General features: G+C 39.5%; 2 protein-coding genes across 3 annotated transcripts in view; both read right to left on the bottom strand.

The window, feature by feature from the left end:
• The window catches only part of misp3 (MISP family member 3), a 4,828-nt gene extending 4,660 nt beyond the window's left edge, over positions 1–168 (bottom strand). Inside the window, exon 1 of the mRNA XM_080520891.1 lies at positions 1–168. This exon is cut by the window's left edge and continues 1,060 nt beyond it. Within this exon, the coding sequence (XP_080377017.1) occupies positions 1–39 (39 nt within the window). The 5' untranslated portion in view covers positions 40–168.
• A 29,265-nt stretch (positions 169–29,433) lies between these two features.
• palm3 (paralemmin 3) lies at positions 29,434–65,385 on the bottom strand. 2 transcript variants are annotated; one of them, XM_080520894.1, is made up of 8 exons: positions 65,245–65,385; positions 42,213–42,265; positions 41,689–41,769; positions 35,270–35,397; positions 34,391–34,427; positions 32,601–32,631; positions 32,223–32,282; positions 29,434–31,284 (listed from the first exon to the last, which is right to left on the bottom strand). In XM_080520894.1, exons 2-8 carry the CDS (start codon positions 42,255–42,257, stop codon positions 30,302–30,304), a joined length of 1,365 nt encoding a protein of 454 aa, XP_080377020.1. In that variant the 5' UTR covers positions 42,258–42,265; positions 65,245–65,385; the 3' UTR covers positions 29,434–30,301. The 2 variants fall into 2 exon arrangements, with proteins under 2 accessions (XP_080377020.1, XP_080377021.1); XM_080520895.1 differs by lacking the exon at positions 65,245–65,385 and having other exon boundaries at positions 42,213–42,293.
• Between the last annotated feature and the right edge of the window lie 6,704 nt (positions 65,386–72,089).

The following is a 72,089-nucleotide window of genomic DNA, read 5'->3' as shown; positions in this document are numbered from 1 at the left end:
ACTGTCACTCTGGCTTTCATCCCACGAGTCATTCTCCATCCTGGTGTGTCTGCTGTGTTTAAGACCCTCACCATATATAAATTTCTTTTGGTGAAGCTCTTGTATTTGGACTGTTTGAGAATCTCTCAAAAGTCCTTTGCTGTGTTGCTGCCCAGCTGGTTCCGTCACTCCAAGTTCACTGTGTTTCTGCACTTCCTCTCCACCTGTTTGCTCATTTTCTCCTTCAGTCCTTTTGCCCGCCCCGCTTTGCTTTTCTTTCACAGCTACAGCACAGCGAGAGTTGTGAGAAGCTGCCCCACCCTGACTGGACGGCTCCATGGCAACAGCCGACAAAGGTGGAGATCCCTGGCCAAGCACCTGTTGTGCAGTTTCCTGGTTTTCTCCCCTGGGGACAAGTTCACGGTGGCTTTGTAGCAACAGCTCCTCCTGCTGTTCAACTGGGGAACTTGTTTGCTGGGCTGAGTCTGGTGCCTGCTTGCCAGAATATGCATGTTGGAAATCTTCTCTGCTGATGTCTATTGTATTCAATTGGTTCTGACAAGGCATAATATCAATCACCTCCTCTTCTTCGCTTTCATCAGCAAAAGGAGGAGAGCTCATAGTATTTATATCATCCGACTTGTTACTGTCTGGGGGAGAATGATGAGCTGGTCGAAACATATTATTCTCAGTCTGACTTATACTGGTGCCATCTGGTGGGAAGTTCAGCTGTGTAACGTTTTCTTCTGCTGTCATATCATCTGCCATCATTTCTGCTGACATTGTATTTGCCCCCTGAATAACTGGCTCAGTGAGCCAAGGCGTCTTTGTCCACTCCTGACTGCTCTGGCTATCAAGAGAGTTAATGTCCTTGGCAGGGTCAGAAATGGCCTCAACTTCACAGGCACTGAGGGAAGGCGGAGGAGGGAAAGCATCCTCACACTGATCCACAAGCTCCTCAGGTTCCTCTTGAGCCTGTAATTGACTAGATAGCTTTTGGGAAGCTTGGTCTGATTCTGTCACCTCTTCTTGTGACTCCCCCAGGGTGCACTGAGTTATTACTGTGGAGTCCTGAGAGTCCCTTTTTGTTACTTGACTAATGTTGGTTGTTGAGAGCTGCTGGCTCCCCTGCGGTGTTGTGACTTGAACTTCAGGCTCCAGAATGTCGATGTCCTCCTCTGGTTCCGCTTTAGGTGCTGCCCTATTTTGCCAAGATGAGCTATGGCTTCTTATAGCCTCCTTCTCACTGTGCAAACAGGACTCACTGACCCAATTGTCCATGGACTCGACGGGACCTTCTCCCTGCGAGGCCGGGGGCTTTGTTGTCATGGTGACAAGTCTTATGATGTGAAAGCGTTAAGAGCAGTCAGGTTGTTTGGCCTCCAGCCAGTGAATCTGAGTGAAAGTAAAAACAGCAGAGCAAAAAGTAATTGAAGTACAGACATTGTCACTCTCTTATATATACACGGTTATTTCAGGGCATGCAAAATGAGTTGCTCATTTCACTAAACGAGTGACTCATCATCATCGGAATTCACTGTGACATTTAATGAGGAATAGTTTTTAAATGCTGTGTCAACGGGCTAGTTTGAACTAGATTAAAAAAAAAAAAAAACACCTATATTTTTTATTAGGGAGTTGCATTAACCATTCCTCCTATTTGATGACCAGAGAAAGGATTTTTGATGATTTGGAGTGAATGACTAATGCAATATAAAGCGCTATATAAAACCTATGCATTCTTCTTCTTCTTCTTCTTATTATTATTATTATTATTACTACGAGTAATAATAATAATAATAATAATACCATCATACTAGAAACATGTTCATTGGCAAACTTCAAGGGGACTTTACAGTAAGCATTGGTTATGTTGATGATGTTCATTGGTTGGGCACAATCTCTAGCAGAATGTGAGATGGCACGTATCTCAGGGTTTATATATATATATATATATACACACACACACACACACACACACACACACACACACACACACACACACACACACACACACACACACACACACACACACACACACACACACACACACACACACACACACACACACACACACACATCCTAGTAGAGCAGCAAATATCGATTTATTATCGGTAATGGGTTGATCGTTTGCTACATACAGAGTTCTTTTGTGAATATATGACAGGCAACTTGTTCCAAACACTATGGTTGGTCTTGGCTGTGAAGTACCAGCTATTGTACTCCACCACGTGCAGTGTATAAAGTTTTCTGCTGAGCACACCTTTGTTTAATCAGCTTACAGGATGGGGAAAGGCTCAGTAACACGTACACACATTGGCACGCACAAACACACAATACAGATAATAGGATCTTTGTTGGAGAATCCAACCCATACATTTTCCCAACACATTTTTTTGAAAGATTCTATTTCCAACTTTACTCTGTCCATATTGTTGACCTTCCACCATCTCTCTTCTGCTTCCCTCGCTACTCAGCACGCACACAAATGCACACACACTCTCACAAAGCTCTGTCATCTTCCATTCTGCTGATCATGACAAACTTGTATTCTCATCCCTGGTGGTCCCTGCCAAGTCACTTTGACTGGGCCCTCCTCTAACACTGTGACTGATCATTAAGGGGATGGTGGACCACAGCGTTGTAGATGATTTGTCTTTGACAAGCTCGGCTGGATGGCCCAAAAAATATCAGCCCCTCCATGTAGATATCACGGGGAGTGACAGCATGGCATGACAAGGACAATAGAGGATCACTGTGGCAATTATGATGACAGAACATGTAGATCTCACAGCGATACAACGCTTCCAAATGTGGTCGAATATGGCAGAGAATATCAGTGAGTTGTAAGCTTTACCAAAGGCATTTTTTGGAACAGCAGGTCAACTGAACACTGTATTTGAGATGGGTATAATTGTGAAAATTGTCAGCCACTCTTGCCAGCACGAGAAACATATAACAGTGTCACCTTTTCAGGATTGCATTCAATTCTTGAAATTTAAATATATCAATTTTCAGAGTGGGCACATTGTTTCCTGTCCTATGCTGAACATATTGTGGTGTGTTATTACAAGCACCACAAGCAGCTTGTTTGGACACACAGAGCACTCTATTCAGTGCCCATTGTGAAATGTATCCTGGCTGATGTCAGAACAGTCATTAAGCATGAACTGGAGAGAGAAAGTGGGGTTTGGCATTTCCACAGTTATTTCTGTGAAAAACAATCTGAATTTATTTCGTGAATGTATGAATGCTGAACCTTTAAGGATGGCAGAAAAAGAAAACAGCAGGAGAGTATGTGCATATATGTGCCGGTAATACCTGTAACATCCATTCACTGCATGATTGTACAAAAGCTAAGAGTTTGATGCAGTTGGTAAAAGTAGAATAATTGACTTTTATGTGCTGAGAGCTCCCAAAATGGACATTTCATTGTGAAATTGAGCATGGAAACAGCCACCAATAGTTTGAACCTTCCTGCAAATATGTGCTTAGCCAGTTTTATTCACCTCAATCTGTTGATCCTGGTAAAAAAAAAAAAAAAAACCTGCTGAAAACAAACAAGCTCAAGCTATTAATACCATAATCCTGATGATCTACAACATTGAAACAAACCTCTCAATTATATTATGGCATATTATTAATTGGTCTACCCAGTGTGTAACAACAAGCTAATTACATCATATGGTAATGGGGTATGCCGCTTTATTTTATTTTTCTGAAAAGCAATGAGAAATCGAGTAATCTGGTTGAATTTAAACACAGGTTTCCTCCGCTCACTCATTTGCTCAAGTAAGGTTTCAGGAGATTGCAGATTAAAACTTTGTTACATAACAGGCTTATGTTTTGCTTATTATCTACAAAGCTCCTCACTTTATCAAAAGAACAGCAAACTCATGATCATCATTAAAAATACATCTGCGACAGGCCTTACAAATAAATTTGCCCTCGTTTTTCGGGTCAGCAGTCTCCTGGGGTAGTTGAAGTCCTAAAGGCATGTGACAAAAATGCTAATGAATTTAAATAAATGCAGCACACTGATTCTCATTAGAAATGTTTTGTTGCAATCTATTGGATGCTGACACAGTTGCACATATGCAGTCACATACTCTGATATACTTTAATCACTCTGGCAAAAGGTCATATTGGGAAAGGTTGATCGCTCCGAGCTCAGCTGTTCAATAATTTTCTCTGATAGTTATTATAATTTTGAATATATAATATAGTCAATGTATCTGTGCAGGAATTTCAACAAATGAATGTGATAGCACCAGAATATACAGCTGCACGTACCTGTAAAGACAAAACGTGAACGCTGTTCGCCAAAAGATGGATACGAATCTCTGAGAACCCACACTTTTCTGGTATCAGGTCACTGATGTGTAATGAGCACAAAAACAAATGTGTTTGGTCACAGCCCCTGTGCCTCCTCCCCTCTGCATGCTCACACCCTAGCTGTACCAATTGTGTGTTCCCTCATTTGCATAGTGTTCACCCACATTCACTCATACATGGACAGGGAATGAGCATGTGTGCATGCACACACGTGGGCCTCAGGCTTACCCTACTGTTGTGGATTTATAAACGTAACCTACTAATCCAATTAGTGAGTAACACTAATATTATTATCACACAGCAAGTGAATGATATAATGGCAAAGAGAGAAGGGGCTGGTGTGAATAAATCACTTCAAACTAGAAAGATGGAAGTGGATTGCTTCATATCAACATGCATAATTTCCGATTATGCATGTTGTCCCCCCTACAGCAGCCCCACCACACACACACACACACACACACACACACACACACACACACACACACACACACACACACACACACACACACACACACACACACACACACACACACACACACACACACACACACACACACACACACACACACACACACACACACAATGAGCTATTACAAATAAATATTTAAATAAACTAATAAAACAACCAATGAAGGACTTAAATGATTAAAGCATGTAACATTGACACAAACTAAATCAATTTAGACTGTTTCCATGTACTCAACTTCCTTTTTCAAATCAATATTTTCTTTTTTCCTTTTGTTTCTGTTCTGCAAGGAAGCACAGGTTAAAATAACTTACACTTGGTCAATATGTCAAAAATGGTGCAGCACGGACTGCTGCCGATCACTTTTAAAAATGATCACAAATCCATTTTCAAGTCATTTCAGACCGGTGAAATTATAAACATAATGCAAGTCTGCAGCAAGAAAATGTCCCACAGACAAGCGTGAGAGTCTGAGAGTCCTAAATAAACTAAAATGGTGTGAAAAGCTGTCTAATTGAATATGAGTTAGATTCAAAATATATATATTTTTAGACTTATAACAGAAGCGCAGTTATTTAGCCTACATATAAAAAGGGTCTGCCAAACTGACTGAAATAAATACACTGACTTGCTCAGGCATCAATTTGGTGGTTTTTGTTTTCATCATAATCAGAGCCTGTCAGAAGGAGGTTGCAGGTTCAGGAAGAAAGATAGAAGAAGAAACAGGCCAGAATTCATCAGTGTTATGGAGCTGAAAGCAAGTCCAAATATGAACTCACCAGAAAACAACTTCAAAACGGCCTCACAAATAATGCCCACTGATCTACTGCTGGTGTAGCAAATCTCAAAGCTCCCGATACTATAAATCTGCATTTGTTAAAGAAAGTGTTACATTCCAACCAACAGTTTATAGGCAATAAATACCAACAGAAGCTTTTCCAAAACAGGCAAGTAAGTCAGAATGTTCAGAGTATAATAAAAAAATCAAGTTACCAATCAAATGCTAATTCTTAATGCGGAATTAATTTAATTGGAAAATAATTTATGTGGCTTTACAGCAACACTCAGGACAGACAACAAACGGAAGGAGTGTCATATTGTGTGATTAAAAATCACGTGTCAGTGTTAGATTTTGATTTACAAAGCTGCTGCTGTCAGTTTGCTGTTCATTTAGCTGCCGTCTTTGCTTTTTTCCTTCTCTTGTCTTGTCTGGTTAATGCTCCAGAGTAGACCTCGGGCAGATGGATTGTCTGTTTTTACATCCCATACAAAGAAAAAAAAGTCCTATTCTGCAACACAGTGTGTTATGGATAGGAGGTGGTGTGTGGATGGACCCAAGCTCAGACTCACGGAGTTCCATTAAAACCAGGTTTACTGAAGTCCAGGGAACACGAGGAAAGGCAGGCAACAAGAAGAGTGACGAGATGACAATACAAACCAACAAAGACAACTGAGGGAGAGGGGTTTAAATACACAGGTAAGGGAAGCACACAGGTGGAACTCAACCGGAGAAGGCCATTGGTTAATAGGAAACATGAGGTGAGACACACAGGGGCAGACACAGAAACCTGACAGGGTGTAAGTTTAATTAATCTCATATCAAAAAAGTTACATTCTGAGACAGTTTTGTGATTATCATGCCTGAAATAAATGCATTTTCTATGAACAAACTCAAATATAATGGAAAAAATTGAAAATCTAAAAATATGAACACAGATAGCAACACTGACAAAGGCACACTCAATATAATGATGAAGGGGGAAATAAACTAATTGGTGAAGACTGAGAAAACACACAAAGCACAAACTGAGTGATTTTAACTGACTGAGAATAAGTGATCATTTTAAAGTTTTCACTGATTAGAAGTCAATATACCTATTACTATATCTACTACTACTATTATTACTACCACTACTGCTACTACTACTACTACTACTACAGGCAGATAACAGATCGCATTCCCATGGGAGCTCCCACCATGTTAAGAGCTGAGGTATTGAAGAAGATTGGTTTGACTGACAAGGATTCCACAATGGTCTGAAAATATCTAATTTATAATGAACCAAATGTATATAGAATTCTATCTTGTAGGAGAAGAACTTACGTCACACATTTGGTGAACAGAATAAATCAAAAGTCAATTTGCCTGAGTGTATTAAACATGCACATGGTGGATATGGTGGTACTGATCTATCTTTAGATCCATCATTAGTTATTTGTTATATGAGCAACTGGTTCAGAAAAGGTTTCTGGCACCAGGGTATTTTTGTTTCATGAAACTGAATCCATGTTTGAGATGTGCAGAAACAGTTTCTCTGTAATGCTTTAGATCCTTATGAAGCATTGTGTGTAATTACTGCACCATGCCAACATATAAATGAATGTACCAGAAGGAAAAAAGACTGATTGTTTCCCAGCAGGTTTGAGTCAGGTTTTCTCACTCTGCATGGATAATAACAAAGTTGGATATTCTTCACTGCATGCATCTGGCAGAAATAGAAGTCCTCTTATACTCAAGCTCAACAACAACAAAGTGAAATATTTTTATTATGTCAGTATTCCATCAGCAGCAATGTATTGTTGCAGCTGCAGATGGAGCTAATTTGAACAAGCTACAATTAAGTTGCAATGTTCTGGTCCCTGATCGTAACTCATCATCATCACTGCTCATATACATTACTTTATCTCAATAGTCATTATCAATATGAACTAAAAAAAAAAAAAAAAAAGTAAATTTCATTCACAAGTTACTATGTGGCATGACAACAACATGCGTGATAAAGTAGAGGTAGACAATGTGCTTCTTGCCCTATGAAGTTGACTCATTCTCCCACATGCTTTTGACCCACTACCCTCATGAGAAATGGACACCACAGTCACTTGAAGTCACTTCACCGTTTGTCGTCTTGTTCGAGTCATGAACTCCTGCATCTCCGTCCACTCCAACTCCGTCGTCTTGCTTCACAGAAAAATGTCCACTGATTCCCTATTGTCCGTCTCAAAAACCATGGGGACCATAAAATAGTCTCGACAAGGATGTATGAAGAATCAAAATCGCAGATGAAAAGTAAATGTGTGCTTTTCTAAGTTGTATGACAGATGGTGGCAGTAGTTATCTTAACCTTGACCTAGGTGTAGGAGTCGATGGAAGTTTTTGAGAAGAAGACAGCCATGCTATCGGTGTCTTTCAGGTCCTGCAGTGTCCATCTGCCCGCCACTCGCCTCTGAAATTGCCTCATTCTGAACTCTTCATAGGGGATTAAAGCAAATGCTCAGCCCAAATAATGTACCTATTTAAATAAATTAAATAATTAAATAATAATTAAAAGAGATTTTTAAATCAGTGTCAGAGTATATTCATATAAAATTGGCTTTTCCAAATCTTTTTGGAATTGTGGTCGTAAATGCTCGAGACATCTCTAATAGTCTTTACAGATCAGAAGAGATGACCAGCTTGTCGCCACGGAAACTTAAAAAAAGTGCTTGACCAAATAATATATTCTCCATTATTGTTTCTATTCATCATTGAGCTTCAATTTTAACAGCTCACATGTCTTTCACTGGCTACAACTTGCTTTGCAAAACAAGCTCATTGCAACACTATTAGTGTTAGACACTATCCTCTTTCCACCCATTGACCCCGTTACTGCGCAATCAGAGAGCGAGTTCATCTCGTATTTACTGTGGGAGAACAAAAATATCACTGCTCCCAAAATAAATAAACAAACAAAGAAACAAACAAAAAGAAAATCAATGTTAAATGACTAACAAGTAAAAAAGGATATAATTAAATGTACAAAAACAGAAGAGAGTGTTGCATTTATGAATTTAGTAGGAAATGCCTTCATCAGTATTTCACTTAAAAAGTTGTAAAATGTTCATAATCAAACAGTAACACACAAGAGTACGTTGGTATTAAGATACAAATATGAATACATTTTCCAGTTAAATTCTAATGTAAATACAAATCACAGAATGCTTGAATTGTAAATACTTTATTATTTATGTATTATTTATCAACGGTGAATTGATAGCAAAGGCAAAATAAAATGCTCCCAGTTAACAATGATTACGAACAACATTTGGAAGGAATTTGCAGATAAAAACCAAAAAAAATCTGTCAACCTCCCATCATTAAGTTCTGCTCCATTTTGAATCAATGTGAAAGCTTTAATGCATAAAATGCATACGTAGGCATAAGACAAGTAGAGTAATAATCCTGGCTGGCACCTGATATGATATATTTGCTATAGTAACTATCATTTTAACTCAGGTCCTGGTTTCTGTTGAATTTCTGTGACCCAAATAGCCTGAGTAATTTTTATGACCCTCTAATAACAGAGCAGGGGTTTGGCTGGAGCCATTTTTAGCCTAAACAACAATACAGTGCTGTTTTTGTCAAAGTCATTATTGTAACATTTTTCACCAGCCTTTTTAAAAAACTTAAAAAATTATTTATGCCAGTAGTTTAAGGAGGATTACAATTTGAAATGATGATGTTTAAAATATCCATCCATGGATTTATGTGCCTGGCAATTCAACATTGCACAAAAAGCAGAAGTCCCTCAGGCCTTTCATTCGTCTGTCTTCTCCTCAGCTTTAGGTGTGGGTTCAATGGGCATTTGTTCTGGACACAGCATCTTGGTAGGATCCTTCCAAACAGGTAAAGTCATATTCAGGCATGCAGCCTGAGCCGTGAACTTCTCCATCTCCTTCGGGTCCACCTCTCTTTTCCTGCTGAACAGGAACAAACGTCGGTGTTCCTTTGTCGTGTCGTCAAAGTCTATCAAAATGCAGTCATCGCAGGATGTTTTCAGAAGGGCCCCAGCTATGCCATGACTTTTAATGAAGAATTGGCTGCCTTCCAGCTTGATGATGGTGTGCTGATAGTAACAGGTGCTGTTTCTATTGAAGGCAATATTTAAAGGAATTGCAGAGGAGTTGCTGGTGTCGACAAAGAACAGGGAAACGCTATCTCTGTTATTGAGGATGTCCATATATGTTGCATTACCAAGACTGCCTGCAACCAAAGGCCACATCCCTTCCAAGTGTTCAAAATCCGGATGACCCAAAGGCTGCAGCAGGTTTTCACAGGACAGAGGAGCTGAATGGCCCACAGCCAGCCAACCGAGCAGGGCAGTGACATACACAGCAAACATGTCTCCGAGTTGAGAAACAGGCTCTTGATGGTGCCGTATCACTTCAGTCTCTGTGTGTCAGCTGGACAATTGTGGTCTTCTGAAGCGAAGGGCTGGTTTTATACTCCTTTTAGGAAGCTACAGTTACGCAACACTGCCAGTTATGAGGTGCAGAGTCCTATTCTGTTTATTTTTTCTTTAACTCTACATTTCTAGTAGCTGCCCGTTTCTCATTCTGCATGCAGTGTTTAGCACATTCGATGGTAAACTCCAAGATACTTTGATGACCATGTGGTGTATTCATACAGTGATCCATTCAGTGTGACACCCTCATTAACTAAGCATCTTAAAGTTACTGTTCCAGAAAAAATCTTTAAAATATAATGTATCACTTCTGCACATAGACTAAACCAATACATGAAAACAAGACCATTAGCACTCATTTCCACTTATTTCTAACCTGTAGTTGCCTAAATCAATCATACCAATGTTGATATGTTTATAAACAAACTGGAATTTGTAGCTATCAAACGGTGTTTAAGTTCCGCTAAGTGATGACGTAATCTTCGGAAACATGCCGCAAGGGTTTCTGGGATATCAAAGACGGCGTTGCGGCAGTGACGTTTGGCCAATATAGCCGGAAAACAAGCTTGACTTTATCAAACAAAGAGTCTTCAAGCCTGGAGGATAGTCCTACATGATGTGAAACTGATCATTTTTCCAGTGCAAATCAAAATCTCGCAATATCAAATGTACAAATGAGATCTTGGTTCAGGAATCTTCGGGCGTTTCCGTAGCGCTAAGATATCAACCAACCCGGGTATCTTTTGCGAAATATAAATGCTGGAAATATGTGTTTGTCTGAGTGTAATGACCAATTCCCTTTAGAAAGGTATTGACAACGTATTTGAGATGTACATCAACAAACTATCAGTGGTCCCTATATTTTAAAACGTTTCTGTATGGATTCTGGTAGAGTGACTTAAATACCACTTCTATAACAGCAAAGCTGTCATATTGCCTCTGGATGCTCACAAAGCATTTCACATGACAGACTAGCCCTATTTGTTCACAATCCCTAAAACGTCTGGGTTCGGTGACATCTTTGTGCAATAAGTTCAAAGCCTAGATCCTAATACATGGAGACATGTCCAGCTAGTTTATCTTGGGTGTAGAGTTCGACAATGGGGTCCGCTATACAAATGTAGCATGAGAGCCCCGAGCAATACAGATGAAAGCGAATATGGACGTTGAAGGAACTAAGTTAGGTAATACTGACCCATGTGACCATGTGCGCAGATGACCTGTTCATCTGTTTTGCCAACCCAAACATTTTCAGATCTATTTTATCTCATTATGTAAACACGTTTGCATGTATTTCAGTTACAAAATGTACTAGGTAAAAAGTCGCTTCATGCGTTTGACAGATAGGTTATCGAAAGACTTTGTGAAACAATTGCCTTTTAAAATTGTTTACTTCTATTTGACTAAATTGGGCCTTAAATTGCTGAAAAACCTAAAGCAGCTATTCATTTCATTTCATTTCATTTTATTTATTCTTTTTTCAAGGTAATGCAACCTAAAATAAAGCAACAATCCAACAAAAAACAAACAAACAATACATTCCATGAAAAGAAGAACAGGAGTTGGATGAAGAAAAAAATCTTATAAACTCCAACCCCATTCTTGAAGAAAAACGTACAAACTAGATGGCCTAACCGATGTAAAAAACAGCAACAACAAAAAAACAACAATTACATATACACATACATACACATACACATATACACACATATACATACATTCACCACCGTCATCATCATCATTATTGTTGTAAATTTTAACGTTTTTCACATTCGTCTCTGTACAAGTTAAGTGTCCTCTGTTTATACTTATATTTAAATTGAAGAATATTTGAACAACATTTTAGATCATTTTCTAGAGAGTTCCACTGTATCACACCAGATACTGAAACACACATTTGTTTAAGGGTTTTTCCTGCGAAAGGTTGTTTAAAGTCATTATTTCTTCTGCTTGTCTCACTGTTTACTGTAAAAAGCGCTTGCAGTCCATGCGGTAACAGGCAGTGTTTTGCCTTGTGAACAACCAATAAAGTTTGTAAAGAAACCAAGTCCTTCAATTTGAGTAGTCCTGACCTCAGAAACAGTTCTGTAGTATGTTCCCTTGGAGCAACTCCATTAATTATTCTTATAGCCCTTTTTTGTAAAATAAATAAGGGCATTAAATTTGTAACATAACAATTTCCCCATACCTCCAAACCATACATTAAGTATGGCAAAATAAAGGAGCAATATAGGATTCTCATTGCCTTATAATTCAACATAAACTTTACTTTACTCAAAACTGCAATGTTTTTACAAATTTTATTTCTTACGTAAGCTATGTGTGACTTCCACTTAAATTTATCATCAATGAGGACTCCTAAAAACCTAAATTCTGACACTCTCTCAATACTTATTCCATTTAAAGTCAAAGTAACACTTTCAGGGCATTGTTGATTTGTGAACAACATAAATTTAGTTTTGCTTAAGTTTAAGGACAATTTGTTTTTATTAAACCATTTCTGAAGTTGAACCATTTCTTGTTCAATAGTTTTCATTAATGTTCTTAAGTTCTTCCCTGATACAAAAAAATTTGTATCATCCGCAAAAAGAACAAAACGTAAAATCTTTGATTCCTCACAGAGGTCATTAATATATAAAGTAAAGAGTTTAGGCCCCAGCACAGAGCCTTGAGGGACTCCACACTTTACTGTTTCTAACTTGGATTCATGGCCTATATGCTCTACATATTGTTGTCTATTTTCTAGGTAACTACTAATCCAGTTTAACACCACACCTCTAATACCATACGTCTGTAATTTAGATATCAATATACCGTGATCGATCGTGTCAAAGGCCTTTTTAAGGTCAATAAAAACTCCAACTGTGTGATTTTTATACCCCAATTCTGTTGTAATGTCCTCCGTGATTTTCATCAAAGCCATAGCTGTTGAGCGGGTGCTTCGAAACCCAAACTGATTGTCATGTATCAAGGAATGTTTCTCAAGGAAATTGTCAAATTTATTAACAAAAAGCTTCTCCAGAATTTTGGAAAATTGAGAAAGCAAAGATATAGGCCTGTAATTTGTAAGACTATGCCTATCACCAGATTTAAAAAGGGGGACAACCTTAGCCACCTTCATTTTATCTGGAAAGAAACCTGTATTAAAAGACAAATTGATAACATATTTTAATGGTCCTACAATGCAATGTATAGTTTCTTTGACAATGTACATATCTAAGCCATCACTATCACATGAATGTTTACTTTTTAATCTGGAGACAGTAGAAATAATTTCACTCTCACTGACTTCGCCAAGAAATAGAGATTGCATGACTCTGCTTTCACCTGTACAGCTTTTATTTTCGTTATGTAGTGGTATAGATTTGGCCAGGTTTGGGCCAACACTGACGAAAAATGAATTAAATTCCTCAGCCATTTTTTCACCACTTACCTCAGTATTCTGTTGATTCATTAAGTATAGTGGCTGACTATAATTTATTTTACCGCCCATAACCTCCCTTAAGACTTTCCACATTCCTTTGATATTACTTTTGTTTTCCATTAACAAGTTTGTATAATAATCTTTCTTTGCACGTCTCATTACAGCAGTCAACTTATTTTTATAGGCTTTATATTTTTTTTCTGCATTTATTGTCTGATATTTTACAAAGTCGCGATAAAGCTTGTTCTTCATTTTGCAAGACTTCAATATACCCTTTGTTATCCAAGGTTTATTTATTTTTTTTCCTGCTATATCATACCGTATTTTTGTTGGGCAATTTTTATTATATAACCATAGATACTTTTTTAGGAATGACTCATAAGCTTTGTTTACATTATTTGTACTATAAACGTTTTCCCAGTGTTCTTTCATAAGATCATCCCTAAATTTATTTAGTCTTTCCTCAGTTCTGGACCGAATGACTTTGGGGCACTTTTCTTTGTTTGTTTTCACTTTACAAAAGTCAGTTACAAATATGGGTAAATGATCAGTTGTATCATTTATCAAAAGACCACTTTTGACAGTTTTATCAAGTATATTAACAAAAATGTTATCAATTAATGTGGCACAGTTGGAGGTTATTCGGCTAGGCCTGGTAATAGTTGGATAAAGGCCTCTGCTATATATTAAATCTAGGAAATCTGAACTACTGGAATGATTAGACACATTCAAGAGATTTATGTTGAAGTCTCCACAAATTATAGATTGTTTGTTTTCATTCATCCCAACTAATAATTGCTCCAACTTGTTATTAAATGCTGTAATGCTAGACCCTGGAGTTCTATATATGCATGTGACAACAATATTCCTCTGTTTGTTCATTTCGATCTCAACGGTTAAACATTCCATTAAATCTTCTATTGCAGTAGTCATACACTCAATTGTTTTGCATTTCAACTCACTATTGACATAAAGAGCAACCCCCCCTCCTCTCTTCTTGATCCGATTAACATAAAACAATTCATAGCCCTCAAAATTAAATTCTGCACCTTTCGCATCCGTTAACCAAGTCTCAGACAGAGCTATAACTGTAAATTTATTTTTTAATGTGTTCAAATAATCATGTATTTTACTAAAATTTGAATACAGGCTTCTACAATTCAGATGAATAAGAGAAAATGACCCAGCCGTTTCTATGTTACTATTAAATTCTGCGTCTGTATAATATTTACATGTATCATTTGTGTTTGGAAATAAATTTGACTCGGAGTCCAGTTCATCCTGGTCATAGACACGACCTTCTGTGTATTCAGCTTGTGTAAGGATATGTTCACACACTGCGGACATCGCACTTAATTTATACAAATAAGCACTAGCCACAATGTTATATCCATACCTTACTCGTCGTCAGTCTTTTCATTTTCATAGCCATCCAAGGAAACTCGAAGAGATTCAACACTGGCTGTTATTTCCCCAGCGGGAGCGTGTTTGCTCCTACCGCGGGGGGACTGCCATCCCGCAGCCCGCAGCGCTGAGTCCCAATCCGGTTCTTTTCTTGGGACTTCCATCGTTACACCAAAGTCCTTTAGGCCCTCTGCTGCTTCTCGTGGGTTTCCAAAAATCTTAGTCTTTCCATCCTGCAGAAACAGCATGAGTTTTGCGGGATAGAGAATGCGAGACTTGATTTTTCGCTCCTGGAGTTGTTTCCTTGCGCTCCTGTATTTTGCGCGCTCCTTAAACACTTCGGTGGTGTAATCCTCGTCAAAATATATCCGTTGATCCTTGATACGAATGTCCTTTAGAGACCATGCAGCATGTAGCACTCGTTGTTTCTCCTTAAAACTTCGAAAACAAACGATAATAGATCTGGTGAAGTCCGCAGCAGCGCGTCCCGCGGAGACACCTGTTGCTGCGACGCGATGCGCCCTTTCAATGTAAATCTCCTCCCGGATATTAAGGTGCTCACGAATTAGCTTTTCTAAGAACACAATCATATTGCTACCTTCTGTTTTCTCCGGTACTGCGTAAATTCTTAAATTATTTCTCCGTGAACGGCCTTCAAGATCCTCGCACTTCTCCTCAAGGTACTTTTGTTTACGCATCAGCTGAAACAGCACTTTAGTCAGATCCATGCTACGGTCCTCGTTATCTCCAATCCTCTGTTCGGCGTCATTCACCCTTTTTTTTAATTCTTCGAAGTTCAGTTTTATGTCGCTCACCTCCTTCCGAAGCACACCAAAGTTCCCTGCCGTTTCAGTTCGAAATAGTTTGAGTTCCTTCAGTATTTCAGACGTACCATCGACGCTGCCAGCGCCCTTTTCCTCCTGGCAGGTTTGGCTTGCTGGCGTGGCATCCAACTCGACTCGTTTTGGATTTGTTTTTGGCATTATTTGTAGTTCCTTTTTTCATTGAATGATAACTTGATGTTTCAAATTGACATACAGTTTATCTGAGTCCACAAACAGTAGTCAGTGTTTCAAGTTTTAGCTTTTGTTTGTCAAGCGTTTCACCCTGGCACCGGCTGTTCGGCCATCTTTTGCCTATTTAATTCAAACACCCACAAGATCTGTCCAAAAACTCAAAGATAATATTGAGAAATACCTGACAAACAAGGTCGCTGCCTCCCAAAACTAAAGCATTGTTATTGGGCAGCAAACTCAAGAGCTCTCACTTACTGGAGACACGATATTGTCAGGATTGGCAACAGCAAAAGATGATTTCAGCTGAAAGTTCTGGAGGTCCTGGGGTCTGGTTTATAAGCAATTTCTCATTGGACAAAATCATTCATTCTCAGCCAATCACTGATCAATTCACTAAGACTTTATATAAGACACAATTGATTTCCTCATGTTAGCGAGACAGTAGCGGAATACTTGGTTCCAATACGAACTAATGCTAATCTAGCCATGATAGCAATAGGTAGCTCACCCCCCCCTAAAATTAAATGGACTTATAATATCATTGCTCTCCTCTCCCCTCCATTGCAGTTCACAGTGTCACTTAATAACCACCACAATAACGGACTATGTGCCCCAAAGTCGAGCTGCAGAAGCTACTGATACTAACAGGGTTAATACGGTGATGTGTTGAATTTCTTTAGTGCCTGGAGGAGCAGGAGCATAGATCATTATAACTGAGACTTATGTAGAAGACTATGAGCAGGAGCCAACTTCTATATTTCAATGTTCTCTGTGTTGTCTTTTGCATTTTTGGTATATTTGGTAAGCCACAGTGCCTCTAATGGCCTGGAATATGTACTACATGCCCTTAGGCATTGCTTTTAGACAAAAATCTTACTGAAGTAACATTAAGCCGAACCACACCCTGGCGCTTTGTGGTTGTTCCCCCAACACTTCTACACTTTCATGACATGTGTAAATAGCACTGCATCTTAGGGGCCCTCCACACCAGGAAACCGGTTAACCTCAACGTGCTGTTTTTAGCCTATCATCCACATGAGGCGGTGTTTTAGGATCACGAAGATGGATTTGTTTGAACACGGGTCCCAGAGTGTGGAAATTTGAAAACCCCGGCTCGTGCTGTCCAACCCCCCCAGGGTGTGGACGGCAAAGTTGGCAAAAATGATCATCTGTGGAGAAAAGATGACATAATCGCCCCCCTCACCTTTAGAGAAGGCTGGGTAGAAAAAAGATCGTTTTTTTCGTGGTGTGGATGTACCCTTAGAATGATGGTCACAGAGAAAGTCCTTCTTCTGATATAGAAATTCACCAATTCAACTCAATTTGCTTCAAGAACAACAGCAAAAACAACTCACATTGCTGAATTTTGTTTTACTTATTTATTTTTGGAATAAAACCCCAGTTCATTCATGTTATGTAGTTATGGAGCAATCATACAGTGATCGTTCACTGTGACACAACCATTGACTGAGTACTTTTTCAAAAGCACCAACAAAAACATCAACAGTAAAATATGTGTACAAAACACGAATGGATTCATGCACACAGAAATGCAACATTAGACAATAAGCAGAAGTCTCTCAGGCTTTTCATTCGTCTGTCTTCCCCTCAGCTTCAGGTGTGGGTTCGATGGGCATTTGTTCTGGACACAGCATCTTGGTGGGATCCGTCCAAACAGGTAAAGTCATATTCAGACATGCAGCCTGGGTCGTGAACTCCTCCATCTCCTTCGGATCCACCTCTCTTTTCCTGCTGAACAGGTAAAAACGTCGGTGGTTCTTTGTTGCGTTGTCGAAGTCCATCAAAATGCAGTCATCGCAGGATGTTTTGAGAAAAGTCCCAGTTAGACCCTGACTTTCAACGCTGAAGCTGCTGCCTTCTACTGTGAAGTCAATCTGCATGTATTGACATGAGCCATTCACATTGAATATGCGAGTCAAGGGAATTTCAGAGGAGTTGCTGGAATCGGCAAAGACGATGGCAGTGCTGTCTCTGCTGTTGAACTTTTCTTGGTATGTTGCGTTACCCAGACTGCCTGCAACCAGAGCCCACCTTCCTCTCAAGTGTTGAAAATCCAGACGGTCCAAAGGCTGCAGCAGGTTTTCACAGGACAGAGGAGCTGAATGGCCGACAGCCAGCCAGCAGAGCAGGGAGGTGACATACACAGCAAACATGTCTCAGAGTAAAGAAACAGGCTCTTTATGGTGCCGTATCACTTCAGTCTCTGTGTTCCAGGTGGAAAAGGGTGGTCTCCTGATGCTGGTGTCTCAGTTTATAGTAAATTCAGAAAGCTGCAGTGTCACAATACTCATCATTTGTAAGGGGCAGAGTCCTCTTCTCTGTTTATTTTGTGATTGTGAGATAAAGCATTTCTTCCACTATGCATTTCTACTAGCTGCCTGTTTTTCAATTTACATGCAGTGTTCAGCACATTTAATAGGAAACTTCCACATTTCAAGTTGAAAATATGAGTTACTACAAAGCAAAATATATATCTCAATAAAGTAAAACGATATCAGAAAATTATCTAGTAATTCATCTTATTTGAAATAATACTTAAAACAAAATGTCACACATCACAATGCACCAATGTGAAAATTATGGGTACCAATACAAATGTAAAAAATAATAATAAATAAAGCAATTACAGTAACTGGTGATAAAATGTTATCCTATAAACAGTACAGATCCAATCTTAATGGTAAGCTTTTCACTATAAATCATTGCTAGTGAGCAGCATACAGATTTGATCAAAATTACTACATGATTTATTTATATATGAATGGCTGTTTCAAAACAAACACTTATACGAAGCCAATATTTATCTTGGTAACAATATTTCCTCCCAAACAACTAAAGACCAGATTTATCAGGGAAGATACAGTAGCAAAAAATAAGCTTGAATTGCATCAATGTACTTAGTTTTAGTGCAGCATTTCATGACTCATCCCAAACTATTAATTCATTTGATTGTACAAAATCCAACACGGAGAAAACCCATGCATGCATGCTTGTCACTTCAGTCACATACATTATACTGTAAATGGGCTAGTTTTTCCAAATGTTTTCATTTAATGTTCTATTGTCAAAAATAAGTCATACAGTAAGTTTGCTTTCTCATTTGAACATAAATCACATCACCCAGTCTACATAGTAAACCTTCTTGTGAATAATGAAGTGATTGTTTGCTTCAACACTTAACATAGAAATGTTACATTGTTAGAGTCTGGAAACTAATTCAAAGATACTTTGCTGATCATGTGGTACAATCATAGAGTGATCCTTCACGGTGACACCATCACTCACTGAGCATTTTTACACCAAGAACAAAATACGTGTACAAAGCATCGTAAGCAGAAGTTCCTCAGGCTTTTCATTCCTCTGTCTTCACTTCAGCTTTCGGTGTGGATTTGATGGACATCTGTTCTGGACACAGCATCTTGGTGGGATCCTTCAATACAGGTAAAGTCATATTCAGACATGCAGCCTGGGCTGTGAACTCCTCCATCTGCTCCACCTCCCTTTTCCTGCTGAACAGGTACAAACGCTGGCGTTTTTTTGCCGTGTTGTCAAACTTCATCACTATGCAGTCATCACAGGATGCTTTGAGAAAGGTGACAGTGACATTAAACTGATTGAAGGCAAAGCCGCTACCTTCTAGTGCAAAGTTGGTATGCGTGTATTGACACGACTCGTTCACATTGAATATGCGAGTGAAGGAGATTTCAGAGGAGTCGCTGGAATTGGCGAAGACGACGGTCACGCTGTCTCTGCTCTTGAAGCTGTCCACGTCTGCTGCATCACTCAGGCTGCCAGCCACCAGAATCCAACTGCCTTCCAAGTGTTGAAAATTGAGATGGTCCAAAGGCTGCAGCAGGTTTTCACAGGACAGAGGAGCTGAATGGCTGACAGCCAGCCAGCAGAGCAGGGCGGTGACATACACAGCAAACATGTCTCCGAGTTAATATATGTGATCTCTATGGTGCCGTGTGCAGACTGTGTTCAATCCGTAGGTGATCAGACTGAGAAATGGTGGAGTTGAGAAGCAGGGTGACTGGTTTTATATTCAATTTAGGACACTACTGTTTCACAATACTGTCAGTTCTGAGGTGCAGAGTCCTAGTCAAGTTTATTTTGGGAGGTGAAATAAGGATTTGAGTTATATAACTACTTAACCTTTTAACAATCTATCAAATTAAAAAAGGAACCAAGAATATATATATAGTAAGTTATATAGTAAGTTGTTTGACTAAAGGTCGTGGTTCTCTGGTTGTGTCACTGTTTTCAAATCATTTCGTTACACAATATTTTAAATAACAGAGGGCTGATTCCCTTTCTTTTCATGTGGTTTCTCTGATGATGAAAGAAATGTTTTTTTGGACTGTGACTTTTGATTATTTACTTTGAACACGTATCAGCTGCTTCTCCCACAGCCGTTGTTTACAGTGTGGGTGCAATGTGTGGCCATGCAATCAATGGGATTTATCCATTAACCAATTTTGTAAATAGAAAAAGAAAAAGTGCAATGTTTCAATAATCAATTTGTTCTTATTCATTTGAAGCTAAATAAACACCAAAATAAAAGACTTTGAGAGTCCTCGCACCAAACTGGTGCTATAATCATGGACACCTCTTATTTTGTGTCAACACAGGAAGAATGCAACGTCCCACAGCCAACTGAGAAGATATAAGCTTACTTGTTTGTTATTTTTGAGGAGTCACATCTGACTGATATTCTATTTTCAATGTTTGTTTTTTTTAAAATGTATTTGTGGATGCCTGTAAATGGCAACAAGCTTGTGTGGTGGCGAGTACTCTCACCTGATACCAAGCTTTTTGGCTTTTCAATGTGGAGTTTGCATGTTCTCCCCATGTACCGTGGGTTTCCTCCCACAGTCCCAAAACATCATGCGAGGTTAACTGATGCCCCTAAATTGTCCCCAGGTGTGAATATGACTGTGTGTGCATGTCTGTCTCTGTGTTTTTGCCCTGTGATGGATTGTTGACCTGTCCAGGTGTATCCTCCCCTTGCTTATTGCGAGCTGGAATTGGCTTTAGTTCATTCAACTTTTGAAAATGTGTCAAATTTTGACACACAACAGTTTAGCTGGTTAAACCTGTGAACGATTGTTTATAGTTTTCCAAATAGTATTTTGTGTCCTCTCACAGTCCAAAAAGTGCCCACCTGAGTTCCAGTTGACAGCCTCTAACTCGTCGTTAAAGCTTTTCATTGCTTATGGAACAGCTGCTGAAAACAAAAACACTTAATTGGAAAATGTCTCATAAAGTCATCAAGCGAACACGAGAGTAAGCACTGCTGTAAGCAATTATTATTGATGATAGTTCGAGGGCTGAATGAAAAACAAGCAGTGCAGCTGGTAGTTAGTGTTGCAAGAGAAGGATGGGAGGACGACAAGAGCAAGCAGGATATGATGAATTTCTTAAGAGAGAACAAGATATTAGTAGCTCTGAGCGCAACAGACTAGTTTAACCTTTCCATATGCTGCGCAACAATTTGGTTTAGTAGATTTAATTTTCACAAGATTGCTTCTCTCCTCGAGGTCACCACCACTCCCAGTAGTATAAAGGGCATGAGCCGGTTTAAGGTGCAGTTTGGTGCACCCACGTCCAGTTTTACGCTTTTGGGTTGTGTTCAGGACTCCACAACTTTTCCTATCCATTTCTGTCACTTTCCACCAAATAAAATTCTTCTGGAGCTGGAGAAAATACATTTAAGCAATAAAGATCACACAGCTTATAAAATGATTTGTGTAGTTTTGTTTATAAACTTTTTTTTTATTATTATTGTTATTAGTCTATTTATGAAAACCACTTTGGCTTCAGCAGCAGTTGATTTAATGTGCTCTATAAACAAAGGTGAGTTGGGTTTTGCGAAATGTACATTCATGATGTTTCATTACTACGATTTAGAATAATTTAGCAATTTCAGCCTTTTTTAGGGGTCTTTTGCATATGACCTGGAGTCTGTGGTTCATTTAAGTTGAGACAAAACATGCTGAGGTCATGGGGCTGGAAGTACAGTATGATTAACAGTATGATAAAATAAGAGACACTTGCCAGAAATAGTAATAAAAGCCAACTTTAAAGAAAACAATTTATTACAAATAACATCTGAAACTTCAGAATGACAACTGTGGTGTTTTCAAAGTACAACATGCTCCCCATCCATTTATCTTGAGACGCATGTTTCCTCAGTGATCCTCATATGGAATATGTTTGTTTTTTGTGTGTGTGTGTGTTTTTGATACCTAGATGTTTGCACTCTGTCAGTAATCAAAGAGGGTTCTGGTTGTCAGTCTCTCCTGCTCTCTGTTTTGTCCTCGCTGTGAGCTGCGGGATCCTCGGCTCTCTTGTCTGGACACAGCTCCTTGGTAGGATCCATCACGGCAGGTGGAGGCAGATCCAGACACTCCACCTGAGCTCTGAACTCATCTATCTCACTCTGCTCCAGGTGTCTCCTCCTGCTGAACAGGTAAAAGTGCTGCCTTTCCCCCGACTCCATTCTCATATACATCAGCAAGCAGTCGGTGCAAGAAGACCTGATGAAATTTGCTGTGAAGTTGCTTTTTTCTTTCCCGACGTAGAAGAAGCTGCTTCCTTCCCGGATGATGTTGTAGGACTTGTAAAGGCACTGCTCGTCTAAACGGATGCTGCGGGTGTAAGAGATGTTGGTGTCACTGGTATTGCTGGAGAAGTTAACAGCAGCGCTGTCTCGTTGTTTAAATCTCTCCAGGAATGGGAGGTGGCTCAGACTTCCTGCAACTAAAGCCCATTTTCCGTCCAGACGCTGAGAATCTGAAGGTTGGACCAACTCCTCACAGGCCAGAGGGGCTGAAAGGCCCAACGACAGCAAATGAAGAACGATGGCTCCTGCAGCAACAATCATGTTCATGGTTTGAGGCGCAGTTTGTGTCATTCACAAGTTTTAAACAGATTGTGTTTGACTGAGTTGGTTTTTTTTTTTATACCTGTTCCAGAAATCTGTTGTTTCACAATTCAGGAAAAAACTGAGTTGAGTAACATTTCAGATGGGGATTCTGTGATTGTGAAAATAGAAAATACACACTGTTTACTTTCTTTTTCTAGGCCTATTGATCAATTGCACAATACCTTTACTTGTTGGGTACCACTTGAGAAAATTTTATGAGCATACAAATGATACCAAGCATGAGATAAAATGCACTGTTTTTATTACTGCACCCTGAGTTGAAGCAAATTACTGTATTTTTTATAGATTGACAAGAGCTGTATAAACTGAACTTATTAACAACGGGTGGTGTGCGAATGAAAGTCACAAGCGCTCAGTCTCTTATAATATTTCATGTTAACTTACAAAGTTAAAAAAGCAGTAATTGGTTTGGCATAATTTTGCCATTATTTGTTTGAGAAAATATGGAGTGCAGTTCAGAACAGCTTCAAGGTGATTTGCAGTAAGAACTGATTCCCGCTTTTAGCCTGTCAGGTGTAATTTGTGTCTCTGGATTTACAATGATTGTTCTTCCTTTACAGAACTAAAACCTTAGCAATAAAGTGCTGCGTGTATCCTTTAAATTCAAACTTTAACATATTTGTGGGTGAAGGTGGAAATAAATGATATTCAGCCTCTGTCAAAGAACTCTGTGGACAAGCTGGGTCGAAAATGTTCTGCAGTGCAAACAGCTCCACGAGGGCAGAGGCCTTAATTTTAAACACGTCATCATAGTTTAATTGATCAAGTCTAAAGCCATGGACATCAACTAGCTTCTATATTTGCACGATGAACATATGAAATTCATTAGTGAGGAAATTCCCTTATTGTTATGAAATTATAAATTTGTTAATAATGAGTTCACTTTTAAACATGTATGTAAACAAGCAAATAACAATAGGATACACAATGTTTAAAAAATAATCAGAAGTACTTTCCTATTGGAATCCAGCTGCACATTGGTGTCCGCAGTATATGCTCATACACATATTCACTGTTAACAATACTTCAATCTCAGCTTTGATAAACGGAATACTTTTAGATCCCCCAAAAAACTCACTTCTCTGCTTTGAAACGTTGATCTAGTGTGTATCAGCGTGTTCAGTTTTTTTTCATTCTTGTGCTCTTACGTTTCTGAAGTGTAAAGCATCTTTGAAATGTATTACTAGAATTGTGTCTACTTCAGAAATAAAATCTAAAGTTATATCACCAATTATTTGCAAACATTGCAAAAGTTTTACTGGGGTTTTTTTTTTTCAAATGAAGTGTTTCACAAAGGGGTTTTACTATGAGCAAGTGAGTCTCTGATGTTATATATATAGCAGAGTGTGGTGGTTTGATGATGATTGAAACAGAAATTTAATTTAAAAAAAAGCAATATCACCAAATTATAGAAATTGTCCCCTGAAATTTTAACTAGTTTTATTTTGTTTACACTAGAAGTTATTTTATAGTTTTACCAATTTTCACTAGTCATCTGAGCCAGTCTAGGCCAGAGGAATGCAGGAAAGTCACATTAAAAAAAGAAGTAATTATTTGTCAATTTGTAGGTATTTTCCTCCACAGAGATGTTGAAGGGGAATCGGTAATCCCCAGAAGGTACTCTCAACTGAGTGAGGAGTTGTAGAAATACACTGTTGTACTGTCTTAAGATGCTTCAAATCCGTGTATTACCACGAGCACCTTTGCATACATCTTCTTACAATAATCAAATGTTACAAGTCACAAAAGGTCATGTCAGGTGAATGAATGCATGTTGGTATTCAATTTCACTGTTGTGACATTTTTGTTTAAATCTTTGTAAGATTTGCTTTGCAAATGAGCAAAGTTCAACTTAATTAACTTTCACATAGAAATGTATTATTACTATGTTGGATACGTATTTGTAGGCAATTTCAGCCAAATACCAATATACCAAATACCAAACATATTTCATGCTGTTAATCACTTGAGATTTTTTGTTGTTTTCTTTAATGTATTTCTTTTATTTCTTTGCAAAGAGATAATCAAGATCAAATCACTGATCAACACTTAGTTTAGCCCAAAGTTTTTCATTTGTACCACTGAAACGATCATTTAGCCCTCATGCTTTTTGATAGAGAGTAAAAGTAATAAAACTCAAACATTTCATGAGTAAAGAAGCAGTTTATTTCTGATGTCAGGAACTTGGAACAGTTGTATGCTCATGTTTCATTGCAGTGAACAACCAAACAACTCTTTTGTCCTTGTGTCCCTCAGTGTGTTTCTTCAGTTGCCTTGCTCTCGGCCTTCTCAGGACAGAGCTCCTTGGATGGATCCATGACTCGATAGGGAGGCAGATTCAGACAGTCCACCTGAGCTTTGAACTCGTCCATCTCACTCTGCTCCAGCACCCTCCTTTTACTGAACAGCATGAGGTCCAGCGAAGTGTAGTGGTGGGTCTGTGTTTCCAACCTCAACACCTGGCAGTCTGGGCAAGACGTATGGAGGAAGGCCCCAGTGAAGTTAAAGGCCGACAGCGACATGCTGAAGTTGGAACTGGACATGGAGACGTTGCTGGGATGATACTCGCACCTTTCGCCGACACGGAAGATGTGGATGTATGAAGAGTTGGTGAAGTGAACTGCCATGCTGTCTCTTCCTTTAAAAGCTTCTGTTGCATTTGGACTTTGCATGCTGACAGCAATCAAATCCCACTTCCCAAAGAGGGCTTGAAGATCAAGGTGGTCCAGGGGGTGGACCAAGTTTTCACAGGCCAGAGGAGCGGAGTGGCTCACAGCGGCCAGACAGAGAACGGCGACAAAGACAGCAATCATGGTGTCTGTTGGCATGTGGTTTCCCAGCTGCTCTGAGTTGAAGGTTCTTCAAAAGTGATTCTGGTGACGGTGTTCCCTCAGTTTTTATAGCTACTTCACAAATCTTGTATTTAGAATGGAGAACAGTCACTCGTCTTCGATCCAAAATTGAAAAAAACCAAATAACATTTCAAGCAATGATTTACATATTATTTACCCTGGATGTTTACTGACTGGCAACGTCTCGCCTGTGATCTGGTGATAGTCTTTACACGGTACCAGGCACATATTGTTCTTCAAATACAAAGAACCACCCACACCCTTGGATTTCACAGTAAGATCGAATATTTTCCAGGATAGACGAGGCAAACTCAGGGTAAGATGAGTCAAAAGGTAAAAGTGAAGGCTAAAACGGAGGAGTGCAACAGTGGGGGTGGGGTGAGGGGGTGGCGGGGCCATTTTATTTAAACAGAGTTATTTTATCAGACATTTTTGTTTTCTTAGCTAAGACTAAAAAAAAAAAATAATAATAATAATTCACCCTTCTTTGACAATTTTCATTTTTTTCCTTCCAGTTTTTTGTTGTTTTTTTTAAACATTTTTTTCAGTATAATTTCTGTTGTTGCCCCATGACTTCAATTATCTTCTAAAAGCGGGTCGTGATGACCGAGGACAGCTGCTATAGTTGTAGCTTGGCAAGAGGCCACGATCCCCGATCCAGCTTTGCTTACTCGCCGCAGCACAATTGACACAGAGCATCCTGCAGCGCAGCGTCACACACTGACTTGCCAATAATGACTAAGAATTCATTTAGCTGCACTGTTGTTTGTCACAGTTATGAATTGAAATCACGATTTAAACATTTTAACTTAATATTTTCAGCTTAAATCTTGAGAACAAACAAGCTTTACGCTTGTAAAATATTATTTGATTAAAATTGCTTCACTACAGCTATTACTTCAAAAGAGAAAAATCAAACTGTCATTCATGAAGTAGTTCATTTCTGAAGGTGAAAAAAAAAACAATGCCAGCAGGTGTTCCACCAAAGCATTTCGCCAATCGGGTGTAGATTCCATCACCAAAGGTGGAGGCACATTTAAGCATGAAACCTATTCAAGCCTTGCGTCCCTCAGTGTGCTTCTTCTGGTACAACAATTTCTGTCTCCTCAGGACACAACTCCTTAGATGGATCCATGACAATATGCGACGGCAGATTCAGACACTCCACCTGCAATTTGAACTCTTCCATTTCTTTCTGCTCCAGCTTCCTCCTTTTGCTCAGCAGGTAGAGGTCCGTTGACTTGTAGCCTCGCGACTCTAGTATGTCCAACCTCAACACTACACAGTCTGGACAAGGCGCAGGGAGGAAGTTCCCTGAGAAGTTGAAGGTCTTCACTATTAAAAATAAGTGGTGGTGGCCTTCCATAGAGAAATTGCGATGATGATGCTGGCAGCTGTCTTCGACACGATTAACATGAGTCAACGATGAGCTGCGGTAATAAACAGTTGAACTGTCTCTTGCTTTCAGAGCATCAGCAGCTGTCGAATCCATCATGCTGGCTGCCACTAAAGCCCATCTCCCAAAAAGATTTTGAAGGTCAAGCTGAGCCAAAGGCTGGACCGGCTTTTCACAGGTAAGAGGGGCAGAATGACTCTCAGCTATTAAGCAAAGGACAGTAACAAAAAAAGCAATCATGTCTCTGTATGTTTGATGGATTCTCTGCAAAAATTATGTCTATGGCTCCTCTTGGACAGTCTACGTGGTAAAATGGGGCACCTGATACTTATAGTTGCTGTATAATCCTGTGTAATATTGCAATACTGGAAACTCCAGGTAAAGTCCAATGACAATTCACAACCAGGTAAACATTTACACTGGTTACGAACAGGATGACTTCCATCTTTCATTTAATGACCAGTCACACAATGTAAAATATGGAGTGATTTTTGAAAACTAAATGAAGTATGTGGAGCTGTAGTTTTGGTGTTTAGATGAAAATGTATTTCAATACATGCATTTAAAAAAAAAAAAAAAAACTAAAATATTTTGTCCCTAAAACATTGCAAAAGGTGATCAGATTGGTTATGTTTATTGATTACATTCACCCCAACTGCTTCAGACTAACAATCACTGAATGTATATTTTAGATCAAAGCAGGTGATCCTTCTAGTCTGAATTTCATCATCTGTTTTAACATGAATCACGTATTTGAGAACAAAGGTCTTGCTTGTACATGGGCTGAGTTACACACAAATAAACAGTGTGTGCTCATAATGTGATGCACGCCAGGATAAAAGGTCCAGAGTCTAGATACTAAGCAAAGTCTTTGTTGTATAGATATCTACAGTATCGGTAGAAATACAGTAACCAGGTGGAGATACAAGTAGTGCTGTACTGCACTGATCATTAGACTGCAATTGTATTTGAGGTGTAACGTTTCATCATTATAAAGAAGTTAATATAAATACCACTCTAAATACCCTACCCCTTTAAAAAAAAAAAAAAAACTAAACAAATCCTTGGGTTCCATGTCATCATTTTAATTTCTTTAACCAAGGCTTGTCAGCAAAGAGTATAGATTTTTTATTTTTATTTTTTTTAAAGAATCCTTGCAGTTCACCTATCCATGATTCAGGTTTTAGTTCTCTCTCGCTTTGGCCTTCAGTTGACTCTTGCACTAAAACGCCAGAGCCAATTCAATTACTTGCACACACTTTTGAAGCCTTCATGTTGTTGGGAGGAACCGTACCCAACAAGTTTAAATGGTCCCCCACTTTTCATAAGTGGGAGTGGATTGAAAAGAAAACACTGGCAGATTGTTGGACACACTGAAGGCATTGCATTTTGAATGTGTACAATTTAATGTAGCAATCTGGACCCAACTGGTACAATTTGCCAGAGGACGACAAAAACTATCTACCGTTGGGTCTAGATTAGATTCTGGCTCCTCAATCGGGGAGGAGCCCATTGTTGTCAGACGGTCGCAGCCTGGGATCTCTCAGCTCTACAGGACTTGAAGTATCCCTTTCTCCGAGGGGCCTGTAGTTTGCTACTGAGCGACTGCAACAGCTGGTAGGGACACAGCGGGGCTCTCACGCAGCTTTGGCAAGCTCCATGCCAAAGTACAGCACTTTAGATGAAGGAATGAGATTGGAAGGAATTTTTCAAGGTCTGTTTTGCTCCTGCTTTTGCAAGACATCCTCGATTGATCTGTGGTTTTCACTCCTCGCTAAATAAAACACAGCACATATACAAGTCTTAAAGCAGGTGGTACCAAGTAAAGTAAGTAGGATGTAAATGATTGCACAGGATGTAGAAAAACATTCAAATAACATTCTTTTTTTTTGGTTTTGAGTGGACAAAATCTGATCGTTTTTTCATTTTAAACATCTGATCATCTCACCGTTTATTTCATTCACAGAATTGCGCAGATTCTCAACATCCCAGCCGAGTCTTCCAGTGATGTCTTCAAAAGAATAAACATCAAATCAGAACCGGGAAGACTTAGAACCATTTCTCAGGTTCGAGTTTGAGAAACTATATATGATTTTATAGTTTTTCCACACTTCTTGAAAACCATAGCATTATATAAATGTGCTGCTGCATTCGACTGATAACAGTAAAGTGAGGTCTAATGAATTAGGAAAACAACTGCATGTCTTTGATGAGGATCTGGTGTCTTATGAAACAAACATTTAAATATCGATTCTCTTCAATGAAGTAAAGTCGAGGCTGAGACACAGCAGGACTCTTTGAGAAACACATCAATGAACATCAAGTGTCATGTATCAGAAATGTCAGTTTAATCATTGAACCGTTTTTCAGTCAGTGTCATTTCAAAGCTTAGATTTTCCAAATGCTTTCCGAGTACAGCATAGACATCCAAACACACAACTACTGTATGTCAGAAAATCTCTACTAAAGCACTACTGGTGAAGATAAACAACCCATGAAATACTTTAAAATAATTTCTCTGTTAAAACTAACAATGGCCCCAAAAATACTCAGAGGTGCTCACTGTTTATAAATTAGAATATGTCTTTCTTTTTTTGGTGTTTTTTTTATATAATGCAGTGTAAAATAACATATTCAGACCCTATAAACTACATGGATTAAACACATTTCTAATAAAAAGCCAATATCAATAAAATAACTCAGCTGCAAAGTCACTAAATTAGACTGAAATGCTCCCTGCACCTCTCCACTTCTTTGAACTTTTCCAGTTACATCCCTTATTGATGCTTTAAAACCTAGCAAATTAACTTAACATATCGATACAACAATTTAGAACAGTACATTATCTCTTTGCACCCAAAGCTTGTTATGTAGATTGGCTGGCACAACTGTTAAAAAAAAATAAAAAATAAAAATCCCAAGACACTTAAAAATGAAAAGTTCAGTTCGGGAGACCCCTTCTCTCTTTATGTTGGACAAAGCTGACTTCCTGTTGCTTTATCAAAGCTCAAAGAGTGGGGATGAGGAAATTTCAAGATGAATACGAGGAATGTTGGCAGAGGACAGTGGAGGAAAGGGAAGCAGCTTGCGCACATACTGATTTAAAAACGGGTGGATGCATTAAACAAAGAGCTGAGTGAAGGACTGCACTGAGAGCTGAACTGCAGGGAGCCAGACCGAAGGCTACTGGCAGACTGAAGAGGCTGGAAGGAAGTGAATGTCGAGAGAAGGCATTTACATGACAGAGCAACAGGGGCAGTTTTTACGTTTGGGTTCCTTGGCCTCGTCTGCAGGGCCCTGTGCTCTGGGTGGGCTCTGTGTCTCTGAGCTGGCTGGGCGGTGGATTGCTGCAGGCTGGGCTGTGGTTCTGGGGAGAAGGGGCTCCTGCTCCCTCAGCCCTTCCTCTGTGCAGTTGTTCTCTTGGGGGTCAGCCAGGGACACGTCCTGGAACTGCCCAGGCTGACGGACGAGCTCCTCAGCTTGTAATGCTGCCTCAGCTCCCCCTGGTGCTGCTGAGGCCTCCCCTTCAGCCTGCGGCACATGACTGAGGACAGAGGGTTGCCCCTCAGAGTAGACAGGCACCAAAGTCTCCACGGTGCCCTCTGGAGCACTGGTTGAGAACTGCAGCTGCACAGAGGCTCTGTTCCCCACTTGTATGTCCTCGTGTTCCACAGTTCCTTCTCCATTTGTAATCAACTTTTCGCCCCCCTCTATAACTCCATTTTCAGCTGCTGGTTGTGCTTCAGTGATGAGTACAGCTGCCTCATCCTTTTCTGAGCCAGTGAAGGTTTTCATTTTTACCAATTGCTCCACAGCCTCCTCTTCCTCTTTGCCTTCTTTTACATTTACTAAAGGAGTTTCATCTTGTTGCTGCACATCGTCCTGGTGGTCTTCCTGGGATGCATCGTCTCCTTCATCTGTGATGATTACACATTCTGCTCTCGTCACCAGAGTCCCTTCTTCTTCCTCCTCCTCCTCCTCCTCCACCTCATTGACGTTGTCATTTGGAACCTGACCAGGTTCTGGCTCGTCCACACTTGACCGCTGGTCCAACTTCATGTCACCAACAGCTGTCGTGATTCCAATCAGTTCGTTCGTGGTTGACTGACTATTCTGCACTGAAACACTGTGATCTATGCTAGGCTCCATGTTTCCACTGATCCAGGTCTCATCAAGTGCAGGTCTGAGAATTACTTTCACTTCACCTTCAGCTGTTTCTGGGGAAGAATAAAAAGCACACACAACGGTCACTAAAACTGTTCAACTGCACGGACAAGCACATTTAGCGCTATTTGTTCATTGGCATAAAGTGAGCTTGCAATCCATGTCCTGTTATATGATTTACATTGCTCGTTAGCTTTTATTGTGCTCGGTGCAGACACACGATCACTTGATTGTAATTAGAGGTTACTTTGCTACCAGCATGTTAGTGCTCCAAACAGTTGATTAATGCACTGTGTTGTGGTTAAAATCATGTTCAACAGTCCAAGCATTTCCATAGAGAACAGGCACAAGTCACTCACTTCTGCTTCCTCATGGGAATGCAAAAGCACATAAAAAGCAACATTGTTTTATCCGAATTAACTATGTTACACTAGTATCTTCGCTCGTAGTGCAGGAATGTTATACGAGTCAAAAGTGAACGGCAGGTAATCTAGGGAGTGACTTGCATGCAAATTGTGGTGCTGCAGTCGAAAGAACAAAGCTCGAGTTCCTTGATGCTTTACAGTTAATTTCTATCAAACATGACTTTGATCGACAAAGCAAAGCCTGTGCACGATCCCTTGCAACGCATCTGGTACCCACTGCTCTCTTAAAATGCAAGTTAAGCATTTATGGTCCACTGGGATGAATCCTAAATCTAAATCTTTGTCAAACTTGTTCATCACACACGATCTTGATGCAAAGCACAGTGTGTGAATCCTTCCTTTATAATGCAAAGTTTAATACGATGCATGTATGCACACACATCTAAAGAATATCTCATGGTGTTTGAGGGGTTGAGAATAATGATAATGGAATAAGAATGACCAAAAGGAGGACTGGAAGGAAATAAAACATTTTCAGGGTCCAGATGATGACAGAAATAAACCTGGGGACTTAAATGTTTCATCATGTATTTCTGGGTGAATGAGGGGAATATGAGCGAGTTCACCTTCATGGCCACGTGGTCCGTTTGAATTTTGTCCATTCTGCACGACACTTTGGACCATTTCTGGGGATAAAATGATTTGTGATAATTACTATAATATTTTTAAAGAACACATGAACTGGATCATCAACACTTGAGACTTGGGTTGCACGAGTAAGTCTATTCAATCAGTACTCAACTGAGATGCAGAAAGAGTTACAGTGTGGTGTTAAAAACACACCCTGTACTTTTTTATTATACACTTAAGACCACAAATATATGACTAAAACCTTATCATCTTTAGATACTGTCCCATGACCATTAATTTCATGAAAAGAGAAAAACATTAAAGAAATAAAGAAATCTCTCTTTTTTTTTTTTATTGTGCAGTATAGAGCTTACCTTTTGCATCCTCTGCCACAGTTACTACTTCCTGTTGAATAAAAAAGACAGTGCAGGAGTTAAAGTGTCTGCGATAAAAACTGTTCGTGATGCGTTTCCTGAAACTTTTTTCTTTTTCTTTTTTTAAAGATCCCAACAGAGAAGACACAGCACATGAAATGCAAATAGTTGGAACATCACAAAAACTTTGAGGACACAGACGCCATCTCAACAAAAGCAAAAAAAACATTTAAAATGTATATCTTTCTTTATGAATGAAACCAAGTTTCACCCCTACTTTCGAAAACACACACGCACTGCACATACAAGCATTGACTACACAAATGTGTGTATAAATGCATATCTCTCAGAATGATGAAACACAGGCTGGGCACTCTGCCTGGTCAAGGGGGGTTGAAAGTGACATTTTGCTTCTTTTAAAAGGCAATTTATCACCAATAATTATTGTTAAGAATTTTTATATTTCTCAAAACGACTTGTTTGGAGAAACATTTAAATTCTCCATGTTGCCACCAGTAGTAATCAAGTGAATCACGTATTTCGTTGGTGAAGTTGTTCCTCAGCTTCTTACCTCAATAATATGAAACGCGGTGGGTAATCAGTCAAAAATCCACTGAATGCGCATGAAGATTAATGCAGAAGTGTAATTTTTTGTTATTTTCTATGCAAATTCTACAAACCCAAGACAATGTATATCTTGAGATCTGTGATGCAATTGTTATTAAGGCATCACTTATGTATAATAATAAACAAAGAAATTAAGGAGTTATCAAATATGATCCCTTGCCTGATAAAAAGGTAAAATGATGAATCAGGAATGATGTGAAAGGGAAATCACTTTTCCAGTTTAATTTTATGCGAGAAAGTGAGGGGTTTCTAGTTTATGTTGAGAAAATAATTGGGTGTTTGTGGTCTTGAGTGTTTGGTTCACTAATGTTCCAGGGATGTTCAGCCCTGCAACTCAGGGTCAAACAGAACTGAAGATATTGTTGCAGGTGCTCAGCGAAGGTCGGACGCTTGAATCGATGAAGTGACAGTAGCATTCACTGAAGACTTCATTAGTCCTTTGTTTTCACAGAGATACATTTGAAAACATGTTGGATAGCAACACAGTACGCATGTTCGGGCAGATGAAAGAACTTCAAAATCTCACGCTCATCAGACAGTATTATGTAACCAAAAAGTTAGCTTTTCCAGATTTTAGCTGTCACTCAGGCTTAGTCTGCCCATTATACGAAAGAATCTCTGGCTGGGTGGATGAAGTGCTTTAAATTTCACACAGAGAATAATGTCTTACATTTGAATTCTCATCTATCATAGCCACTGCGACGAATCAACTGTGAAAGCAGATGAATCCTCTCTTTAGACTTCAGCTGATTTTAGCAAAAAAAGGAAAGGCTGAGATAAATATAACATGAAGAAATTTCTGGAGTACACAGTGACGGAGGACAGACAAAGGTTTTGTTCTGCAATAAAGCCCTTTGGTGAGATGAAGTAAACAAAGATACTTGCACTTGACTTGAGGTGAAACAATAATTCCACCGTGGATGGAGAGCTGTGTTGTTTACATAACAGGGCTGCTCGCATTTACAAAGACCACGCTTTTAAACAAGAGGCTGTTACATTAAGAGGGGGAAATGTATTATGCATGGCCCAAAAACACAGACAGAAGTTGTGGGAAGTTGTCTGCATAATGGAGGATGATGGATCGTGCTTGTTCAACACATAATCTGACACCAAAGTGGGTAAATGTGCTCGACTGTGTGCATGTTTCACACCATTTGGCCCACCTCTGTTAGCTCTTCTGGCTCCTCTGCCAACTGCAACCTGAGACACACAAAGACAAAAGGTTAAGATTCACCCCGACAATTCTCTATCTGTAAAAACCAAAAAGGTAATCTTACAATTTTAAATTCAATTTTATTTATGTAGCACCAAATACAATACGTTCTTCCAACTATTCCACTTGAGCATGCACAGGTGATGGTGGAAAGAAATCAACTGCCTCTTAACAGGAAGAAACCTGACTCAGAGTTGGAGACTTTCTGCTGTGATGGTTGGAGTTTTGAGGATAGAAAGACAGAAAAAGACAGGACGGAGAGCAATAAGCAACAAACAGATTGTTTGCTGGGGGTGATACAAGCAAAAAGCAAAAAGACCATAACAAAGTCATAAATCCACTCACTGCAGACATGATGAGGGCAATCTTATTCTTTCAAAGCTAGAAGCAACACAGTTTTCGTTATATTTTTCACCTCAGCCATGTTCCAATGCTCCCAGAGGCCCTGAAATGTATATGTGCATAGCGGCTTGCTAGAAAGTGTGACAGAGCTGTGGACCTTCAGAGTAATTAGACTGGGACTTAGGAGTGCGACTTTCTGGGACGGGACAACATTGTCTACTGTAATAAAGCTAGCTGTAGCTTACTGGCACCTGTGCAACCTGGATTACCTTCTCTTTCTCAACAACAGCAAATAGATTACAAGAAAAACTAAATTGACGAAGGGAATGCTGAAATAATCATTAACGACCCCCACATAACCAAAATGTAATGTTTGCTCATGCTCCGTCAGCTCAGACAAAGAGAAATGTCTAATTGTCATCCAACCATAAGCTTACACATTCACCACAAAAACACACGTGAATAAAATGTCACATGTTGGATTTACTTGTTTGTGTCTTTTTTCATGTCCTGCGCCTGTGTGTTCCACGAAGGGGAGCGAGGGGCCTGGGCATCCAGGGAGGTCGGGGACAAAGGTGCTGCTTCCATTAGCCACTGGTCTCTCAAAGACTTCCTCTGGAATGAGAAACAGAAACAATCAGTGCTGTGTTACGTAGGATACAAGAAAAGATCTGGAACTATGGCCTTGAAAAGGATATAAAACTGTCATTTTGTCACAGTTTCAACATTTCCATTTCCAATTTATAACACAGTAGCTATATGAAAGAAATAAGACCATTATAAATGACACTGAAAATAGATTACAGACATGATTATCTGTTGTTCTTTGTGTTTTTTGCAGCTCTTCATTTATCTGAATAGCCACAGACAACCAAATCTGTGTGACTATTTGATTCCTTGATTATGGAACAGAAGCTTTGAATGACACATCAGAAGGATTCATTTTGTTTCTTGATACACTAAATTATACCGATACAAAACCCCATTGGTTTAACTACCTGAAAAACACTGGCTTCTTACATGCTGCACAGTTTTAATATTGCTGGCATTGAAAGCAGTTTGGCAAGTACAGAATAATGCCTCACCAGTGTTTTACTCGAGTCGATGTTTAAAAGGCAGAAAAAGAAGAAGCAATTTAATAGTGAACTGTGTCACAACTTCTTTTTAAAAAATTGCAGCTGGTCTTTATTTCCTCATCTTTTATGCTCATCATTGATGCCCCTTTGTTAACCCACTGCTGTTTATTCATGTTCACACTGTGAAGCAGGAGATTTTGATTGTCATCCTTTGAGATCCAACAGCAAAAGCAATTCTTGTAAAAAAAACAACAAAAAAACCACAAACACTTTTGGCATGTTGATGAAACGGCTGCCAACTTCACAATCTGAACTCGATGCATTCGAGTAGTTTGACATCGTTTCAACTCTTACCAGTAATGTTAAGATAGCACTGATACTGCAACTTAGCTATTCGGATTAAAAAAGAAAAATGTTGACACATCCTATGGATGGAGAGTCAGATACCAGCTTTGATAAATCAAATACATTCAGATGCAGGTTCAACGAGGGCGATCACAGTTGATAAATAATGTTGGGTAGTATTGAAACGTCAGTTCACCAAGAATGTTGGCTCAGCCTTGGAAACTGTCACTAACAGTGGTTGCTATGGCAATATAACGACTGACTGCTAATGGCAGACAGAGACAGTGTTAATCACTGCTCATTAATTAGCGGACACTGTGATTATTCTGTGATATTTAAAGTATACTCAATGGTCACTTCTAGTTAGACAGAAAATGACTGACAATCTCATATTTGCATCTTTGAGCAATTTTAGTTTCACCTCACATGCGTGTCTTTGGACTGTGGAAGAGAACTGTACCAAACAACATTGCTGGAATGAAATAATGATGAATATCAAAAATAAAACAACAAAATATCAGCCTTTAACAGTATTTAACAAAACAAGCTTTTGATAAATCTATGAAACTGCACCTGGACAGGAAATGGAAACTGGACAAAATAAGACATCTGATTACCTGCAAAGTGTCCTGGAAAAAAGTGGTTCCCTTCTGCACTATTTGTAAATACTTCTTGGTTGTACATATTTCAATATATATATCTTATCTCTCTATTATATTTTCTACCTTTGTGCGTGTTTTCTTTCTGCTGTCACAACATTTCACTGCTGCTAACACTGTATTTTTGCATTGCGAGAGAGAGAGACAATAAAGGACTTCTATTCTGTTCTATTATTTCCCACCTTTGGATATCATTTCAACGTTGTATGATCCTGATTCAGACCTTCTAGTTAACTTTGCAAAAGTAAACCCTTTTCTTTCACATCAAAAAAGAAAGATATGTGGAAGATACAGTATGCATTTATATCATCTACGTTTAATTCCAATCAAGTTCATCCTTTACATGACATGCATTGAGCTAGAAAAAAAGCATACCCAAACAAATGGTGAAAAATGGAATTGATTTCTCAGTGTAATCCGTAAAAAAGTTTAAAATCAAGTGAATAAAATACATCAAATGGAGGATTCACTAGAAACACCGTGTGCATTTTTGGTGATGAATTTATTTCCATATTGTCAATAGTTTAGAAGAACTGTGTTGGAGGCCACCAAATACAGTTGTTTGCTCAATAAAGCGTTAAGTGTGTATACTCGGCATACTCCAAAAACCCACTTCGGGCAATGATAATTTTTTCCCCCAAGGTATTTGTTTGTTTTTTTTCTGAAAAATTAGCTGAATTACTAAATGATCTCTAAAATGAGGTACTACTCAATCTCAAAAAAGAGACAAGAAATGTTACATAAAATTTGACTATGCTGAACTGAATGAACCACAAAACTACAAATATAAAACACAATATTCAATGGAATATTCCCCCAACCAAAAAGTCTTTCCACACCTGTTCCTACAGAGCCTCACGTCACAATCTTATGATATATTTACTTATGTATGTTATTGCAGAAGAGCAACAAACGACTTTGAAGTGGTTGGAGTGGTTAACATCCATCCAATAGCTCCAGTCACTTATCTTTGATGAGGACCATGAAGAAGCTGGAGCAAATCCCAGTCAGTCCAGAGGAAGATGCACCACAGCTTCAATCAAATGGCTTACTTTTGGCTCCACTAAATAACAGCATACTTGTCTTTAACAGTATGAAATGAGAACCATTCCAACGTGTCTGAATTATCAAGTCTGTCTTGCTACCGGGTAAATTATAAATAATTCAGGCAGAGATAAGTAGTTGAGGGCAGGAGGGGATTCTTTAAGCACGACACTGCATTTACATGGTTTAATAACGTGTTAGAAAAAGGTTTTAAAACGCCTTTAAAATTTCCCTACCAGAAAAAAAATCTTGGAAATATACCTCCCATAAAAGGTCAGTTCTGCACAGAGAATAAACCAATGCAGGGGAAAAAAATAAAATGAAAAAATTGCTCTAATTTCCAATCTGTAGTTTCCCAAATTGATCACACCAAAGTCAATAGGTTTACAAACAAATCGGAATTTGCAGCCATTAAACTGTTTGGGTTTTGCAAACTGACGTCATCTTTGGAAACCTGAGGTTGTTTGTCCAGTTCACCACTATATGAACCACCATGCTGGAGGCATGCTGTCTGTTGACAATGTACAATTAAATGTAACTTTAAATCTGGGGTGTCAAGTTCATTTCAGTCCAAGGACCACATATAATTTAATCTAGAGTTGGTTGGACAGCAAAATGTCAAAAACCCAAATCCTCCATGTGAAATAGTGTTTTCTCTCTCTCTCTCTCTTTTTTTTTTTTTTTTTTTTTTTTTACAAAGAAATACAACAAATTATTTTACTTTGAGATTTCACTCCAAGATTTGATAATTTACCCTTTCAGGGGTAGGGAATCCTGGTCCTTAAGAGGTGTTCCCCTGCTTCAGAGAGTTTCTCTTCAAGGCAGTATTGCCAAAGCAAGCTGCTTCACAGGAAACATAACTTTTGCATGCTTGTTTTCAGAAATTTACCCTGACAGTACAAATTAGACACTAATGCCACTTCACAAGCGATAAGGTTTAAATAACGCTACATCCGTGAGCAGGTTTACAGGACCATAAAAATCTGATCACTTGTAATAAAACATTTACAGGCACTTCAGAAATGCAATGATTAAAAATCTTCCTTTCAGAATCTGCATGTTTCATATGTAGTGACCTGAGGCTCAGACTTCCTGTTTTCAAAACATCAGGGAATCTTGTGTGAACATGCCAATTCTTATAGTCTTAAGGCCCCCTACACACTTGGCAATCGTGGGCGAATCGTGGCGAAACCTTGGCTCTAAATCGGTGGTCCCACGTCACACTGCGAGAGCGGTTCAAGGACAACCGCTGTCATAGCCTTTCGACCAAAGAGAACCTGCGATAAAATTCAGACCGTGTTAGATATTCGGGATGATTGTGCCTGCTGTGACCGACAATCCATTTGCTACATTTACACATAGTTTGTTTTGTTGGAAAATTCCAGACCATAGCAGTAAATGCTAGTAGACGCTCATGAGTACTTCAAGTATTTCAAGCTCCACTTTGCAAAACTGGCAACCCAAGTTGGCCTCTCTTTGCGAGCCACGACCACATCCATATTCTCCTCCTCCTCCTCTTTTTGGGGATTTCTCTCCAAACATAAATGCCACAACTCCAAGGGCTCCATTCAGGTTTATGTTGAGGACGCTTTATTCTTGCAGCAAACGTCATGTTGTGGCCCAAAATTTGTGTCACACAGTGTTGTTGTTAGGTGTGAACTTATACGATTGTTGAAATCACACAGTCTGCAGGAGTGTTAACATATGACCAATGTGGCATGTGAGCATTAGCCTTAGGATTGAACCTGTTTTCACTTGAAAAGCTTTAAAAAAAAAAAAAGAAAAAAGAATACATTCTATATCCTGTAGATGTTTTCAGGGTTCAGCTGATTTTGGACAAAAAAAAATTATACTGACCTGTTTTTTGTTGGGACCAATATTAAATTACATTTTATTCATAGAGAAATCAGGGGAAGTTCCAGATTTCTGGATGTGTTGCATCCCTACAAATCATTTTTTTATATACAATATGATGGTCAAAGTTGTTAGCTTTCCTTTTTAAAGATTTTCTTTCTTGATATTTTTCAAAAGCCGAAAAGGTCTGACAATAACAAATAATCAGAAAATCACAGATTTAGACAGTCAAGGTTCTGTACATTAAAGGAATCATTTCTACCAGCGTCTGGCATCAGTCTGAAGGCTCATGCTGTTTATAAGCTTGACATTTTAAAGAATGAAACATAATACATCACCTTTCTAATACAGCGACTTGTGGGCAACCCTGATTTGTGCTCAGAGAGCAGATGATTGGTGACGGAGAAGGTGAAAATAGAGTTGGTGAACTTATTGATAGATATGTTACCTTGGAGCACGAGCTTTTTTATTTCCATCAAAAAAACTTTCATAGATGCAACTTTGATGAACAGATATTTTTGAGCTTGAAGAAATGTCTGTTGCCGATCGGACATGATGACACGGCGGAGATACATTGTCACGTGGTGACTGACTGAGGTACTCGGTGGTATCAATCTTTCAAATCACAACACCTCACATTGCCATTTGTCTTTGTACAGGAGCCCAGCCCTACTCTCACTTATACTGTACAATAAGGCAGCTGTCTCCTGTATGTCAGGACGAACAGTAAGTAGCAGCAGGCTGACTCAGCTGCAGTAAGACATGCAACACCCAGTTGGTTTCTTGGCTTAAGTGTTTATTCCTGCAAGCATCTGTGATAGTAAAGTGCCTTGAGCCAAGCAGTAAATAGAAGTTACCTCTTACACTGCAGTAAAGTTTAAGTACATAAGGTCTAAGAGAATAATAAGGAAGATTTTTTTTATGTGTTTAAATACATAAAAATCCAGTGCAAGGCACTCAAATGAGCCAACTTGATTCCAAATGTGCAAAACAGGTGAGATCTGCAAACGTTGCTTCAGCTCATGGCTCCATGTTTCCAAAAAATTTGCAAATGTTAGCAAGTAGCAACCTACTTAAGCTATAAGCGTCACAATACCATCTCTGTGTGTGCTGCTCTGGCTCAGAACAAGCCAGGCTCTGTTCCCCTCTCTGTGACATTACCTGCTCTCTGAATACAGGCCTCTCTAAACTTCCCTGCAGGTCAGAAGCTGGGTAAAATCTTCGGCTCCTTCCCATCACATCCTCGCGCCTCCTCCGGGGGTTACACTCAATGTCAAAGCTAATGAATGTACGAAAATCTGTGGTGAGGAAAACCTCCTGTGAGGGAGCAAGTATCAAAATAATTATCAAGAATGAATACTTGAGGCCTGTTGCGGCTTCATTTTAGATCGACAAAATGCCATTCCTTCTTATTGCATTTGCATTTGTCGATGTCCTTTTGCGTGGACCATAGAAGCAAACGTATGCATAGCTACATGCACAAAAAAACTTGGGCTAATTTCACAAGATTTGAGGAATGTGCCCCAGGGCAGCACAACACAGCAGAGAAGGAAGTGGGAACGCCAGTGTGGAAATGAATGGAAAACAATAGAGCAGCTCTGTGACTCGGACAGAATGTAAACACTCACATAAACTCATTTCAGCAAAGGAAGGCTTGCTTCTAACCTTACGAGATCCTGGCAGAAACAGGAAACTTGGGAGGCTGGACCAACCATGTATGTGTGACAGAATGTGTGTGAAAAAGGAAATATATTTGGATCAAATCGGCTTGCTAACAAGTTGAAATGAGACTACAGAGGAATTTAGCAGAGGAAAATCAAGGTTGTGCATGTGTGAGAGAGAGAGAGACAGAGAGAGAGAGAGGAAGAGAGAGAGAGAGGAAGAGAGAGCGAAATGAGGTTAGATCATACAGAGTATGTGCGTCAGACCTTGAGCTGCTGTAGTCTGAGCTTCTCATCTTCTATCTCCCGTTTGGCTTTTTCCTCCTCTTCCTGCATCCGACGCTTCTCCTGGAAGGAGAAGAGAAGAGATAAATAGACATAACAAAGAGAGAATGATGAATTAAAGGATGTATAGATGGGGAGCAAGTTTTATTTACTCAAGTAAAGATGAAGAAATCATTTATCAAGAACAATACCAAAAGTAAACGGATGTAAAATAGAAGACAAGAAGAAAGGAATAGAAAAGACTGGAGTGCCTGAGACATCACTTTTTTTGGGTAAGATGAGAACGACTGGGCGACCATCTGTCATAAGGACACTGTCACCAAAGACATCAAGTATACTCCATGTCCCATGATGCTTTAAGCACCTGTCCCCATGGCAAACTACTGTTGCTTTTGTGACCCAAGGGACACCCTGGCTTGGCACTGCATGCTCAATAAATAATTCACGTGTTACAGACAGCAGCCTAGTCTCTTTACCCGTGTGTGTGTGTCTGCGTGTGTACTCACAGCGATAGCCTCAACTCGCTGTTTGTACTTCTCAGCCTCATCCATCGTGGAACCTGTGGCACAACAAGACAAGATTGACAGTTTGAGATCAGCGGGTTAAACAAGTATGAGACAAGTCAGACGGATCCACTTATTCTTAGAGATTACTGTGTGCAAAGGTTCAAAAGATTGAAGTGTGGACTGTTCATAAAATCCCCTCCCTTGTAGCTCATGCTGTTGAAGTCTCAATTTTCTTTTATTTATTCACCCCACATTTTTGTCTTTCCAAGCTCAAAAGCTCTGTGCATTTTGAAGAATGTGCAAAAAAAGAAGAATCAAACAGCATTTCTGCATGAGTCCCAAAACCTTTCCAGTCCCACCCCTGCTATAAAGAAGCAGAAGAGATGCTGAATCTCTGCCATCGTGATTTGTGATGCATGCAATTTTGAAAGTACATGTGAGTGTTCATCCCCAGCACCACCATGACCAACAATTCTCATTAAAAATGTCTGCCCTACACCCCTATTAAGCGTTTTGTTTTTGTCTAGACACCGCCTCAGGGATTTCCAAGAAAATAAGCACCGGCAATATTTGTTTTCCCCTGCAGCCGACACTAAATGGGACAATATTTGATCTCCCCACAACTCAGGTAGTTGAGAGAGCATCGAGTAGAAGACATACATAAGAACTGGCTCAAAGCACCTCAGTCATTAGTGAGCCCCTGCTATCACGAGCCATAACTCCACTCTACCTTTAGAGGGAAACCTTCCATTTTCGAATAAATAAGTCACCTTCCCCGGAGAAACACAACAGCTATTTTTGGTTCACGTGTAGCTCAGTGCTGAAAGCAACTAATATAATGAAAATGAAATTCCCAGTTAAAACATGAGATCTCCACACAATGACAGCAACAGTTTTTGAGTCATTAACATCCCTATGTGGAGTTTGGTTGAAAATCCAAAAACATGACGGAACAGTTGCAGCAGCGTCTTCAGATTGGGAGAGGTCTGAGTAATGCAGGGCTCTACTTCTATAGCAAATGCCATGCTGTCACAACCATTGGGACTAATCGCCATCAGAGAGCTTTGAAGCAGAAAATATGTGCCTACCATTGCACACTGGATACATGCACTCACACACACACACCCCCCCCCCCACGCGCACACACACACACACACACACACACACACACACACACACACACACACACACACACACACACACACACACACACACACACACACACACACACACACACACACACACACACACACACACACACACACACACACACACACACACACACACACACACACACACACACACACACACTGGATGCATAGCCTGCAAAGCATTATAAGCAGAGATGGGGCCGATCCGATCCAGTATCGGGTTCTGATATGAACGTAATTCACGGATCAGAAATGTCCGATCCAACCTGCTGAGGATTGCGATCCATGAAGCTTCATCTGTGCTTCTGCTGAAATGAGTCCACATGCGTTTCTGTTCCAGCTGCTCTGCTCGCTGCAAAATGTGGAATGGATTTCTTTCCTTTCCACAGTTTGCAGCTAGCATACCATGTTAGGGAAGTGGCGCTATATGTGCTATCTGACTTCTTATGATAACATGTCGCTGTTTGAATGGATATCACACTCAAAACACCGCAAAGTATCGATGTGAATGTTTGTAAAGCCGTTGTACAGCGAGGCGGATGCTCTGCAGTCAGACATCACCGTTTTAAAATGCCAGCTCGCCAAGGAGAACAGTTCGTTCCTCTGCGGCAGCATAGGATTCGCACCTCCGTGAAAGTGCGCCCTACTCCACGCTAAACTCCCTGAAAATAGTCCCAATCATTTGTGTTGCTGTAAAAAATGCAGTTTGTGCTGCGTTGCTAAAGAATTTCTCCTGGAATTAATAAAGTGATTCTGAGGTTTTAAAGATAGAACTAGTTTATTATGAGATGTACTGCTTCCTTTTTTGACCTTATACTAACCTCAAGTTGCCTTTTGAGAGAATACATGCATACAGTACATCCGTACATTTCATACTTTACTGTAGAGTGAAGTTTATTACAGCCTCATATAAAATCAATAATGATAATATTATTAAAGGAAACAGAGCTCTGGTATCTGAATAAAATCGGTATCGGCAGATATTCAAATGTCGGCATCGGGATCGGAAGTCAAAAAACCTGGATCGGTGCATCCCTAATTATAAGCAAGGTAATTTCTTAAGACTCCAAAAAAAATGTTTTTAAATGGTGTCTCTCACTTTTAAGATCAAAATACAACCACACTTTTTAAAATTCACTTAAATCAAATGATCTGCCAGGAAAGGCTTTGACACATCAACCCTTGGCCAGAAACCCATTTCTCCTTAAAAACAATAAAGAAAATTAAAAAAACAACAACAACCCCTAATGCATAACAACACCCACACTTGACAAATGAGGTCTCGTTTCTGCCCAGAAGGCAACTCAGTTGAGTATATGCGTCTGTGGCTCCTCCTCGATGGTAGATTTCTCTTGCCCCAGGGGATGTTACTTATCATGGTGAGAAACTTCATCTTACCAACACCCCTCAACGGTTCCTATTGGCGCCCTCCAGGTGTTGTGGGCGGTGGGGTGACAGGGGAAAGGTCTAATATAAAACCATATGAAAATGTGAGTGTACTTTGTTTGGAAGAGAAAAGGCGAGTGAAAAAGATTTGATGGGGAAACGACCTCTAGCATGCCTTTCATCAAACTGCACCTGCCTAAAAAAAACTTAAGGTGAGAAGGACAAAGATGAAAATATACACAAAAGCATAAGTAGAGAGATATTGCAAGACAAGGTACACCCTGTAAGAACAGAGGTGGAAAGAAGACAAAATCCTACTATGGCAGAGTTTTGAATGACTGGAGGTGCTGCGACAGCTTACTGTATAAGCCTCCAGAGGGAGTGAAGGCTTGTGTCTCATCAGGGCTCCAGGAGAGAGCGCCTAGAATAGCAGTCAGAGATAAACAAGCAAACACAAACAGAGGCTTTGATGAGGAGGTATTGAGGAGCTCCCCGTAGACACACACTGACTTCGATAATTAGACTTGACACAGGGGGTAGGGAAAGGAGGGCTGACAAAGTCAAAAAGTTAAGAGATGGAGAAAGTCAAGATGGGGGGGGGGCAGAGTGGATGAACAGAGATGAGGAAAGGGGGATTAGATGAGGCGAAATGTAGAAACTCATTTGGATTCAAATTCCTAAATGCCCACAGAATGGGAATGATCTGTAGCAGAAAAATGAGAGCGGACAGGAAAATAAAGAGATTTGGGAGAGCACATGAATCGCAGATGGAATCAATGTTTTCCCAGAAGCCCCTGATCATGATCAAGCAGCATTGGTCAATCTGCCTCCAGCAAATCCCCTCAAATACATGTTTTTAGTTCCATTTGCGTTTGTTACTATTGCCATCATTTTCTTCTTCCTTCCAGTTCACTCAGGTATGAGGAAGCCTGTCTGTCCAGAACAGTTAGTTTTGCCCAAATATGATGTACTTTACACAAGATTACACCAACTACCTCAAAGAGCTCACTCCCCCTACAAAAAAGTCTGGATTGCTATTTGATGGGGAAAAAGAGGATAGCAACAGACAAAAGACCCTGGTTTCAGAATGGCCAGACTTGCAGTTGAAGTCATGCATGTAGAAGAGCTGGAAAGAAAAAACTACAATGATGGAAAATCAGCACAGCATTAGTGTAGCATTAACTATTGAAGACTGTATAAATAATCCTCTTTATTAGGCAGTGACCACATTATAAAACCAATTTTAAGTTTTATTAATGTGACATTTTTTTTATTTAACCATGGATCTTTACACCTCAACTGTGAAATTTCACACGTCACCCACAGTCATTTTATGGTCTTCTGAAAGCACGACAGTGCACAAATGTGTCAAAAGAAACTGCAATCCTCTCTTGCGTCTGTTAATTCACACTATGTCCATTACATTTCAACAGCAGACAGCAGTCATGAAAAATCAATAAGGCACATTGGCATCTTGGTGGGTGCAGGATGAAACTACAGACGGCAGTTCACCTGTACATGCCAGCTCAGCTCTGTTCCTTTAAAATGTGTTCAGTTCTCAAGGGGAAAAAAAAAAAAAAAAAAAGGTTCAGTGCTGAACCAGCTGAACATGTTGAGATCTGCCTGGAATCGGTGGCATGACCTCCCCACAAAAGCACAACACCCAGTCTTTCCCGCATCACATCTTCAAGCGTCTTTCTCACCTTCCCGGTATCCCATTTGCACAAGTCACACATTGGACTAGAGGTCCAAAGGTCAAAGACAAAAGTGAAGAGCAGAGACAGGAAGACATATGGTCCAGATGGAACTGGACAGCAGTGGTATTTTTTTTCTTTTTTTTTGTGATTAAATATTAATTTTATTACTCAGCAGACTTTTTGCTGTGGTAAAACTTTGACCGGTCACACTAAGAAAAGCACAAGTGTTTTCCATCATTAATAACAATGAGTCTCAGTAAGTCAGGAAGTCAACATGCTACCAAAACACAAATAAAAAGCTTTCACGCATTTTTTTTTCTCCCCCTTTCATCAAAGTCGATTTTCTTCAGAGCTTAATAAACGCCTACAAACAATTATACTTGTGTAGAACACAAGTAAGATCACAACAATGTCAAGCGGTCTTGTTGGTTGCTTGTGTTTGTATTTGCTCAGAAGACTAGGTTTCACAGAAGGGCTTCACACTGTTGTTGTAAAGTAAGCTTATGATGGGTTTGAATCTTTGGACACTCAGGAGATGTGAGTGTGTTAAAGCTTGTGTCTCTCCGTTCGTCCTGTGATGGACTGGTGACCTGTCCCATGTGCATCCTGCCTTCATGCAAAGTCAGCTGGGCTGCTGATAAAGCTCTATTGATCTCTACAATCTCAGTGTAAATACTTTGCAGCAGTGATAATCACTGTTGTTTGATTCTATCTAATTCACACTTATAACAATTGAAACAAATCAGAATAAGTCTCACTAAAAAATATTAACTAAAAAAAACCCAACTAAAAAGCAAAATGTTTGTGCACCTAATAATTGACCACTATTGAGAATATTTTCAATTTGACAAACTTGAGACAATTTACAGCTTTAAAAAAGATTTTTAAAATGAAGTCGTTCATAAGAACAATTCCGAACACATCATCAGCCAAATGATGACTTAATTCCGAAAAATAATATTGTCATTATTCAACTAATCTGGAAACTTTCGTTCACCTATTCTTGGTTTGATCTACATTCAAAGTTTCCAACTCTATAAAACAAAAAAGGGAAATGACTCCAAAACGGTGAAAACACTGCATACGTGCTGGAAAAGAGATTAAATTAATCAAGAATAGCTGCCAATATAATTCAGTTCAGCCCTGCTGAAACATGGGGATTGATGCGACGTTCGCTGGCAGGCCGCAGACGTCCAGCTGCCTCTCAGTCATTCAGTCTTACTGGCAGCGAGGTTTCTTCAAACATTCCTCATGCCTTGGTGCAAAAGAATGCAGTGTATATTTGCCTTCAGTGTATGTTTGCGTGTTTATATAACAATGTATATTTACCTAGAGTGGTGTCATGAAGTCTAGTGCTAGTGTAGTGACATTAGCTCTGTGGGAACAGATGGAGGAACAGTAGGGTGTCTGGAATGAAAACTATAAGACTCATTTAGTATCACAACTCGCAGTCTGAGGCACGGGCACTGCACAATGGACTGGAGGTATAGAAAATGGCAAACTTGTGTAGTGTTACTATTCCATCACAGTAAAACACTGCTGTGTTTTTTTTTTCTTTTAATCAAGAGTCCAGGATAAATTTTGGTGTTCAGTAAAATTTAAATCAGAACACATGGGGGGGGAGAAAAGCCTTCATTACTCTGAGAAAATACCTCAAACACGGAAAGCAGCATTTCATTTTATAAAAAGGTTTCAAAAAAAGACTGTGGGAGATGCAATCAGCACAATCAGAAGGTAGCCGACAGGCAGCACTTACATGCCTCCTGTTGATCTGTATTTGCTTGCTTATGGACGGTGAAGTCAGAGATTAGCAGTCCATGTGAAGGTTACAGAAATTCAGAGGGTATTTTCAGTATGTGGGATGCCTACTCTCACCAAATACTTAAGTGAAACACGGAAATCAGGGTGTATTTGACAAGCCTGGGTACACTGGGGTCATTGACTGTGCCTTCACAGAGGATGCACGCCAGCTGCAGTGGAGCAGAAAACCTGAACGGTCGGTCATGAGTCTCAAAGAGGACTGTGACACAGGGCAACTCTCAGTCAGGCATTTCCTGACTTGGGTAAATAATTTACAATAAAAAAAACCCTCCTATACAGACTTGGCTTAAATAGGCCGATAATCATACTTTAGAGCCCTAACCTCCCTGATAACTTGTCTAATTAAGAGATACAAATAAGCCAGGAAAATTTTGTCAATTAACACAAAAACATTCACCTACAATCACAAATAATTGGCACTTTTTGTAACACTGCAAGAGCTTCTTGCAAAGTCTAAGTCATATTTCACTTGCAGTTTGCATGCATGCACAGCAGATGTAGGAATGATGTGTACCGATTCTGTCATTAGATCTCAAGCAAAATGGACCTAAAGAAAGTAATACAGAGACTACTGGATGAAATCCAGGCTGGAATGCTGTCATTTCATTTATTTCATTGTCATTTACAAATGCTGGAAACTCTAATTTTGTTTTCAGGTTGTTACTATACCTACCAAGATTGGGACTTTCATGGAATATGATGAAATGGTGGAATTGTTGCACTGGTTTTGGCCTGAACATGCTGTTTATGTCAGGAAGGAAAGGAGAATAATCAAAAAGTATCAGTCTTCCACCGACCACTAAACACACAGCAGACGCCGAGTTGATAAAATAGCTTCAGGTATATTGGAGGAGGCGTAGGGGGTGCAGGGAGTCATTAAAGGGCCACCCAGTGGCCTTTAGTTTTTGTGTTGTGATGCAATTACACTGCTGTTAGACCGCTGGCCACCCTGCCTCTCTTTGAAGTTTCTGCTCTACTTCTTGGAGAAATGAGTGGGGAAGAAGGTAGGAAGTAAGGAAGGAAGGGATTTTATTGAGTTTTATTTCACCATGCCAGTTAACTTAAATCAAGCTCAGCTTCTGTACTTCATTTGCTTGAGTCTCATTTACATCTTTTCACCTGTCACTATAATCTGCTTCTTATAAACTTTATTGTAGTGGTTTTTCTGTGTCTATTTGCCAGGGGGGAAAATGAGCCTTCAAGTATTACATTCAAACCACAGACCTGAAAAGAGTTTAAGAAGATGGGAAAAGAGAGGAGCCAAGCTTTACAATAAAAATAAATAAAGTTATTTAGGACATTAATTGTTTGAAAAGTTTAATCTCAATAGCGCCACAATTTCTGACTTGGACAATCACAAGGCAGAGAGAAAACAATCCAAGGCCGGTGGAAGTTGAAACATCCTTCCAGCCATGTGCTCGGGAACAGCACGAGCCCGAACATCGTCCTCCAGACTATCTGCAACAAAACCATGCAATCATATCAGCCCTGATCCCTGAACTCGCACATCCTTTGCTCTGGTCACAGGCTTTTGTTCAGGAAGAGCTCGAATTAAACAGCTGGCAAAGTGACTGTACACCAAATTCTTCGATAGCGCTTCAATCGAAGACAATCAAAGAGGCAATCTCTCGGTTGCTTGAAGGGTAGATGGAGTGAATTGTTGTAAAGTGCTTTTTCATCAGCTATTGATTTTCAGTTGCTTTACAGACCGTGCGGCAGAAATTGCATTATTGGAGATGGATTTCCTGCGTATCTCGATAGAAATAAACCCGACACACCGTCGGTGGGTGTGTTTGTGTGTATAACAAATGTGTGTGTACTGTGCTTGTGTGTCTGTCTGAACTGTACATGAGTGGGTGGTATGGGTGGAATTTGTGTTGCTTGGACGCTGCCGCTGCAGCAGCAACACATGGCCAAGTTCCTGTGATTGACAGTCCGAGTCGAGGGAATGAAAACACTGCATTCCACTGCTGTGCGTGTGTGTGTGTGTGTGTGAGAGAGAGAGAGCTAACAGTGTAGGAGATGTTGGAGCATGCTGGGGATTATCGGAATCAACAACATACATCACAAGCTTACTCCAAGCCATTTATCACCCTCTGCACTTTACAGGCCAGATGCGTCGACCGTTGCCTAAAATCTGAAGCAACAAAGCGTCGTCAGTAATCTGTGCACAGAGGAAGTAATCGACTGAACAATCCACTCGCTGTTCGCATACTACCTTCGTCGATATGTACGACAAAGGTAATGCGTCTTGAGAGTATCAAAGGCATCTTGCAAGGGAATATCAAAAGAAATCTTCCAACGCTTACTGGTGTTCAGCAGTTTAAACCAAGTTTAATGCACTGACATGACGAGACCGTGTTGAGAGAGGAGACAAGAGATGAAACAGCACCTCAAAGGAACAAATCTGCTCTGGATTTGAACTCCAAACTTAAATGAGCATACAAGTTTAAAGAGGGGTCGATAGTGTTCCATCAGGCACAACACACACTATACATTCTAAAGAAGGCGATTTCACACACAGAGACAGTAGTGTATCGGTTCAGCAGGCAGTGGGCTGGTTGAAGCCGTTGCTGGCTCTGCCCACAATATCACTTCATACTTCTACACATACTAATAGAACTCCATCTTACCTCTGTTTGAGATTATTCAGAAATCAATCATTCTAGGTACAAGTCTGACTTTGCTCACGTTTAGCAGGATGTGGCCTCAACGGATGGACGTCATGCCTCAGTGTTGAAACCGTACAAACATACCCAACAACCTTTACAAGTATATTCATATATGTGAGCTGATGTACATTCAATGATCAGCATGTAACTGACTTTGAAGATAAATAAACCATGTTGCTGATGTGAAGTTGACAGACTTAAACCTTAATATATAAAATGAACGTGCTCTACATCTGTCTGAATGGTTCAGGTTTGCTGAGAAGAAAAGGTTAAAACTGACTATATGCCCCATGTGTACATATTAAAAGTATATCTGTCAGCGTGCAGATACAGTGTGCCTCTTGAAGCTGAGAAAATATAATTACATGTATGCATGCATTACCTACAATATCACAGACTCAGTTGTCTCTTTAGTTAGGCAGAAGCAAATGTGGGCATATATCAGGATTAGCATTAGGAATAGATGAAAAGAAAATGAAATGTCTTGGTGTTTTGAACACAGGATTAAAAATATTCAACATATTGCATCATTTTTCTATCATTTCACATTAAATATGCTTTTTGATTGATTTTGGATTTTTTTTTATTAACATAATGCAAAAAAGGAGGGTGAAAGCTATATAGTCATTAACCTTTGCATAGTTTGGCAAAAACTAAATTGGTTAACACACATTTTAGAAATGACATGACCCGTCATATTATAAGGTGGGCAATGGAATTGAGTCTTTAATTGCAACATGCAGACACATAGATTGACACACGATTGAGTCATTGGTCATTTTTAATGACGGTCATATGGCGTTTGCACTACATGGATCCATGAACAGAAGTCAAGTTGACTTGTGACCATCATCTTGCTAATGCTGCGACATGTGTAGTCAATACTAGCTGTGAATTTTTTTTTTTAACAAGACTGCAACATAGCCAAAACTGAAAATATTTGTATCATGCATGTCAAACCTGTAGTTCTGGGGCTGTGTTAATTATAACATAATGTCCCCTGATAGACAACTCCAAATGTTTTAGTGCAAAAAGTACAAATACATCATGAAAACAAGGTTAATAAATTTTTTTAAATGATGCAAAACAAACCTGCTGAAACCTGCTGAAACAACTACAATCCTAACTTCCTGCCTGCTACAGTGTTTCCCGTCAGTCATTTTGGAAAAAGCATATAAGATACATGATTATTGCAGCCTTCACAATGTATCTTTTTATTATCAAAGCGACCCTGACAATAGGGCTCTGATGCTAATAACATGGTCTTGGTGTTTTCACGACTTCTACTGAAAACTGAAATTACCAGTGACTATAGTTGGAGAAGCAGCCACTTCTAAAAAATTGTGGAGAATGTCTCAAATGTACCGACGGCCGAGGTAAGTTTAAATGCAGTATACAGCTATATGCTGCTTGACACTGGCCTCCGAATGGCTCCCAATATGGACAAGGTCCTGATCACGATCCATGTCAAAACCACCCTCTGCCTGAATGCATGAAATATGGACGAATTTGAAGAAAATCAGTTCCTCAACCGTTAAGCAGAGCAACCGATCGAACACAGCAGCATGGTGAAGCCTTTGTAAAAAAGCTTGTCATCCAGTCATCAAATCTGCGGAGGGGCTGCAGAGATTAACACGGTCATCTGGAATATACATATGCATGGCGAATCTGAAGAATGCTGCACTATGCTGTCTGCGTGAGTCACCTTGGCGAACTGACTGCGATTAATGCGCAGGATTATTGGTTTAATCCGAATGTGAGGGTGTCGGATTGTTGCTTTTGGGTCAACAGTGTATTTAAACCATAGTTCAATTTTAGAGGAATTATTGTGTGTTTATAAATGAGGAGATCTCATTGTGGATGAAATGCGCTTGAATACCAGATCTGTTTAGTAATTTAAAAGAAGTAACCCAAAATCTTTCACCGATGAAAAAAGAACATTTAAAGCACCTAATGTTTGAAGCATTCACACAAAAAATTATTTCCTAATGCTTCACATTTAAAGCTGAATATGTGATCTGTTGGGTGGGACTGCATTTCTTCTTAAGAAGTTGCATGTTGGCTTGTAGTTTTCATGAAATGTTAGAATGTTTTTTCGTCATCTGACGTGTTGCCAATTTTCATTTTATTTATGCTCGTCTTCCTGCATTTTACAAAAGAAATTACAATTTTAAAAAAGCACAGCTAACACTATTATTATTTCAATAAACATTGGAAATGTAATGGCAAAAAAATTTAAATGACAAACAACACTGCAAAACCACGAGGGTAACAGGTGTGACTAACTATAAAACCTGACAACATCAAAGTAAAACCTTCACTTAACAAATGTTTTCACTTTATATAGATCCCAACAGCTGTTAAAAACATCTAATAATATGTAGAAAGCCGCCACCGTTGATCCTGGTTTTGCAGAGGTTTCCTCCTGGTAAAAGTTTTTTTTTTTCCACTGTGACCTATGCTCCTTCATGTGAAAAGTGTTTCTTTGTAAAAGTGTGTTAAGATATTATAGTGCTATACAAATAAGAATCAACTAAATTCAACTGAAAACTGTTCAGAGAGTTTCATTTTGTCTGCAGGTGAAGGAGCCGAGCACAGGCCTCTCTGACTATACAATAGTATACCTTAAACCGCCTTTTTTTACCGTGACTGATGGCGTTGTCCATACTGCCACAGCCTTGGTGCAACAACTTGAAATTATGTGGGAAATGGTTGCACAGCACCAAACACGCCAACATGAAAACGGCAGCTAATTGCTGGGTTTACCGCCCAGCTTTTTGTTTGCATGTAGACTCGGTCATGACCTTGTGTGATTTCACAAAAGGGAGACAATGTGTTATCAGCCGTCGGCACTACACTGTCGGACTGGTAATCACTGTGCTTTCAGTGTTTTTGGAATTCACAAACTCCCCTCTATCTACAGCTTTATCTTCTGAAACACGGTGCACAGACAGGTGAGACATGTATTAGTGCTTCCGATCAGGAGGGAAAACACTGGCTTTTAACCCTCGGGTGGGATTCAGCACGTGTGGCTCTGCAGAGGAGTGAAGATTATAGACGAGTGTATGATCCACGTCAAACACAGACTGAAGGCAAAGTTTTTCTGGGCCATTAACAGTGTGTCATTATGGCAATTATTCCGTCCCAGTATATTTACCTTTGGTAATCAATGCAAGTAAACAACAACAACAAAAAACATAGTGCACACCAGCCCCTGCAAAGATGTCTCGGGCCTTATGATCTGTCCCAAAAATGAAACGCGAGGAAAGACAGACACAAAAACGATCAAGAGGTAACAAAAAAAACCCTGCGAGGAACAAGAGAGAAAGAGGGGAGATCGATAAGAGTTTGAGACACCTGTTCTGACAAGTCCTGACAAGACACTGGAGGCTGTGACACAACAAACATTTCTACCTGCACACATCCAGCTCACACCAATACTCCACCAATCTGTCAGATTCCTACAAGCAGAAATATGCACGGAGCTTCCTCAAGACTCAAAGTGTGACAGGAAGTACAGTGGTGCAGCAACAGCTTTACCAGGATCACATCTGGGGGACATTTTGGGATTTCAAGTCACTAATTATTTAAAATATTCCGACACTGCATGCAGCTATTGTGTCACTTAATAGTCTTTAAAATGTATTCTTTCCCATGACTCCCTCTCTACTTCAAATAATTGCTGTGGACCATTGCTCCAATAAAAGTCTTGGCCAATTTTCCACATCACTTTTCTTTGATATGTACAAATCTACTTATAGCCTCGAACAAACAAAGCCAAAGGAAAGAGGTGGTCCCAGACCCTTGGTTGAAAACCCACTACTTTTACATGTGTAATCAATACAAACTATCCTGCAATCTAGGTTGTTTTTTGGTTTTTTTTTTTAAAGATGAAACGCGATGGCCTTTAATGTTGGGAACACATCAGTGAAATAGACTGCCTTTGACCATTGATTGTTAAAAGAACGGCTTCAAGCCTTCAACAAGGATTCAATAGACTCGATTCATTCTTTTCACAATTTCAAAAGTGATTGTGGACCACTGTTTTACTCCTGAGGCTTACTGCACGGGCACAATACCAACAAAATTATGATAAAGTGACCTTTTCTTATCCTGGAGTGGTCCGGCCTCTTCTTCTCACCAACATAAACTGCCAGCACAGATCTGCACTGAAATCTCTGGCTGCAGGTTATCTGTTTTTGCTGCTGTGTGGTTCAATCACTCGCCACCAAAGTCATTAGGAGAGCAGGCTGACAGGTGGTGGTCCTCTAAACTCAACAGAATACATTATGCAATGTTGCTTTTTGACACTCTGATGCAGACAGACGCCACTCTTGTCTGCGTGTCTTCTCTATGCATTTTATGCAAGAGTGTGTAAAAGCATGTATTGGCTCGCTTCAGTGATCTGACACACACAGACAGAGAGACAGCGAGAGAGACAGAGAGAGAGAGAGAGAGAGAGAGAGAGAGAGAGAGAGAGAGAGAGAGAGAGAGAGAGAGAGAGAGAGAGAGAGAACAGGTTTGGAGAGGAATGCAGGACTGGTGTAATCCGGTCTCGGTTCATTTTTGCTATTGTAATGAAGTCAAAAGCCTGTTGGCCCGTGTGTCTTTGGGCCTCATTGCTCTGTCACGATTCCACACGCACAAAAACACATTCTCACACAACACACTTTAGCCAAAATCATATCGCAACAACACTGGGATGCCACAGTGGAACACCGTAAAAAATAATCCGTTGCTATGGAGAAGCCACCCCTGCAGAGATATAGTTTACACCTACATTTTCTGCTTTGACAAAACAGATTAAAAAAAAACAAAAAACTGTCCGACTGGCTCTCCTACCCTGAAATGTCAAACTTAAGTACTTGTTTATGTTCGTTACGCAAATGCCTAGTCATACAATGAAATGGTTAACTTGGAACAAACAAACTGAATTCAAGCCATTCATTAACGGCACATTAAACATCACACTGCTCTTCAAACCAACAGCCTTTAGCCTTTTCCAAGGTGAGCATGTGAGCATGATAGAGGAGGAACTCAAAGTAATGGTTCATAACATTAAAAACAACAACAAAAATGTATATGAAAAATGATAACTGCACTGATGATTTTGGTGCATTTAACATAAAGCATTATGAACAGTATTGCGTTTTTAAACAAGTTATATGAATCAGTCTTAGATTGTGTACTCTATGTCAAAAGACATTCTGGAGCTCAATGTAGGGATATCCAACACAGCACATGAATAGTTCTGCCTCTAATAGGCATCAACCATCATCACTGCATCAATCGCCAAACACAGATCTGACCTATTTGACACCTTGGCCAGCATTAATTGAGATTTCTGGTGACATTTTAGAATATATCCACTTTAGATCGTCTAAATGAAGCTGGTAACATAATCCTACTGTTTTAAAATCCAAACTGAAACCCTGCTGTTCAAGCCAGCTCTTGAGAATGTTCAATAAGAACAAGGCATCATTGGTTTAGAGCTGAATGTTGGCCTCCAGAATCATTTTTCTTTCACAAACCACAAGAGCCGTTGGTTACTCACTGCTGTTATTTTTACTAAGACATGCTCCCTGAACCAATCAACGCTTTATTGAGAACGATTCACTGACGTGACTAATCTAATGCACTTTCGTCCTTTCTCTTTCAACACTTAGACAAGGAAAAACAAAATCGACTGCTGGTTTATCAGTGATAACTCCAAATTGTGCACATTTCTCTCCCATCACACAGAGCAAATAATGACACCGACAACTGCACACTCACATTCACATCTAAGGGCAATTTAGAGTTCCAATTACACTCAAATGCACGTTTTTTTTTTTACTTTGGAAGTCATCAGTAGTACACAGAGAAAATCCATGCATGCATCATGAGCATGCAAACTTCTCCTTTTCACTGGGTGACAGTGCAAACCACCGCAGAGAATTGGCATTCAGGTACAATTTTAAATTACCTTTACAATGATATGATGGAATTCTTGGATTATTTTCTGTAAAAGTGATTTGAAATGACTCTTGTGTTTGGTGTTATAAAAATTGGATTTAATACGATGCTCAAGATGACCGTGGCCTGTTGTCTTCAGTGACTAGCAAAAGTAAGTTTTTGCAAGATTGATCAATTTGAACAAATATTGTATAATTTCACTGAGCTTTGCTTTAAAATCCCTTTTAGCTATATGTGCCAGTGATGCAAAATTTAAGTGTAACACATAACGATATAGAATTACTGCATCTATTGAAGCTCCCTGTCTATCAGGATTATTTTGCCAGAATTACTTTTCAACTTTTCTCAGCTGCATCTACTTGGGGGAAAAAAACAAAACAAAAAAACCCATTTGTTTTAGGTTCAAAGGTCTTCTTCCCATAACTAAAGACATCTGGATGCCAATAACAACTTTGTCAATAGCACTTCACCCTTCACTATGGTCGGTACCAGGGTCACACAGGGGAGGTAAATACATCAAGGAGAAAATATACTACCATGACCAGTGCAGCCAAGGAATAAAAGGTCCAGCACTTGTCAGAGCAAAGGACAATATGAAGATTTGCTAGTCACAAACACTAAATGACGAAAGTTCAGCTATGCCGATTAATAGAAACCAAACAAAAGCAAAACGTGTGGGATTATTCACAGCACTGTTTAAAAATGACTGCTGGCATGGCGCTTGGGTTTCTAAATACACCCACGGAAATGGCTTGTTCACCTTAAAAAATAAAATACATCACAGACACTATCACACAAAGATAACATGAAAATAACATGCTGCTCCTGAAGCAAAACAACATCCTGTGAGGTTGAAAGAGGACACATTGTCAGACAGAATGATTCCCAAATATCTCTCTTTACTATGGTTTGGAGAGAACTACAATTTTAAACAGCACAACAAGATGTTTGAACATTTTCAGTAGAATAAATTAAGGAACAGCAAACCACCTCCGATGATGAACATTTATGTTGATATGCAACGCCTGCCCAGACACAAAGCAAATCCAGAGAAACACAATTGCCAAAAGATATCAGTGCATTTCAATCTTTCATGCAAACTGCTATTTCTAAAATATCACCCCCCCCATTCAGCAACAGGTGATTTTGTTGGAAATCGGCTGTGAATTGGCAGCATTCAGACTGTTTCACCACATTACAAGCTCGACAACATCATCACACATTCGCTGGAGCTGGCAGGCATTGCTAAGCTGTGAGATTTCCTCAAACACATAGATACAGATACACCACAAAATGTAGGCAATACATATTCACTGATTTCTGTGCATGCAATTCAAAGCATATAACACACGTGTGCAGCCCAGCATATAAAGTTCTATGCATATCATATATTTCAGGCTGCATTACAATGCTGTTCGAAATTTATTATATGGTCACTGTTAACATCGCTGTACAACATACGTTAAAGATGCAACTTTCAGTGCAGATGTTGTATACAGTATGCAACAGAGACATTTTTCTGTTGTCCCTTTGCTGTGCTTGACAGCCATCCCCGCATCGTAGCCTAGTAACCATGCGTATTGGTTTTAGCTTGACGTAATGCGGTTGCATCATTTATGGATCTTCTTTGTTTCAGTTATACAGAAAAAGAAACAACACACCCTCCGAGAGTGAGAGCAATATCTATTGACTGCCTATATTAATTTTGATGGCCTGATTTTTACTTTATGCGATGGATGTGAGGGAATAATCAATATTGCACTTCATAACAATTTTAAAAAAAAACACAGGATATGTGATCAACTGCTTTTATTGCAGTCACATTAAACATAATAAAGCAGCAATTCATATTAACCGGGACGCCTTTCTTTACTTTAGCTTAAAAATTCACTTCAATGAATAATAAATGACCAGAAGTAGCAGAATATTCTCCTACTGATTAATAATTTCTGCAGGATGTCAATCATTGAAGTTAAGATTATGTTAATGTAATTTTCCAATATGTGCTATTTTTTTTTATTATAATAATACGATTATGTAAATTACATTTCTTGAAATAACTTTTTCTCTAAAGTAAATATTGAATATGTAAAAGTCACAAAAAATCAAACACAAGCCAATTACGACTGTGATCTTAGAAAAAAATATTCACAAGAAATGAGAGAGAAAGATGGCAGTAAATGCAAGACATCCATTATAATGAAGCATGTTTATCTACGACGGTCCAGTTTTTCATGAAGTTACCTTCTCAGATCCTCAACTTCACAATCACTTTGCATCACTTTAATCCTGGTATGCTTGATTAATACATTGTTGTTGACAGAAGAAAGGCATGTGGACCCTGTGCAACAGACTATCAGACAAAGTAAACTGAAGATAGTAAAGTTTTTCCCATCCCCCTCCTTTCCTGTCAGCTGAGGATTAAAGTCAACAAATGATTGCAAATGAGATGTATAGGCAGACGTATAGGCAGGCCGACTCACTGCGAGTCATCGGACTAACAGTTGCTGTGGCTAATCAAGGTGAAAAAGAAGAGACAAAGGGATATAATGCAGGATTGTTCAAAATTGAATGATGTGGCATGTCTGGTATCTCAGGCATGTTTGGCTGACAAAATACAAAGCAGAAACACGCTGGTCAGCTGAGCTCCCGGGAAACCAACATCAATTTAGATGCCTTCATTTCAGTATTAACCCCAAGAATGAAAATGACCCCATCCTATGTATATCAAGCTCACACTAACAATGGCTTGAAATCTATCGGCGAAAAGTCAATGTCAACCAATTTTGCTTCTATTGGTACATCAATTAATCACTTATCAGTTGCTGAATGCTCATTTAATACCGAGGACTTCTTTAAATACTAAGGATGCTGGATTTTCTCATATCGAGATAACTTCAAGGATTAACTCTGGTTTTGTGTACTGCGAAGCTCGCCCACTTCTTACTGGGATAAACCACCCAGGTAAATGACACTGAACATCTATACTGCTCCGGAGCAGCGTATGTTCTGGATAAGCGGTCAGCGCTCCACCTCCTGACCAATCAGATCGCTTGGAAAATGACCCGCCCATTCTAAAATGATGGCGATTGGTGCGCGGGTTCAGTGCTGAGCTGCAGCGGAGAGGAGAAATATATTTAGTGCGATCTTTTTGACATAATGAAATAAATACTCGTCACTGAGGCTTTGAAGGATGTTTTCTCCACGAGGGTTGATCTGTGTTAATGAGGTTAATGATCACGTCTGACAGAACTGCAGAAACTTGAATTTATGGGAAGCAGAACTACTCGTGCCATCGCTGTGCTGAATTTATATTTCAACACAAAACACACAGACATGGGTGGAAACTTAACCTCAAAACTACTGGATGTAAAAACTAAACTACCGTATTTTCCGCCCTATAAGGCGCACCTAAATACCTCAAATTTTCTTAAAAGCTGCCAGTGCGCCTTATAGCCCGGTGCGCCTTATCTATGGACGATTGTTCTACTCAAGACTGCTATTTGACAGCTGAACAACCAAAAGCTTTTATTTTGGCAACTCTAACTTCGCAACCAGATCTTCAGAGCGGACGACACTCCGCACAACACCTTCATCACTCATGGTTGCACACCAACATTCTAACAAACCAAAATAAACTAGATGAAATAATTACTCCCTAAACTGGGGAACAAAAACACAGCATAAACACAATCAACACAACACCAAGCCCAACAACGAGCCACAATAACCTCCAACAACACAAAACATGAATTTGTCGCTGCAAGGCATGATGGGACATCATGCCTTGCAGCGACAAATTCAACCTGAGCTCCTCAGTGCAGCCGATAGAAACTCCCATAATTCATTGCAGCTGTTTGTGGTGTTTTAAATGCAATTATTGGGGGTTATATTTGGTTTGTGGTGTCGGTAATAATTGTGTTGTGTTGTGTTTTTGTTGCTTAGTTCATGTAGTTTAGTTTATTATTATTATTACCGGTAGTTGTAAGTTGTCAACCAGTAGTGAAGAAGGTTTTGTGTGTAGTGTCCTCCTGGCATAGGCTGCAGGTAGGACTATTAAAATAAAGTGTGTGCACCTCTCTGGGTGTTAGAATCAGTGGAAAATGTAACTTAATGGCTTTGAGCTATAAATGTTGCTGACCACTGGTCTATTCCATGTGCCTTATAGGGCGGTGCGCCTTATATATGAACAAAGTTGTAAATTATGCCAATCAATGTAGGTGCGCCTTATAACCCGGTGCGCCTTATAGGGCAGAAAATACGGTAAAAGAAGAACAGTGTGGAAGTTCTGCCTGACACGTTTCTGCTGTAATAAAGTGAAAGAGTGATCACAGTGCAGTCCGTTTATATTGTCCAATGAATTAATATCGGATGAGATGATGAAGTCACACATTAACAAGTCAGGAATGGTCTGGCTTTGCCTGCAGCAGAAGTGTTGCTTTTAATCCACTTGGATGCGTTTTAATTCTTCATATTCTGAGAGAATAATCGCTCCTTCAGAAATCTGTAATCTACGCTGCAGGATTTCTCCATGTGTGCGATTGGTCAGATGCTGCAAACTCCGCCTCTTTCTTGTGAACGCCCACACGTAGGTCTGGGTTGCACCAGCAAGTTGACAACCTGCTTCGTAGTAGTATTGATCAGGATTGTGCACGTCTCGATAAATCAACCTCGGAAACAGAGAGATCCTGGATACCTTTATCACGCTTGGTAGCACAGGCATCTGGGATGAATTATTACATTCAAAAGCATCATGTGGCTTCAAACACTGACACGGAAGCAGCAAGGAATATTTGGCCAACAGGACTCGCCAGCCAACATTACCAGGATCAAACGGCTAAAGCACGGCATCGTTATTTAGTGCATCCAGTTGACATCTCATCCTAACACATACCTTGTTTCTAAGCACATCACAGCCATTGAAATCAGACAACTAACATCAATAATTCCCTACGACAGTGGCTTAAAAGTTACGGCTGTCCAGTGGGAGTAGAAGCGATTATTACTAGAATAAACATATGGTGGGAACAGCCCTTCCAGCATAGCAAATTATTCTAATTTCAGTGGTATTACCAAAGACACACTGAGCTGCAACTGTGAGCTTTTCTTCCCTGCCAGCGTGAGCCACGGTCGTTTCCTTGGGAACAAACTTGAATGATGAGATTTCGCCACCGTCATGCGGTCATTATTTTACTGGCCTGTAGTTTCCAGGTGAACCATTTTTTGCGCAAACTCTGTCACCCGAGTCTAATTTCACCGTTTTACCATAATAACAACCCAAAACGAGGGTGGTACACTCTGCACACAAACACACACTGATCACATAAAGACAGAGAGGGTAAGGTACAATTCAGAGACATAATAGCCCAATATCCAGGGAGAGGGTATCATCAGTGCACAAACACAGTGAAGTTTCCCGTTACAATTCTGCAGTGAGGAGATAAAAAAAAGAAAAAAAAAGTGTGAATCCAGTTTCAGAGAGGGGATGGATGGACGGACTGAGTTGTGCTGCAGGCAAATGTGACAGTGAGGAATTTCCCTCCTCCTGATAATTCATCCATCACCCAGTTTGCCAAGCAAAGAAGTGGTAGATTTCATCACTCCCAACTACTCTTTTGTCTCCTCCCCTTTATCTTTTGGTTTTTAATCTCCCACTGCCTTGTCAGAGTCTGACTCGATCCTGCTCCTTTCACTGCGATGCGAAAAGATAAAACCCTGGCTGATTGGTGGTGCTGACGACCACACAGCTGACTGTCCTTTCATCTGTCTTTACCAGCTTTCTCGCCCACTCAAGCCTCTCTCCTCCTCCTCCTCTTTGTTCACTTGGGTAGATTTCTGCAGATGCGTATCAAAACTAAACTGCTACGCAAAGTGATGCACATATCAACCTGAGATCCAACATATGTTTGTGTGGTTTTTTTTTATTATTATTTTCAAACCAGTCAGAAAGCAATGCAAAAGTTGAAAAAAAAATATCTTTTAGGCCACAGCTCAAAACTGAAAATGCATTTAAGATATGAAAAAAATTTATAAAATATTGAGACTAACAATTCTTATCTAATCCTAAAAATGTGACAACTTTATAACAACATGACACTTGTTCTTACTCTGCGGTTTCATTTTATTTATTTTCTTTTACTCCAATTGGGTCAAACGAAGAAAAAGAAGGACAACCGTTAAGGGCCTAAGAGTAAATACTGCTTAATGAAAAATAAGTATGTTACATGGTTTTGATAAGCTACTCTTCCTGATCTGCATCAGTCAAGTTCTTGTTTTTCTTTTACGCCTGTCGTTTTGTAATGGCTATAACTACCGGAATATATCATCGACGCAGAGAAGATGCGTAAAATGCTTGCCTGCAAGCTATTTACACTGGAAAAATAAAGCAAAGAATAAACATTCAGCCATAAAACCTTAACAGATCCAGCTCAATGCAGGCGATGTGAGATAAGATAAATATCCATCGTGGTCATTTGGCGAGAAAAAGTACCAAAGCGAAATACAACCCGCAAACAACTTTCCCTCTTGATGTAATGAATAAATACTGTGTGTGTGTGTTAAATATCCTTGAAATAAGTAAGACATACAGCCAGATGGTTTGTTTCTCAGCTACAGCTAAATTCACAATCTTTCGACACATGGTCTGTCAAAATCAGGCTCTTGTTTATTGTGCTATAAAACAACAGTGTTTTTTTTGTCATCAGCAAGCCAGTTGGCTGCTGTCACTTACGTTTCCATATATCCTTTAAACACACATCCTTTTTGTGAAACTCCTCTTTGAAATCCGAGACATAAGCAGGCTTGTTAACAAACTTAAAAAAAAAAAAAAAAAAGCAAGTTCTTCCTGAGAGCCAAATTAAGCCAGAGGTGTGCAACACCCACTGGATCTGGCCTCAAGGCCTCCAGTTCTTCAGCCTGTCAGCTGATGAGCCATGTCAGAGGCTCCTGCTGGGATCCCTGCTTGTAAATCAGCATGCTCAGCTGCATGCTAAGCAGCGCTGGCCTGATGCTTTTTGCAAGTTAGAAACAGGGTTTTCTTTTTAATTCAGAGTGCGAACACACACCTAGCGTGGCTGTGGGTAAGAGTGATAACGCAGCTGTTTGTTCTGCCTTAACTAGATGAGTCATATTCAGGAGTCAGGGAAAAAAAGAAAAGAAAAAGAAAGTGCGAATAATCTGTTAAACTTAACACAACTTGAAATCTTGATCAGCACAGCTTGTGTGTGTTGGGAGGCGAGATGCAGTAGCAACAGTAGCTCCAAATGGATGAAGATGTATAGAGCCACCATGTGAAACGACTGCATCATGAAAGGGCTCGAAATATGTTGAGGACTTGGTGCTTTGCATTTAATTTAGCCTTTAAAAGCAGGGTTGTCAAACATATGGCCTGAGGGTCAAACGTGGCCTGCCACAGGGTCCAATTTGGTCTGAAAGATGACTGAATAAAGCATAAAAATGCAGTGGGGGAAAAAATATTTTGATGTGACAGTTTCATAATAAAAGTTGCCTAACTGTACTCGATTTATGTACTGTGGATTCGGATATTTTAGTGAGCCAGGACTTTTTGTGACACTTCACTGTATTTGACATGAAGAGGCATCTTTGAAAACTGCATGTTTACCATGTTAATTTCCAATCAGGGCTCAGAAAGATATTACATCACATGTATGTAGCATGTACCCCATATCTCTTTGTGGTAAAACAATGGCAAAGATTTGGCTTTTATTTACTCCCATGTTACAGATCTAAAAGTTGCTTTATGTGATCCCTGGACTTAAATGAGCGTGACACCCTTGCTTCAAAGTACCTATAGTGTTGAAGAGAGACCATGCAGCTACAGGCAGCAAAACCTAATGGGATAAGATCATGCACAGAGTCTGCAGTTGAACATCCATCTTCTACTTCTATTTATTCAATTAAGTGTTGGAAGGGTGATAGAGCTGATCCCAACTGATCACTGACAAAGGCTTTTATCACAGGACACACACACACACACACACACACAATTCAATTATCCTTCAGTCGATGTTTCTGGACTATAGTAGAAAATGCAGATCCAATTTTGATCCAAGAGAGTCAGCCACTACAGGCACATGGCTACACAAGGGGGTTTAATGAACCCTGGAGGTTGAAAGTCGTTATAAAAGGAGTTTGAATTGTTTGACAATATCAAAAACTAAATAATAATAACTCATTAAAAGTGCAGTGCTTTAACAGAGGTCAGAGAAGCCAGCAGCTGCAGGGTTGGTTCATTCCCACCTCTTGGCCCTGGCTCAAAAGGTGTCAACCCTCTACGCACACCAGCAAACCTTTATTCAAAAAAAAAAAAAAAAAAAAAAAAAGTACTTACCGGTTCAAACCTGTCCGCGGTATATTAAAAGTCCAATATATAGAGGAAGTCAAATTAAACCAAGAGCAAGGCGGAAATAGTTGAGACTCTGGGAAGGGGTAGAAAGAAGAAGCGGATCCTCGGTCCTGCTCAGAATTGCGCAGCAGAACTGCGGCGCAAAAAGTTGCGTCTCAAACACCTGAGACTCCGGGCTGAGCTGGCTCCAAACCGAGGACGACAACAGGGCGACACGTCGGCAAATGCGCACATCAAACTTTCTCCGGCGCAGCAAAAAAACTTCTGCCTCCAAACTAAAAGTGGCAGCATCGGCTGTAAAAAAAAAAAAAAAAAAAAAAAAGTGGGGTGAAGAAGAAGAAGAAGAAAAAAAAAACCGATAAAGTTGAAGGCGTCCTGCTTCTCGCCGCCTCTTTTTTTTTTTTTTTTTTTTTGTTGCGCCTCAAACTCAGTCGGTGCGTGTGCTGGTTACCTGACTCCTCCAGTCATTACCGTGAGGCCAAGCCTCCACACAGCAGCAGCAGCAGCAGCCTCATGTTTCCTGTTATTGTTGCTGCGAGTGGCTGCAGAGCGGATAAACAGCTTCCCTCAAAGCCAACAGGTTGACACGATTTTATATAGTTTTATCATAAAGACAACTGTGATCCGCTCACTTGCACCAAGACAACTGAGGGAAATGCAAGCCGGATCAGGGTCAGTTGTAAAACATTTGTTGTTGTTTTTGTTTTTTTACATGTCAATCAGTATATCAATTTAATGCCAAAAAAAAAAAAAAGACTAGTTACATGTGCAAGCTTCGATCACTTCCACACTAAAACATCTCCAGAGTGTGTCAAATTTAGCATTTGGGGTGTATGGAAGTCAAATGTGCTGTTGTTCAGTCCCCAATGGTTTATAATTAAACAGAAAAGTGAGGCATTGTTGAGTGCAGGCCACAAAGTGTACTGATGGACCTTAAGTCAGAGTCCTGTTGTTTACAGCTAACCAATAATCACTAATCAGTGGCCTGGTGTTTTTTTGTTTTTTTTTAATCAATACTTTGACCACCCTGATATAGAAGTTGAAGCTTCCCTGATTAGTTATGGAATGTCCACAAAGGAGCAGTGTTTACTCCTGATATGGTGATTATTTATTGATTGTTTCTGTCATCCACAGCCACTCAACAGGGAGTGGTGATAATATAACTTTTAAATGGTGCAGCACATTGTAATTTCTCATTAATACAGCAAGCCGCAACATAATCAACAGCCACTTTCACCAAAAGAGCAAATACTATACTTGTTTTTCCAATTGATTATTTCATATTTTATGTTTTCCCTTTTATTTCACTATTTCGACTTTAGTACTCATGTTAAAGTAAACATTGACTCATTGCCATGAACCTGCACACTCCACAGCTAACAGGTAAAATATTAGTGCGATTAACTGCTACTATGTAATATATTTATAAAAAACACACCAAAAACAATTTGAATAAACCCAAACCCCTATTTAGATGTGATCCACAAAGTTTGCAGTTGTATTTTTTGTATTCAAATAAAGGTAGTTTACGTTCATGTTGCCGGGAAATTAAAAAGTTGTCAATCAGTTGTATCAGTTGTAAACTTGAATTGCACAGTTAGTGGCTTCGATATGACAAGAAAAAAACAGCTAAGAGCTTACCCCCCCCCCCCCCCCCACACCCAAAAAAATAGATAAATAAATAAATAAAATACAGCTCAAAACCAACTGTCATGGTGTCATTTGAGCCAACACAAAGTTGTAATGATTGTGGTCAGGTCAATATGCTTTGCCTTGAAATTAGAGTTTATTCCACCGACCAGTAAGTAGCATGATTCATGAAGAAGTAATACTTTCTGTCTCTGCTGGGTTTCCTTCCCAGTAGAAAGGTTTAACATGTACACCGGTGTATTGTCGCTACTTTCATCAACATGCATTCAATACTTAACAATACTTTGTCATTTGATTTGAAAATGATTTTGATCCAAAATCTACTTCCTCATATAAAAATCTCTCCAGGTTGTGGGCGCAGCTCCAGCACTTGATGCAAAACATATTTCTGTATAACAACTGTGTGTCCAAGTGGCACAAAAAACACCCGCCACTTTCAGTTCAATTTAAAAGCCTCATTGTCTCTGTATGAAATGGCTGAAAAAATTATTTTCTTTTATTAATATCTGCAATCTTCTTTCAGGTTGTTCTCCTAAAAATTGACAATTATAATGCATTTTACTCAATGGCAATCGCATTCAACACAAGTACCAACTTTGGTTTATATTCATGAAAAATAGAATGATATTTGAGTAAAATTTTATAACAACAATTCAGGGACAGCGCAAAGAGAAAATAACATTATCACTTGCTGGGAGTAATTTGGAGGATTCATTATAGGTTCCGTTAAAGTTAAGCATTTTGTTCATTCTGTTTATTGAATCTGGGTGGATAACAAAGACAGGTATTGACCGGTGTACATGTTAAACCTGTGAGTTTTTACTTCAGATATTTTGTTAGTAATAGACCAAAACAAAGACTTTGCATCAAGTGGTTCTCGGCTCGTGAGTATCAGATGTAAATAGCTCATGTAAATCTGTTTATTCAAGTGCATTTTAAGTTGTTTTTGTCACAATAAAGTCCAGAAGAGATGTAGATGATTGTTCCTCTGTGTTCACACTGTGATAGACGAGTGACCTGTCCTGGGTGTACCCTGACTTTAGCCGAGATAAAGCAGTATAGAGGATGAATCCAAGCTATTCACTGCAAAACGTATCCACATTTTTGGTTTGAAGGAAGAATCATTTAATTTAAACAACAGACATATCTCCCTGGATATTTGATGCCCTCTTTTTGTACTTTGCATCTTCTCTGGTGATTTCATCTTATGTTCACAGACTGCAGTTTGTTCAGATTGAATACGGTGACAATGTGATAGTCTACGTATCACCTTACCTGCAGTGGTACAATTTATTCCTGAACAGCTAAGCTCGCATCAACTTTTCCATATTACCTCCTGCCCTCCCGTACATTTTGCCGACCCCGCTGGAGGTGAAGAGCGACCTCAAGGACGGAGCCGAGGATCACTTTAGCTGCTCAATAGTGCGTTCAAATTAAAATAGGCCAAGCTATTTTTATATATATTCCATTACATCCTACTCATATTTCATTTATACTACAATATACTTCGGCCTCCTTTTTTTCCACCATTAATTGCTTTTTTAATTTGCCCAAATGTGGGATATGAACCCCGGACTACTCGTAAAAGAGGCCCTTCGGAGATGGTCAGTATTTTAGCCCAGTAAATTACATCTTAGCTGACTTGTGCTGTGTCTTCTTTATAATCCCATTTTGCTAAAAATCTGATTAATTCTTTATGTCTGAAACTCCCTAGCATGGCACTTTGAAGCAAGAATGTCCTTGGCTGTGCTCCATGGTGATAGTATATGAAATGAGCCCATCTAGTGACTCGGCCTACTTCTGATTCCCCAAGACAAGAGAGTCTTCACGCGAACAGCCAGATAGTGAGAGCACACAGGCTCAGATCACACAACTTTCTCTCAGCAATATGGCAAATTGTCTCACTGTCTTTTGTGTGTGTCTTTGTAGTGGAAAGCATTCAGCAGTATAGCAACCTTTGCGTAACAATGCTGTGTGTGCAGAGGCTTTTGTAGCTGGCTATTCATGTGTACAGGCACCAGCACCTTCTGAACGCAGCTCTTTGTTTGCTTGTATGTGCTTGCAAAGCAAACCAATGGAAAAAAAACAAAACAAAAAAGACAGTGTTTGTGCCAAATGTCTACAATACACATGCAGAAGAGGAGTAGGATTGATGCTTTATGATGTGAACTACACAAACATTAAATGTTGTGTTAAATATAATTTAGACAAAGTTACATCATTCATGTATACAACTTTGACCACATTTCTGCCTGCAAAAATAGTGTAAAATAAAATCACTGGAGGTAAAAAAAAAGAAATCCATTAACATGTTGACAATAAATGAAAGGCCACTCTGGGATTAAGTAAGCAATAAAATAAAATGATGGCCAAAATATAGGGCAGCAAAAAAGTGATTATTAATATTTGAGTTATTACAGTTACAATTCCACTACACATGAATACATGAAACCGCTGCATACCAAATAAATAATTTGATGTCTGGTTGTTTGGGCCGGACAGCAAGTGTACAGTGTTTCTTTTTTTCTGCTGAACCAAGCTGTCTGGTCGTAAACAGTGCTGACATGGGCAGTGAACAGAAGTAGTGAAACGGTGTGCTGAAAACCTAAAACAAAGAGCTGGAATACAGTGAAACACACACAGGAAGACATGGGTCACATGTCACCATTACAAATGCAAACAGTCACATGATCAAATTTACATGGACAAACATTGAAAAAGTCACTTCAAGCTTCATGGAGGAAGGTCTGTGACAAAATAGCTTGGACTCAAACTATGTTGATGATTTACATGAAGTGCGCTAATACTATAAGTGTCTGCTTTGCATGTTCTCTTTCTTGTGATGTTTTTTAATTCAAATATCTATTTTCTTTACTCCTACAAGAGGTATTTAAATATATTCAGATTTGACAGGATTCATCTAGATTAATTTCATTATAGAGTGATTTTCCGACATCAAAATAAATACAACCGAATTAGGTGAGACAATGAAGCTTCTCTCTGTCTACAAAATAAAACATACAAATATATATTAATAATTTTGATTACATGTAAAAAAAAGAAAACCCAAGGATGAGACAAAAATGTCAGAGATAACTCGTATAATATAATTCCTATATATGACAAGCAAAAGAGTAATAAATAAAGTACTCGACCAACCACATGACTGAGACAGAAAGAGGGTGACCACAGATGTTGTAGGCGAGAATTTCTGATGAAAATGAATTATATTTGTACTTTCTCCCCATTTTTGAAACTGTACGTCTACTGAAAAATGAGGGTTTTTTTGCACTTCTGATGGTTCAAAACAATCAAGTGTTACTTCCTGGGCTGCAGGAGAAGAGAAGCCTGAGCTGAATGAAACAGTGTAGGAGATGGATGTGAGTTGAAAGACATAGATTTGTCCTGCATAGGTTTAATTTCTAGGGATATATGGAATGTGTAAAAAGTAAATGATGACGGGTGTACTGTGTGTGTGTGTGTGTGTGTGTGTGTGTGTGTGTGTGTGTGTGTGTGTGTGTGTGTGTGTGTGCGTGCGTGCGTGCGTGCGTGCGTGCGTGTGTGTGTGTGACAGTGTTTGCAGGCTGCGCATGCCCACCACTGTGCTCTTGCTCTATTTACGGAGTCCTGTTGTGACTTACCTTTTCTGCTTCGCCCTTGACTTTGACAACTCCTCTCAGTCTTTACAGTATTGCAGTGCATGATAATACCAGAGTTATATGATCACATATGCGCAGCTCCAAAGGACCAGACAGGCATTACTATACAAGTCAGCCATCACATAAGAGATGCTAACAAAAAGCAGAGGGTGAGTTAAACCGCGAGGGTGGGTAAAGTCAAGGTCTGTAAATGACAGACACGAATGTGGCCACAGAAATATACTGCAGGATGTCACAATGTTCCTGCAGCAACTTGGTGCTGGTATTTTATGAAAACCTAATTTCTGTGCAAAACACCCAGCTCCTTTGTGAGAGTGCCACTGAAGATGGATAAGTTATTTTGAAAAAGTTATTAGGATATTGTGTTTTGAAGTTATTTTCTTTGCCAGCCTGGATATATATCATACCACAGTATTTTTATTTTTTTTTTGTCCCAGGAGATCATCATTGAGCTTGGTTAGTTATGTAATTTTTCTTTTTTCACTTTTGTTTTTCTTCTTTCTGGTGTCATTCATGCAAGGCCAATTTGAAGAGGCACCGTTATCGCATGCGTGCTTTAAATGTGTGTGTGTGTGTGTGTGTGTGTGTGTGTGTGTGTGTGTGTGTGTGTGTGTGTGTGCGTGTGTGCGTGTGTTTGCGTGCGTGTGCGTGCGTGCGTGCGTGTGCATGTTTTCTTGATGATATTTGATATTTCACTCTTTCAATGAAGCAACTATGGCTATTACTATGGCAACGATGACATCTGTGGCACCACGTGGTTTTATCAGTCATCCTCAGAAAAAAAAAAAACGGACACTTTGCTATGAGTGGTCTGCGGTCCCTCTCCAGCTGTGAGTGATTTGTTTGAGTGCAGCTGAAGGGTGGGCGGCTTTCATACAGTTGTTTCCTTACACATTTGGCTTCCGCGTCTGTTAGCAATAGAGATGTATTTGGGAACTCGTCCCAGCGTAAGGCCACACAGCTGTCCTTTGCCACTCATTCTTCTTACATTTCATTTATCTTACCGTCATCAACCCACCGCACCATTATTATTCCATGCTTCAGTAAGATGGCGATTTGACAGCTGGTTTTACCGAATTGTGGATGTTTCGCATAAGAGCAGATATTATTTACTTTCCAACAAAGGGAAAGTTTGACCTGTTGAAAAAAAATGTTGTAAAGGCAACAACAATAAATGTAGCTGATTACTTTGTTCAATAAAAATGTTAATATAGTTATCAAAACTTGCACCCTTTAAATTGAGCATATTTTTCAGGTATTTTCTTCTGTATAAAGGTTTGTGTGTGTTGGTATAATGCGATAGAGCACTCGCATCCAAAATATTGCTTTGACTCTTGGACACAATAGCAGTTTTAGTATTTTCTAATTTATCTGGTTTGAAGTATGCCAAAATAAGGTTATACTCCTGTGGCTGAGATTCTCCTGTTTATTCTAATTTGCGATACACTCTAATTTTACTTGATTAGTGCATTGTCTTATGCTGGTGGCAGCATTCTTCATCTGCCGCTAAATGGAGAGTCC

The sequence above is a fragment of the Blennius ocellaris genome (genome assembly GCF_963422515.1).
Source record: "Blennius ocellaris genome assembly, chromosome: 3".
Classification (NCBI taxonomy): Eukaryota; Metazoa; Chordata; class Actinopteri; order Blenniiformes; family Blenniidae; genus Blennius; species Blennius ocellaris.
This window is presented reverse-complemented; position numbering and strand designations above follow the sequence as displayed.

Excerpts from the sequence above, each read along its gene's own strand:
- palm3 (XM_080520894.1), bottom strand. The coding sequence starts at position 42,257 with ATGGATGAGGCTGAGAAGTACAAACAGCGAGTTGAGGCTATCGCT. Across the intron at positions 34,428-35,269 it reads ATGAAAAAAGACACAAACAA|GTTGCAGTTGGCAGAGGAGC; the intron begins GTAAATCCAACA and ends TGTGTGTCTCAG. Across the intron at positions 32,283-32,600 it reads TGTGGCAGAGGATGCAAAAG|AAATGGTCCAAAGTGTCGTG; the intron begins GTAAGCTCTATA and ends TTTTATCCCCAG.